This window comes from Mesoplodon mirus (genome assembly GCF_964341445.2).
Source record: "Mesoplodon mirus genome assembly, chromosome: 4".
NCBI lineage: Eukaryota > Metazoa > Chordata > Mammalia > Artiodactyla > Ziphiidae > Mesoplodon > Mesoplodon mirus.
In genome coordinates, this window is record NC_138979.1 from 4862911 (window position 1) to 4916324 (window position 53414).

The window sequence follows — 53414 nt, forward strand, 5'->3', positions numbered from 1 at the left end:
CTATGAGAACTCATAAGAGGGACACTCCAATGTCTGATGAATGAATACTTATATACTTCAACTTTAATCTGTATATTCAGTAGATTACTCACTTCTGGACATAATACTACTTGATGAAAAATTATGGTCTGAGGTAATCTGAAGATTTTATATTTTACTTTTCACAAATGCATGATTTAAATTATTACTCCCAGAGGGGAAGTAGAACACAGAAAAGAATAAAACAGGAAAATTTAAACAATGCTTTAAGCTACCTGTTTCTCTATAGGGTACAATTAAAATACTTAGTATTCATTGGGTTATTATAGTTCACCAGACAATGTAATGAGAACATTCCCTATCTTGGTTAATCCTCTCAATCCTATAAAGTACTATTTAACCCTATTAAAGTATTAGTAATATGCTCATCTTTTAGATGTGGAAACTGGGGTTTACAGTAGTCAAAGATTTCGCCCCAAGTCATAAAGCCAGAAGCTAAGCTTCCAACAACTGTGAATAGATCTCCTCTTATGGTGTAAGGAAAAACCATAAAGCATAAGGGGAGAGTGAGATTGGGGGATTTGGTGGAGTGGCAGGCAAGTTCAGTTACCCATTCTTTAGGCTATTTGTTATCACAGATCACTGCAGAGAATGCCTATGTTAAACATTACTCTGCACACATAAGCCTCTCAGAAATCTTTCTAGCATCTGAAAATGTATGCAGAATGGAGAGCCCCTGCTATGAGTATCTGAGAGCATCCCAACATGAAAGCAAATCACATAATTCTGTATCTAATTATTTAACATCAGGATAACCATTATTTATTATCACATAAGACACTAATGCATTTGCTGTCATATCTGTAAGTTGAACTTCTAATTTTAAACAGGGCTTGTACCTGACTGTTTTCATGATGGTATCCAATTCCACAAATAAGATATTCTTTTACTTTGAAATCTCCCTCTTCAATTAATGGCTTCCTATTATAAAACTTTATCTAGGTCTTACTGGTGTACCTTGACTTCATTATATTAAACTGAGTCAAATGTCTGAAACTAAATTTACTGCTTTCTATGCTGAAATCAATTGATTACATAAAAGTCGCCTGCCACAGCGGAATAAAGAGCGTAATTCCATATTTGAAGGAGACCCTAAAACTATAATTCAAATGTTTTTAAAGAATCTAAACATTATTCCATAATTACAAGTATATTTCCTAAAATTAATTTTAACTAATTAATTCTTGTGATGCACTTTATATAAACAATAAAAAAATTTCATTCTTGGATTAACTTAGTGGGAAAATATGTTCTAATTTTTAAGAGTCTTTATTGAAGGGTGCTTTTAGAAAAAGTGCAGAATACGTAACTAAAATTAACTATTAACATTTTCTAGAGATCAAGGGGAACCAACTTAGAAGACTATAACTTTGCTTAAATTTAGCACCATTTGTATACATTGTAAAAATTGACATGCTACAGTTTTTAAAAATAGTTTTTTTCTCTAGCATCTATTCTTCACTTCTTCCTATAGTGCAAAAACTTATCCCTGCCCCCCAAAAAGATTACAAATGTGCACATGTGCATAACAAAGAGGTTTGACTATGGGACATTTCCTTGTTAAAAAGATGTCTCAAAGGGAGAGAAAATCCTGAATTTGGTTAAGTAATTGAAGTAAACATAAGAGAGAGTCACGAGTACATTTTTACAAAGGCCCAAGATGGGTGTGACCGTTCCCAGGACAATGATTAAACTAAGTCTAACAAAGATAAAGGGTAGATCCTGGAGCATGATGCCCAGGGAATTCAGAAGCGGGTTCTGGGGAGTCAGTATCATTCGAAGAAGAGAAATGAAACTGAAGATGTAGACGGGGTAGACCCAGCCTGACTTGTACACGTTGGGGTGCCCGGCCACCCGCACCATTTCTATGGTGTCCGACCACAGCAGAAAGCTCCGGAGGAAGATCTCAGCACGCACGTCCTTCTGCGACATCGTTCTCAGGATTCCCTGCTCGAAGGTGGGCTCTTGGGGTCCCTCCAGCTCAGGAGTCAAGCCCCCTGTGGTGGCTCCTGGTAGCCGCGACAGCCGGGTCCTCTGGGCTGGCTGCGGTGTCAGGTTTTCTTCATTTTGCCTCAATTCATCCGTCACAGTTTTTATTTGCTGCAAACTGGTCGTGTGGATGTGCCTGTCTTCGTTACCTGCAATAAGTTGATTTATTTACATTTTAACTTTAAATTTTTATTTAGAATTTAACTTTTCTTCTAATTTTAAGTTTAAATTTTTTATTTAAATTTTAATTTAGAATTTAACTTTTTTCAATTTTATTTAAATTTAATTTTTTAATTTAAATTAAATTTTAATTGTTATTTAAATTAAATTTTAATTGTTATTTAAATTAAATGTTATTTAACTGTGATTTTTAAATTTTTATTTAAAGTGAGATATTTAAATTTTTTATGTAAATTTAAAATTTTATTTAAATTTAAAAATGAAATTTAAGTGTTCTCTTATTTGAGGTCTGTTTCACACATGGAATTTCAAGATAGCAATGAGTAGCACAGTGCAAAAAAAACAGAGGCAGAGAAGGCTCTTTGTGTCTTTGTATTTCCCTGGGTATGGATCCTAAGTCATTTTTACCATTTCAGAATAATAGCCATTACTGGTTACTGAGCTAAGTAAGCACTTTGACACATTATCTCATTTAATCCTCAGATAAAAAGTTGAGAGATAGGGATTACTATCCCATTCGATAAATATAGAAACTGGAGTACAAGAGGTGAAATGATGCCTAAATTCAAATACACAGTTAGGAATGGGCAGAGCTGGAATTCACGCCCAGACTTGTTTGACCCCAATTGACAATCTCTTAACTTTATGGCTGCTAGCACTTTCTAGAGGCAATACATCACATGCTAATTATAAAACAGATACATATCATAAAATCAAATGAATCAGAAGTTCAATGGTCCAATCTTATTTTATAAGACGCCCACAGAGATCACTACAACCCAGATCGCCAAGCTTAGAGTCTGGTGCTAAGAGGGTCTTTTGAGCATGAGCATGAGAGAGCATGAGAGAGTCTTAGTGAAGGATAACATTCTGTATCCAAGATTCTTAAGCTGTTCTTTCCCCCAGAGTTTTTGAACTCGTCAGTGCGATGGGTTAGACTAAAGTATCTCATTTGTGACCATGAAGCTGTGGCTGGTCAACATGTCAGTCATCTGAATGAGTAGGGTGTTTCCTCATCAGCATCATAGAGTGAGTGTGTGTGTGTGTGTGTGTGTGTGTGTGTGAGAGAGAGAGAGAGAGAGAAAGGGAGAGAGAGAGAGAGAGAGAGAGAGGGGATGTGTGTGTCTCTCTGTATACACATGGGTGTTGAGGTTGGGGTTATGAAGGAAGCTCAAATCTCAGAACTTACTGTTGATGGTATGATTTTTCTACATGAAAGGACTAGCACATATTTTCCAAATATTTGAACACTTAAGCACCATTTTCATTGCTAAGAACTTCTCAGGTCTTGACAAAGTTTACTCAGCAAATGTGCTGAGCTGCCACATTACTTGATAAGACAAAATTTAAAGAGAGTCATTAGATGCAATAGCTCTAAAGGTTAAAGACACAAAGTCAATAAAAGTTGTTGAGATGTATTGAGCTGAAGTGAAAACATTTTAAAACAAATGAGCTATTATGATTAATGACTAATAAAAGGCTTGATTACAAGTAGGAGTTGTTTAAAGGACAAACCTCAGTTTTCTTTCTATACAATTAATTATTTTTAAATTTTAAGTGTGAGTTGAGTACATTTATCAACTAAAAAATAATTAAATTCTTGATGAGATATTATTTACTTCTGGTATGAATCATTCATAAATAAATGTTAGGAACCATGACCCTTAGAAACTTCCTTATCAAACTTAGATGTCACAGTGGCATGAGTAGGAATCTTTTTTTTTTAATTGGAATATAGTTGATTTATAATGTTTTGTCAGTTCAAGTGTACAGCAAAGTGATTCAGTTATATATATATATATATATATATATATATATATATATATATTCATTCCTTTTCAGATTCTTTTCCCATATAGGTTATTACAGAATATTGAGTAGAGTTCCCTGTGCTCTAGTAGGTCCCTGTGCTCAGTAGATCCTTGTTAGTTATCTATTTTATATACAGTAGTGTGTATCTGTTAATCCCAATTTCATAATTTAACCCTTCCCCCTATGTTTCCCCTTTGGTAACCATAAGTTTGATTTTGAGATCTGTGAGTCTGTTTCTGTTTTGTAAATAAGTTCATTTGTGTTGTTTTTAAAATTAGATTCCACACATAAGTGATATCATACGACAATGGAATATTACTCAGCCATAAAAAATAATTTATAAAAAAGAAAAAAATAATGCCACTTGCAGCAACATGGATGGACCTGGAGATTATCATACTTAATGAAGTAAGTCAGACAGAGAAAGGAATCATTCTGACAAATTACATTCAAGAGAGAAAAATATATGCTAATTACTATTATTTTAACAATCATAATATCATCTGTTTTTAAACTCAGATGCTCGCTTGCATCAATTGTATCTCTTACTTTACCAAAAAAAAATCAATATAGAAAATACGTTTCTTAGAGTATGTCATGTCTTAGAGCACTCTCCTTCACCTCTCGTAGTAGATCAAGGTATTCAAATGAAAATCCAAATTCCTTTGTCAATATGAGGAACAAACCATATAATTGGGGCTTTTGAGGATGATTGCAAATTCAGCATTGTTTCAAAGCCAGGAAGTGCAATCTAAGAAGTGACACATTAACATTTTTTAAACAGTCATTGGGAGTCGTAATATCTGAGGATAAGAGCTGTTGGTACAAACAACGAATTCTTAGCTAGGGTTCATTTTTAATGAAATACAAAAGCCCTAATCCATGTGTATTTGGTAAAATCAGCCTCATATTTCTCCACGGCTTATTAGGGACTAGTTTAGATTTGGGGACTAGTTTAGGGTCTCTGCTGTCCCCTTTCCAAGTAAAAAGCATTATAACTGTGAGCTGGAAAGCTCTGCTGGCCTCCCAAAGGGCAGGGTAGAGCTGAGGATGTCAAGAATTCATTTGGTCGTTAGAACAGACCAGCAAGTTTATCCTCCAGTCACATAAGCCTTCATGTATTCAATACTATTCCCTTCGGCTCCATGATTAGTTTCCCTCCGAATTATTATTTTTAAAATTTCCACTTATAGCTGGCATTCTTTTTATTGCTGCTGTTAGTTGTCAGGGTTCTATTTGAGGAGAATTATATTTATTTGTGCAAAATCTGTAAAAGATATAAACACAAAGAGAGCAATCTACTCACTTCCTTAAAGGCTCATGTTGCCCTGTAAAAAAGTAGAGGACTTCCCTGGTCCGCCTGCCAATGCAGGGGACATGGGTTCGAACCCTGGTCTGGGAAGATCCCACATGCCGCGGAGCAACTACACCTGTGTGCCACAACTACTGAGCCTGCGCTCTAGAGTCCAAGAGCCACAAGTACTGAGCCAGCGTGCCACAACTACTGAAGCCCCTGTGCCCAGAAGCCCGTGCTCTGCAACAAGAGAAGCCACTGCAATGAGAAGCCCACGCACCACAACGAAGAGTAGCCCCCGCTCGCCACGAGAGAAAGCCTGTGCACAGCAATGAAAACCCAACGCAGCCAAAAAATTAATTAATTAATTTAAAAAGAAAGAAATACAACACATAAGAAATAAAAAGTAAAAATAGCAGGCCTGCTGCGCAGTTCCCCACAGCTGATGCCAGCCACCAAAACAACTTTTTATCCTCACCGTGCATGCCAAATAAATAAGGAAATGCAATTCTGATAACAGATAAATGTTTAAGTAGGTAACTTACACCTCTTTTGCTTGATTATTTCTTCATAGTGATGTATTTCTATCTCTAACTTGTTCACCAAAAAGTTTTAGATCACTTACAGGGAAAGTGTAAGTAAAACATCACAAATCAGTAGTGAGGAATTTTCTAGAGTGAGCATGTATTCCTCTTGCAAAGAGAAAAAGAAAGCAATAAAAGTTATTTAAATAAAAAAGAGCAAAAAGAGAGAGAAGAATCACAAAAAAGGGCACCTAAAAACAAGACAGGAATGACACTGCTACTAAAAATGCACTTTTTAAATGAAATCAACATTTTAATTTTATTCATTCAAAAATTTCACTGTATAAAGGCAACTTGGAAAAGGGAAATCTCAGCTTAGGGGTAAAATGGCCTTTTTGAGGGGGAAGGGACTCAAGTGCCAACAGCAGGCGAGTGCTAGGTAGTGCCGTTAGTAGGGGGACAGGCTTCAAAACTGCCTCTCCAAACAACAGCTTCAAAACCACTCCTGACGGGGGCTTCCTTGGTGGTCCAGTGGTTAAGACTTTACCTTCCACTGCAGGGGGCACAGGTTCGATCCCTGGTTGGGGAGCTAAGATCCCCGCATGGCGCGGCCAAAAGACTGCACCTGATGTTGGTTAAGGGCTAGAACACTTGGACACCCAAGTGGTCTGCTGTTAGCAGACACACTGTAGAGTGCTGTTCCAAGCTTAGGCTGGGCACTGAGAATGATGCAGCGAATAATGTCCGTGCCTTCACCACTCCGCCCCCTGGATCTGGGAAGTGACAGTTAAGCAGAGACTGAAGAATAAATAGGAATGAATTATGTGAGAATGGAGAAAGGAACTTTCCAGGTGTTAGGAAGAGTAGGTGTAAAGCTCCTTCAGCTAAAATGAGCTGAAAGGAGGAGAGTGTGGTGAGGGGCTGGTGGGGGGCAAGAGAGGGAAGAAGAGGAGAGAAGCTAAGACTTACTAAGTGTCTTCTCCATACCAGGTGCCCTTCTAAGTCCTTTCTATGCATCCATTCACTTCATCCTTAGAAAAACTCTATGATGTGGCTAACAAAGGGTAAAGGTGTCGGGGGAGATAAATTAGGAATATGCAAACTACTATATATAAAACAGATAAGCAGTAAGGATTTACCATAGAGCACAGGGAACTATATTCATCTTGTAATAACCTATTATGGAAAAGAATCTGAAATATATACAATATATATAACTGAATCACGTTGCTATATACCTGAAACTAACACATTATTATAAATCAACTATACTTCAATATAATAATAATAATAAACCTCTATGATGTAGATACTATTATGTTTCCATTTTAAAGATGAGTAAACTAAGGCAGAAAGAGATTAAGGATTGTTTCCAGGGTCACACAGCAAGCAAGGAGAGGGATGGAGCGTGAACCACAGACCCTTAAGCACTAGACAACACTGTCCGTGGCAAAGCCAGGTGATGTAGAGCTTATGGGCCATGATAAACGTTTTGGATTCATTGTAAGTTTATTCTAAGTTCACCAAAGATGAGGACAATGCAGGGCACGGGAGCTAGAGAGGACCTGGGGATTCATCAAACAGGCTCTTGAGGCCGTCAAGGCAGCTGATGTGAAATGAGGTTGTTACTCAACTCACAGCAACAGCAACCAGAAGATCGAATTAAAGACTCATTCAGAAAAAGTATGACTAGTCTTGATACACAGTCCCCGAAATCAATTTTTCCCTGAGAGGAAAATGGTCTAGAGAAAGAAAACTGCTAATGATTTAAATATAACATGCTGAGAGAAAAAAAAAAATCTGGAATAGAAGAAAAGTCACAGTCTTATGAAAAAGTTTTAAAAAACATATGAAGCACTTTCAGTCAAAGTACTTTCAGAGATTAAAAAAATAATGAGGACTTTCAAGATGGCGGAGGTGTAAAACGTGGAAATCACCTTCCTCCCCAAAAATACATCTACATGTGGAACAACGCCTACAGAACACCTGCTGAACAGGAGACCTCAGACCTCCCAAAAGGCAAGAAACTCCCCCACGTACCTGGGTAGGGCAAAAGAAAAAAGAATAAACAGAGACAAAAGGATAGGGATGGGGCCTGCCACTCTAGGAGGGAGCCGTGAGGGAGGAAAGGTTTTCACACACTAGGAGCCCCTTCGCGGGCGGAGACTGCGGGTGGCGGAGGGGGAAGCTTCGGAGCCGCGGAGGAGAGCGCAGCCACAGGGGTGCGGAGGGCAAGGCGGAGAGATTCCCGCACAGAGGATAGGTGCCGACCGGCACTCACCAGCCCGAGAGGCTTGTCTGCTCACCGACCGGGGCGGACGGGGCTGGGAGCTGAGGCTCGGCTTCGGTCGGAGCGCAGGGAGGGGACTGGGGTTGGCGGCGTGAACACAGCCTGCAGGGGCTAGTGCGCCACAGCTGGCCGGGAGGGAGTCCGGGAAAAGTCTGGACCTGCCGAAGAGGCAAGAGACTTTTTCTTCCCTCTTTGTTTCCTGGTGCTCGAGGAGAGGGGATTAAGAGCACCGCTTAAAGGAGCTACAAAGACGTCCGCAAGCCGCGGGTATCAGCGCGGACCCCAGACACGGGCGTGGGACGCTGGGGCAGCTGCTGCCGCCGCCAAGAGGCCTGTGTGCGAGCACAGGTCACTGTCCACGCCCCCTTTCCGGGGAGCCTGTGCAGCCCACCACTGTCGGGGTCCCGGGATCCAGGGACAACTTCCCCGGGAGAACGCATGGCGCACCCCAGGCTAGTGCAACGTCACGCCGGCCTTCGCCGCCGCAGGCTCGCCTCGCACTCCGTGCCCCTCCCTCCATCCCCCCCACCCCAGCCTGAGTGAGCCAGAGCCCCGGAAGCAGCTAATCCTTTAACCCCGCCCTGTCTGAGCGAAGAACAGACGCCCTCTGGCAACCTACACGCAGAGGCGGGGCCAAATCCAAAGCTGAACCCCAGGAGCTGTGCGAACAAAGACGACAAAGGGAAATCTCTCCCAGCAGCCTCAGGAGCAGCGGATTAAATCTCCACAATCAACTTATGTACCTGCATCTGTAGAATACCTGAATAGACAATGACTCATCCCAAAATTGAGGCGGTGGACTTTGGGAGCAACTGTAGACTTGGGGTTTGCTGTATGCGACTGACTAGTTTCTGATTTATATGTTTACCTTAGTTTAGATTTTAGCGCTTGTTATCATTGGTGGATTTGTTTATTGGTTTCCTTGCTCTCTTATTTTTTAATTGCTTTTTTATTTTAATAATATTAAAAAATTTTTTATTTTAATTACTTTTCTTTTCTTTTCTTTCTTTCTTTCTTTCTTTTTTTTCCTCCCTTTTCTTCTGAGCCATGTGGCTGACAGGGTCTTGGTGCTTTGGCAGGGTGTCAGGCCTAGGCCTGGGAAGTGGGAGAGCCGAGTTCATGACATTGGTGCACCAGAGACCTCCCAGACCCACGTAATATCAGTCGGCGACAGCTCTCCCAGAGATCTCCATCTCAACATTAAGATCCAGATCCACTCAACAACCAGCAAGCTACACTACTGGACACCCCATGCCAAACAACTAGCAACACAGGAACACAACCCCACCCATTACCAGAGAGGCTGCCTAAAATCATAAGATCACAGATACCCCAAAACACACCACCAAACTCGGACCTGCCCACCAGAAAGACAAGATCCAGCCTCATCCACCAGAACAAAGGCACCAGTCCCCTCCACGAGGGAGCCTACAAAACGCACTGAATCAAGCTTACCCACTGGGGGCAGACACCAAAAACAACAGGAACTATGAACCTGCAGGCAGTGAAAAGGAAACCCCCAAACACAGTAAGTTAAGCAAAATGGGGAGACAGAGAAACACACATCAGATGAAGGAGCAGGGTAAAAACCCACCAGACCTAATAAATGAAGCGGAAATAGGCAGTCTACCTGAAAAAGAATTCAGAGTAATGATAGTAAAGATGATCCAAAATCTTGGAAATAGAATGGAGAAAATACAAGAAACGTTTCACAAGGACCTAGAAGAACTAAAGAGCAAACAAACCATGATGAACACCACAATAAATGAAAGTAAAAATTCTCTAGAAGGAATCAATAGCAGACTAACTGAGGCAGAAGAACAGATAAGTGACCTGGAAGATAAAATGGTGGAAATAACTACCTCAGAGCAGAATAAAGAAAAAAGAATGAAAAGAATTGAGGACACTCTCAGAGACCTCTGGGACAACATTAAATGCACCAGCATTCAAATTATAGGGGTCCTAGAAGAAGAAGAGAAAAAGAAAGGGACTGAGAAAATATTTGAAGAGATTATAGTTGAGAACTTCCCTAGTATGGGAGAGGAAATACTCAGTCAAGTCCAGGAAGTGCAGAGAGTCCCATACAGGATAAATCCAAGGAGACACACGCCAAGACATGTATTAATCAAACTATCAAAAATTAAAAAGCAGCACAGGAAAAGCAACAAATAACATACGAGGGAATCCACATAAGGTGAACAGCTGATCTTTCAGCAGAAGCTTTGCAAGCCAGAAGGGAGTGGCAGGACATACTTAAAGTGATGAAAGGGAAAAAGCTACAATCCAGATAACTCTACCAAGCAAGGATCTCATTCAGATTCGACAGAGAAATTAAAACCTTTCCAGACAAGCAAAAGAAGAGAATTCAGCACCACCAAGCCAGCTTTAAAACAAATGCTAACGGATCTTCTCTAGGCAGGAAACACAGAGAAGGAAAAGACCTACAATAACAAACCCAAAACTATTAAGAAAACGGTAATAGGAACATAACATATGGATAACTACCTTAAATGCAAATGCATTAAATACTCCAACCAAAAGACATAGACTGGCTGAATGGATACAAAAACAAGACCCATATATATGCTGTCTACAAGTGACTCACTTCAGACCTAGGGACACATACAGACTGAAAGTGAGAGGATGGAAAAAGATATTCCATGCAAATGCAAATCAAAAGGAAGCTGGAGTAGCAATTCTCATATCAGACAAAATACACTTTAAAATAAAGACTATTACAAGAGACAAAGAAGGACACTACATAATGATCAAGGGATCAATACAAGAAGATATAATAATTGTAAATATTTATGCGCCCAACATAGGAGCACCTGAATACATGAGGTAAACGCTAGCAGCCATAAAAGGGGAAATCGACAGTAACACAATCATAGTAGGGGACTTTTAACACCCCACTTTCACCAATGGACAGATCTTCCAAAATGAAAATAAATAAGGAAACACAAGATTTAAATGATACATTAAACAAGATGGACTTAATTGATATTTATAGGACATTCCATCCAAAAACAGCAGAATACACTTTCTTCTCAAGTGCTCATGGAACATTCTCCAAGATACATCATAGCTTGGGTCACAAATCAAGCCTTGGTAAATTTAAGAAAAGTGAAATCGTATCAAGTATCTTTTCTGACCACAATGTTATGACACTAGATATCAATTACAGGAAAAAAACCTGTAAAAACTACAAACATATGGAAGCTAAACAATACGCTACTAAATAACCAAGAGATCACTGAAGAAATCAAAGAGAAAAAAAAAAAAAAAAATACCTAGAAACAACTGACAATGAAAACACAATGGCCCAAAACCTGTGGGATGCAGCAAAAGCAGTTCTAAGAGGGAAGTTTATAGCAATACAATCCTACCTCAAGAAACAAGAAACATCTCAAATAAACAACCTAACCTTACACTTAAAGCAATTGGAGACAGGAGACCAAAAAAACACAAAGTTATCAGAAGAAAAGAAATCATAAAGATCAGATCAGAAATAAATGTAAAAGAAATGAAGGAGGGCCTCCCTGGTGGCGCAGTGGTTGAGAGTCCGCCTGCCGATGCAGGGGATACGGGTTCGTGCCCCGGTCTGGGAGGATCCCATATGCCGCGGATCGGCTGGGCCCGTGAGCCATGGCCGCTGGGCCTGCGCGTCCGGAGCCTGTGCTCCGCAACGGGAGAGGCCACAACAGTGAGAGGCCCGCGTACCGCAAAAAGAAAAAAAAAAAAAAAAAAAAAAAAAAAAGAAATGAAGGAAATGATGGCAAAGATCAATAAAACTAAAAGCTGGTTCTTTGAGAAGATAAACAAAATTGATAAACTATTAGCCAGACTCACCAAGATAAAAAGGGAGAAGACTCAAATCAACAGAATCAGAAATGAAAAAGGAGAAGTAACAACTGACACTGCAGAATAGAAAGGATCATGAGAGATTACTACAAGCAACTATATGCCAATAAAATGGACAACCTGGAAGAAATGGACAAATTCTTAGAAATGCACAACCTTCTAAGACTGAACCAGGAAGAAATAGAAAATATTAACAGATCAATCACAAGCACTGAAATTGAAACTGTGATTAAAAATCTTCCAACAAACTAAAGCCCAGGACCAGATGGCTTCACAGGCGAATTCTATCAAACATTTAGAGAAGAGCTAACACCTATCCTTCTCAAACTCTTCCAAAATATGGCAGAGGGAGGAATATTCCCAAACTCATTCTACAAGGCCACCATCACCCTGATACCAAAACCAGATAAAGATGTCAAAAAGAAAGAAAACTACAGGCCAATATCACTGATGAACATAGATGTGAAAATCCTCAATAAAATACAAGCAAACAGAATCCAGCAGCACATTAAAAGGATCATACACCATGATCAAGTGGAGTTTATTCCAGGAATGCAAGGATTCTTCAGTATATGCAAATCAATCAATGTGATACACCATATTAACAAACTGAAGGATAAACACCATATGATCATCTCAATAGATGCAGAAAAAGCTTTCGACAAAATTCAACACCTATTTATGATAAAAACTCTCCAGAAAGTAGGCATAGAGGGAACTTACCTCAACATAATACAGGCATATACGACAAATCCACAGCCAACATCATTCTCAGTGGTGAAAAACTGAAACCATTTCCACTAAGATCAGGAAAAAGACAAGGTTGCACACTCTCACCACTATTATTCAACATAGTTTTGTAAGTTTTAGATACAGCAATCAGACACAAAAAAGAAATAAAATGAATCCAAACTGGAAACGAAGAAGTAAAACTGTCACTGTTTGCAGATGACATGATACTATAGAGAATCCTAAAGATGCCACCAGAAAACCACTAGAGCTAATCAATGAATTTGGTAGAGTAGCAGGATACAAAATTAATGCACCGAAATCTCTTGCATTCCTATACACTAATGATGAAAAATCTGAAAGTGAAATCAAGGAAACACTCCTATTTACCACTGCATCAAAAAGAATAAGATGAATAAACCTACCTAAGGAGACAAAAGACCTCTACTCAGAAAACCGTAAGACTTTGATGAAAGAAATTAAAGATGATACAAACAGATGGAGAGATATACCATGTTCTTGGACTGGAAGAATCAACACTATGAAAATGACTATACTACCCAAAGCAATCTACAGATTCAATGCAATCCCTGTCAAACTACCAATGGCACTTTTCACAGAACTAGAACAAAAATTTCACAATTTGTATGGAAACACAAAAGGCCCCGAATAGCCAAAGCAATCTTGAGAAAGAAAAACGGAGCTGGAGGGATCAGGCTCCCTGACTTCAGACTATACTACAAAGCTACAGTAATCAAAGACAGTATGGTACTGGCACAAAAATAGAAATATAGATCAATGGAACAGGATAGAAAGCCCAGAGATAAATCCATGCACATATGGTCACCCTATCTCAGATAAAGGAGGCAAGAATATACAATGGAAAATGACAGCCTCTTCAATAAGTGGTGCTGTGAAAACTGGAGAACTACATGTAAAAGAATGAAATTAAAACACTCTCTAACACCATACACAAAAATAAACTCAAAATGGATTAAAGACCTAAATGTAAGGCCAGACACCATCAAACTCTTAGAGGAAAACATAGGCAGAACACACTATGACATAAATCACAGGAAGATCCTTGTTGACCCACCTCTTACAGAAATGGAAATAAGAACAAATTAAACAAATGGGACCTAATGAAACTTAAAAGCTTTTGCACAGCAAAAGAAACCATAAACAAGACGTAAAGACAACCCTCAGAATGGGAGAAAATATTTGCAAATGAAGCAACTGACAAAGGATTAATCTCTAAAATATACAAGCAGCTCACTATCAAAAAAACAAACAACCCAATCCAAAAATGGGCAAAAGACCTAAATAGACATTTCTCCAAAGAAGATATACAGATTGCCAACAAACACATGAAAGAATGCTCAACATCACTAATCATTAGAGAAATGCAAATCAAAACTACAATGAGGTATCACCTCACACCAGTCAGAATGAACATCATCAGAAATTCTACAAACAATAAATGCTGGAGAGGGTGTGGAGAAAAGGGAACACTCTTGCACTGTTGGTGGGAATGTAAATTAATACAGCCACTATGGAGAACAGTATGGAGGTTCCTTAAAAAACTAAAAATAGAACTACCATATGACCCAGCAATTCCACTCCTGGGCATATACCCGGAGAAAACCATAATTCAAAAAAAGTCATGTACCACAATGCTCAATGCAGCTCTATTTACAATAGCCAGGACATGGAAGCAACCTAAGTGTCCATCGACAGATAAATGGATAAAGAAGATGTGGCACATATATACAATGGAATATTACTCAGCCATAAAAAGAAACAAAATTGAGTTATTTGTAGTGAGGTGGATGGACCTAGAGTCTGTCCTACAGAGTGAAGTAAGTCGGAAGGAGAAAAACAAATACTGTATGCTAACACATATGTATGGAATCTAAAAATAAATAAATAATGGCTCTGAAGAATCTAGGGGCAGGATAGGAATAGAGACGCAGATGTAGAGAATGGACTTGAGGACACAGGGAGGGGGAAGGGTAAGCTGGGACGAAGTGAGAGAGTGGCATGGACATATATACACTACCGAATGTAAAATAGATAGCTAGTGGGAAGCAGCCACATAGCACAGGGAGATCAGCTCAGTGCTTTGTGACCACCTAGAGGGGTGGGATAGGGAGGGTGGAAGGGAGATGCAAGAGGGAGGAGATATGGGGATATATGGGTACATATAGCTGATTCACTTTGTTATACAGCAGAAACTAACACAATGTAAAGCAGTTATACTCCAGTAAAGATGTTTAAAAAAATAAAATAAAACAAATATACAAATAAAAAAATACACTCTGTCTAAAATAAACACTTTGATACTCTTAAGTGTTTAAAATACAAATTACAAACATTGTTATTTTCACCATCTCCACTGACTAAACTCGCTGACCTGTGTCTGTACACAGTTTCCTTTGAGGAGCACGTCTGACGTTGGGAAGACAAGTAATGTCACTGCCAAGTAATAAATGATGAAACCCAGCGCCGACCTCCCAGCATGGTTATGATGAAGGATTGAGTCAACATTTGTAAAGCATTTAAAATAGTGTGTGACACAGAGAAACAGCTCTATGTGCATTAAATAATTGTTTTAAATGAATTAGAAGAGAATAGAAAATAGAATGCAGTAAACAGTGATTACAGTTAAACTTTGGTTATAGTTACACGGCTACCCAGTACCCCATATATCAGGGGAGGTCAAAAATTTGGAGACATAGTGTCAAACTAACAGAGACTAATTCTTTAATTCTTAGATTTGCCTATTTACAAAGAAATATGCTACTGCACAGATATACCCTATGCAGGCAGAGACAGCTTGCACCAGCTGATGAGAGCCAGTCATGTGTACCTCTTCTCAATTCCGTGATCAGTGCTCAGCGATACTACCTTGGTATCTGTAAATTGGTCACTGTGAGAGTATTCACGCCAGAAAAAAATTGGCAAATGTTACAAATCAGGGCTTCCCCACCACCCCCACCAGGAGAGACAGTTGTTTAAACACTGACCAGTGTACTACTCTCTGTGCTCAAAACTGTATGCAAGGTTTCATCAAATAATAATAATTAATAATACTAATGAATTCAACTTATCATCAGTTCTGCAAGACCTCTTGGGCATACATTATCAGTTGTGAGACAACTGTGACAACTTTCTTTAAAAAAGGCATTGTATTGTGATCCGGTAAATTCAAAAGCCCTCAGATTCAGTTCCATGCTAGGCATTGCATAAATCTGACAAGAAATAAATTCATTTCTGAATTTTAGGCAATGTGAAATTCTAAGGGAATTCTTTTGTCTGAGGACACGGCAGGAAGGCTTGGTAGTTTAAAGATCATCTTTCCCTCTATAGATTCATCTAATACTGGACAAGAATTGCTAAAAACTGACAATATTATCAATTCTTAAAAATCCCATTTGTTAAGGTTGAGAAAATTTTCTTCATTTTCTAATCTTCAGCTTTTCATTTGGGATATTCTGGTCCTTCTCCTCTTTGATATGTGTTTATATCAGAGAATGTAATTAATTTGTTTTTTTAATTTATTTTTTTACCCTTTTTTTTAACATCTTTATTGGAGTATAATTGCTTTACATTGTCGTGTTAGTTTCTACTGTATAACAAAGTGAATCAGTTATACATATACATATATCCCCATATCTCCTCCCTCTTGCGTCTCCCTCCCACCCTCCCTATCCCACCCCTCTAGGTGGTCACAAAGCACCGAGCTGATCTCCCTGTGCTATGCGGCTGCTTCCCACTAGCTATCTATTTTACATGTGGTAGTGTATATATGTCCATTGCCACTCTCTCAGTTCGTCCCAGTTTACCCTTCCCCCTCCCCATGTCCTCAAGTCCATTCTCTACCTCTGCGTCTTTATTCCTGTCCTGGCCCTAGGTTCTTCAGAACCATTTTTTTTTTTTTTTGTAGATTCCATATATATGTGTTAGCATACGGTATTTGCTTTTGAGAGAATGCAATTTAATTTTCAGTACAGAAGTAGAAAACTTATTTTTCTACATTTACATTAATATAGTATGTATACTATAATAATGATCATATGAATTATGCTAACAATGTAATAAATATATAATATATAATATGCATTAATGTATACAATAAATAATTCTAGATTTCGAAGTGGTTTGAAATTCCTTTACTAGTTAAGTGCCTGGATAGAGACCAGAGCTAGAAACCCCAGTGTGAGCCCAATCAGGGTGACACAAATGGACACATGCGGGAATGAGCCTGACTTGTTGCCTTCAGAGCCCTTACCTCAGCTTTAATTATAGGTATTTGTTAGTGTCCTTCAGAAATGTGGTACCACACCCACTAGACGGTGAGCTCCATGCAATGGGGGCTCTGCTTGTTTTCACCCATCACTTCACTCCCAGAGCCTAGTGGAGTGTCTGGTATGGAACAGATCCTCCACAAAGATTTGCTGCATAAAAGATGGGAGGAATTCCTGTTCCGGAGACTATGAGCGTGATGGAGCCATGCGCATTCTAGAGAAAAAAAAAAAATCTGCACTAAGGCAGGTAAGCCAAAGCGTCAAAACCAGGCTGAATAATACCCACCCTCCCCCCAACCCCGGCCCTCATGCTCTCAATCCCCTCCCATCACAGGAAGACTTGGGAATCCTGCACAGACTATCCTCTGGCCTGGGTCCTAGATGGAGCCCTTTAAGCGAGACCATGGACTGATTTGGTAAAGAAGCCCTGAAAGGCATTTGGAGCTCCCAGCAGCGCAGCCTGGGGACCGTGCAGCTCAACGGTAAGGGAAGACCGCTGGCTGTGGGCCCAGTAGAGTGCGTGCATGCGCGGTGCGGCGCCTGCACAGCCCCTGGACTCGGGCCGGCAACCCCAGGGGCGGTACCCCTGGGGCGCCAGGGGTGGCTCAGGGATTCAAAAGCCTCCCGGGCACTGGCGGAAGTAGGAGGCACCAGGCAGGGGATGAAAGCGCCGATGCGTGGTTCCCAGAAGAAAGCGTTTGTGAGTTCACAGGAAGCATACTTGGAGCAGGGGTCCCCAACAGCTGGGCCACAGACGGGTACAGGTCCTCAGCCTGTTAGGAACCGGGCCGCACAACAGGAGGGGAGCGGCGGGCGAGCGAGGGAAGAAGCTTCCTCTGCCGCCCCCCGTGGGGCCGTGGAAACATTGTCTTCCACGAAACCGGTCCCTGGTGCCAAAAAGGTTGGGGACCGCTGCTTTAGAACATCCATCCCACCTGAAATGGGGGGACTTGGGGGCCTCAAATCACCTGTGAAAGCAGAGTCTGAACAAACTGGTGTCCCTATGCACTGGACCCTACCACTAATGTATACCCGATGTAAACAAAAGGCTGTCTGGCCACCAGCTCAACAACCTGTGTCACTCTCTTCAATCCTGCGCAAGGAAATCAAGATACTGAAAATCAGTAACCTATGCCTTTAATTTCTTGCTGGGGCCATAAAATTTTGTTGCTATTATACAGTAATGCATGCTGAATTCTTTAGGTTCCCTTACTCTTAAGAGTCCTTGAAAATATTTATTTTGAAAATATCTTGCAATTCTCAAAAATCTCACTTTATGTATTAAAATTGTTCATACATTTTATTTCCTCCCTAGGAAAAAATTAACAATTAAATGCCAAATTGTTACAATCGTGGAAAGCTGTCCTAATTAAAGGGGGTCCTAACTCAGTTCTGGCAGCACCTGATGCCCCATGCCTTTTGACACAGGGACCCACTGCAGTCTAGTTTCTGGCCCGGTCTACACTGTCCTAATCCTGACAGCTGGTCCCTCTGTAGAAAGTATAAATCAGAAATTCTACCCTTCTCTCACTCCCAGTCCGGTAAATGGTTACTTGTTTCTTGAGAAGGGGAACAAATCCTAGAGCTGACATACTTTCCTGAAACTTCCTTCTTCTAAACAGCAAAGGGAGGGTTTAAAAGGAAATCCTCCCCCGTCTTGGCATGGCCGCGAACAGCGTTCCTCACACGTACTCTCTAACCACATTGCAAAACACGTTATGGAAACCCAGCTCACATACTGGGTTCAGATTGTATGATAAGCTTTTTCTGAAAAAGAAGCAAAGGGGGACTCAAAACGCCATTCATTTTATTCAGAGAAAAGTAGTGTCTCCCCTTTTTTTTTCTTTTACCTTCTGTGGCGTCTCTTACATCCTATTTGGTTACAGAGTGCTGAGTTCCATTCCAAGGAAATCTGGAAAGAAGGTTCCTTTAGGAATTTGGATTTCGTCTCTCGGCTTTTAACTTGTTTTTGTGTCAGTTCCTAATGTATAATTAAAGGCTCTCAATCAAGGTGGGCATCAGAATTGCTTGGAGAACTTTAAAAAAATTACAGATGCCAGCCTTAAAACCTTGCATATCCTTTGAGCCCGAAGTCGCACACGGAGGCATTTCACCTAAAGAAATAATCATCTGTGCTGCCCAAGTCCCTGCAGCACTTGGTTCAAGTCTCTGAGGCTACACAGAAGGAACTGGAGTGGGGCCAATGAGAGCAGATTGAGTTGAAAACCTTACGCCGCACCTGTTACTGATGTGACGCTGGAAACCGCCTCCTCTGCAGAGCTATGATGGTTTCCACTCAAACAGCCTGTCGATCTCACTTCTAGCCAGTCACGTCTGACTATGCAGATAGCCCTACTGTAGCTAAACCATCTTGCCACCCCCTTGGTACAACCCCCTGAGACCCCCTCTGTGTTTGTCCTCATGAGCAGCCAGTCCATAATTGTCCCTTTCTTCTGGCAAGCGTTGTTGCCAAGGAGTCTGGGCATGTGCGGATGCTCAGGGTCTTCTGAGGACACTGTCTATGGTCATCATCCTGACATCATTCGGCTGCCGTCCAGCAGCAGTCAACTCTGGCCCCAGCCTCTGCTTGGCTAGTTACCTCGCACAGTGGCTGATGACTCCCATACACAGCACAGGGTCCCTGAAAACATAGACCCCCTGCACCATCCACACTTGTGTCCTCTAACCTGGCTTGTCTCCCCTGCCCAACTCAAACAAACACCACCTTACTCATTTTAACCACATCCTTGTCCTTTTCTTCTCAACCCTTCTCACTTCCAAACAAGTCATTAACAGTCGTGTTTACAATAGCTCAAAACTAGGGGGAAAATCTAGTTGTCCAACAATAAGTTAGTAAGTCATGGCTCATTAATACACGGAAATATTTTTCAGCCAACAAAAATGATGCAGTAGAAGATGTAACAACAAGAATAATATCCACCTTTTTTTTTTCTTTGCGGTACACGGGCCTCTCACTGTTGTGGCCTCTCCCGCTGCGGAGCACAGGTTCCGGACGCACAGGCTCAGCGGCCATGGCTCACGGGCCCAACCGCTCCGCGGCATGTGGGATCTTCCTGGACCGGGGCACGAACCCACGTCCCCTGCACTGGCAGGCTGACTCTCAACCACTGCGCCACCAAGGAAGCCCAATATCCACCATTTTTTAACAAGAATGATACCCACCACATACTGTTGAGAAAAAAAAAAGTTATAAAGTAGGTTTTCTTAAGTAAAGAACACCCATCAAGATGCTATCCGTTATAGATCTCTAGTGTGTAGAACTCTGGTTGATTTCCATTTTCTTCTTTTTTGTTTATGTCTATTTGATAATCCTTAAATAAATATGTATTATTTTGGAGAAACAGAAAACACTGGAAATTTTAAAAATTCAAAAGTGGAATGTTAAAAATGTTACCTGGTTTTTGTATGTGTTGGGTCTCAAACCTGTGTGTACTCCACCGGGATGATCCAGCTCTGTCTGCGAAGCTGAACTGCACTGTATTAGATGGGATTGGATTGCGTTGCATCGTCTCATACCCCAGAGCAGCAACAGTCAGTCACAAGACCTTGGAGGGGGTCACAGTTTTCTCTAGACTGTGCAGTGTCATCACGGGACTAATGGCTGGAGATGCTGAGAATTGGCTGGATATAGGTACAGATATAGGTACAGCCAACAACTCTAAATGAGGTCCTACGCTGATTTGCAGACATTTAGAAGAAGCACTTTTTCCAATGAAATCTTACATAAAACACTAACTCCTAAGCAAACAAAAGCTGTGTTTCTCTGGTTGAAGTAGGAATTGGGGCATCCACAGACTCCAGTTCAGCCTCCTCCTCCTGCTCTCCCCACCTCTGGAAGATCTTTACAGTAGCTCTTGGAGCAGCTTTGGAGGTTTCCAGATTGACTATTTGAAAAGCAAACAGTAGCTGGTCTTAAGAAGGTAACTTCCGGGGGATTCCCTGGTGGCGCAGTGGTTGAGAGTCTGCCTGCCAATGTGGGAGACACAGGTTCGTGCCCCGGTCCGGGAAGATCCCACATGCCGCGGAGCGGCTGGGCCCGTGAGCCATGGCCGCTGAGCCTGCGTGTCTGGAGCGCTCCGCAACGGGAGAGGCCACAACAGTGAGAGGTTTGTGTACCGCAAAAAAAAAAAAAAAAAAAAAAAGAAGGCAACTTCTGTTCCAGCGCTAGGTTTGCCTACTCAGGATGAGAAATGCAGCCGAAGTTATTTTTGCTTCCCAAACATGCCCGTTTATTACGTGGACACCTGAGTTTCTACAGACCCAACCTTCCTTCTGTGGAGAAAGCTTTCTTCACCATGTCTGCCTACAAACTTCTACAAATTCCAGGTATTCCCCTTAGTCTTTTCTGACCTCCAGCACCTTAGATAAAATGAAGTTCGCCGTCACCTGGGGCCCTATGTATAGTACTTTAATCACGATACGCTATTGTACCGCTTTGTAATATGGTGCCCAAGCTGGGTTCATGCCACTCTAATGAGTCCTGCAGGGAGGACTGAAAACTCACTTCCTAACCACAGACTCCCTTATGTCTGTCTGCAGTCACTGGTTTATATGGGAGTTAAGGAATCTTGGCAAGGGCAGGGAGGAGAATCTAACGGTGACCATGGTTTGGGGTTCAGACAACGAAGGTGAGGCTGACATAAGGAGAAACTGTGCGGCTCCTCAGAAACCACGCCACTCCCAAAGAAGAAGGAGTCTAGCTCTACCAGAATCAGCCATACGATCTAGTGGTAGGAGAGGAAACAGTGGTTTCCAGTGGATTGGATGGCCACTACTTGAAATCATTAAAGCCCAGACAGTCTGTGATTCCTTATACGATCTGGGGATGAAAGGGCTGTGTGTCTAAGTGAAAATAGCTATTCCACGACTCTGTGTGGGACTTCTCTAGGAATGTAGAACTCAGGGGAGGGAAGTCACTCCTCCAATGGCAGGGGAAAGGTCATCAGTTCAGAACGCAAGCAATGTCCCAGAGGCAAGAAACAGCAGTACTAGGGTGTGTGGGGCAGAGTCCAGCAGGGGTGGTGGGACAGCAGCACATCACGTTGTCGGAACGTGAGAAAGACAGCTGAGGGGAGAGCAGGGGCAAGAGGATACTCAACAGCCTAGACCAACAAAAGAGGCCACGGGAGACCCACCTAGGGTCCCATTTAAAAATGGGAGAGAGGGGCTCCCCTGGTGGCACAGTGGTTAACAACCCGCCTGCCAATGCAGGGGACACGGGTTCGAGCCCTGGTCCGGGAAGATCCCACATGCCACAGAGCAACGAAGCCTGTGCACCACAATTACTGAGCCTGCGCTCTAGAGCCTGCAAGCCACAACTATGGAGCCCACGGGCCACAACTACTGGAGCCCGTGTTCTGCAATGAGAGGCCACCACAAGGAGAAGCCCGCACACCACAACTAAGAGGAGCCCCCGCTCGCTGCAACTAGAGAGAGCGCACGTGCAGCAACGAAGACCCAAAACGCAGACAAAAAAATTAAAACATGGGAGAGAGAACAATATGGGAGAGGAAGAGAAATGGAGGTCCAGTCACTAACAGGTTGGGACTGAGATAGCAAAATTCAGATGGAAATGTAAAAGTGTATTCATTTGTACCCACGTACTAGTAAGAGCGGGCGACATGCAGGCTATATATTGTATTCTTATTATTTGTTCTCATGGCCAGGATATGACACTCTTAGGTGCTATGTGCATCTGTGAGATTGCCATGCCTCAGAGATCTATGTTCCAAAAAATATTCCCAAGTGAGCCCCAGTCTACGGGAAATGATCCACTTAAACGTTACGGCTTGGCAATCACTTGATACTTAGGTATTTCAACTGGTAGTATGAAGTTAGCAGAAAGGATTCTTTGGGCCAGGAAAGACTGCTTTAAGCATATGTCAAATATAGAACTTTTATTTTTTAATTTAGAAAAAGAAAAACTACACAAAGATCAAACTGTGGTAGCTTGCATTTAAGATAGTATAGTTAGGAGAGGGTGTGGGGGAGGATGGACTGGGAGTTTGGGATGAGCAGATGCAAACTAGTATATAGAGAATGGACAAACAACAAGGTCCTACTGTACAGCACAGGGAACTACAGTCAATATCCTGTGATAAACCACAATGGAAAAGAATATATAAAAAACGAATGTTTATATATGTACAACCGAACCCCTTTACTGTACGGCAGACATTAACGCAGCATTGTAAATCAACTGTACTTCAATTAAAAGAATTTTTTTAAATATATTGATGCGACAACAACAACACAAGGTAGGGTACTGCGAGCGTGTCCGTAAATCCAAGCAGTGTAGAGTACCTTAGCTTCATCTAGTATAAAGTGAAAACTGCTATAAGTTGACCAGTATGGATGCGTGTCAAACTATCTGGATAGCAAAGAAGAGAATGTATGTCTTTCTCAACATTTTCTAAAGGGACACACATTATTCTAAACTTTGCTGTCACACACCCCTATCCTACTGCTTTGATTCTGAGGTAGCACGTGCGGTGAAACCATATTTATAGCATACTTGCTTATATTCAGATTTATGTATTATAATTTATGTTTATGTATCAATTTACATTCCAGAGGATAAATGAGGATACCCCATCGGTTAAAAATTCACGCAATTGATTTTATTAGTATGCCTGTTAAAATGAGTATAGGAGACTGACTGAGTTCAAAGGTTGCACAAAAACTAAATACACATATAATTAATATTTACAAAGGCAGTTTGAATGAATGCTAGTATTTTAAAGTGTGATTTTATTAAACGGTGGCGCTATTTAACCAGACACTAACCTTCCTAAGTTTGAGCAGAGAAGAAAGAGCTCAAGAAGGAGGCACTTCAACTAAGAAGCAGCAATTGAACAAGATGTTCTAGAGTCTTCTCCCCAAGACTGACTTCTTCCTTGGGGTTCTCTTATTTTGATTCTCTTTTCATCACTACTTCTGAATACAAAGAAAACGCCCCTTTAAAAATCCAACTCATCACTTAAAATATAAAACGCCAATAACTGATTCCCAAAAATATACATGTGCATTTTTTAAAAGAGAACTTTCACTAAAAACTTAGCAACTTCACATTAACATGGAAAATACAGACTCATTAAAAACAGTCCAATTTCAAAATGGGCTTGTGTCATTAAGAAGTCTACAAAAGTAGTAAAGCATTTGGCGATTCCCAAATATCCTCAGTTTAAGACAAATACACTTGTCTGTGGAGGGCAGATGTACCTTGGGAGTACCTTTTCTTCAACAGACTCATTGGCTGCCATCTTATCTACCTGTCACCTGTGTTATGTTAAACTTAACACTCTATCGTCTGCCACCCAAGGGCAAAGTGCAAAATATGAAGCTCAGAGTCTCAGGTTTCCTGGAGGCCTCCAACTCAGTTTTGCTTTTCAATCTGAGGAGCAAGAGTGACTGGAGGGGTGATGGCTCATAAGAAATGAGTCTAGTGTTTTCCTTACTGGTTGTAGTAGTTGCCCTATTACCCCAAAGCATTCTGCTATGACTCACTGAATTTGTCCCATCCACTCCATCAGGGAATGATTAACAAAACCTACCCATTTCAATTGCAAAATCTTTGCCATACAATAACCATACCATGCAAATACTGTAAATCAAACACAGATACCATCACATAAAATTAAATGAAAGTTGAGGGAATTTTTGACTAACCAAACAAAATATTCAATTAACAAAATAGTTTTTTTAAAGGTCAACCAATATTTAGTTTCAACTGCTCCCTTTGGAAGAATGTGCCATATCTTGGTTTTGAGTGTGATCTTTTAGCTCTTTGACAATCCACGATTAAAAACACAGAAATCTCTAGGACATATCTGCAGCAGTCATATTAATTCCTGTATCAAAGGTATGCAGACTAAACTCTCTATTTATTCATCTCAACTTAAGGTTTTGAGAGAGTTCCTAAAAATACAAATCTATAATAATTTACTTAGGTAATTTTCATGTTAGAGTAAACATTAAAGATTTAGTATTAAATACTTAGTAACTTTATCCATTTGTCAGTACTATCAAAATCAAAAAAGAAATAAGAATAACTGTATAGCTATCAAAGTAGCTACAATTATATTTGGATATCTTCATTTGTAATCTTCTATCTGTAATGTTAGCTCTTAAAAGATATCATTAAACCTGTCAACAGACAAGAGTGGGAGAAAGGTGAACTATATGTGAAACTTTAAAAAATATTTGTATTTAAAATAATACTTACTCTTTTGCCTCCCTCTAAGAGGATATGTCCTGAGTTTTTCAATAATATCAACCACGATCAAGCAGGTCAGAACCAAAGAGACTGGCAGGTCAGGTAACGTATCCCGTAAGATACCAGTGGAACCATTAATATTCTTTTGAACCTGTTTTCAGAAGACCATTTAGAAGCATTAAATTTTTGTACTTTCTTTGTTCACAATTCTTTGAGGAGTTTGAAAGCAGTGCTAAATTAATCATACATACATTTACTAAAAGACTAGAAGCTTGGTTTTCAGCTTTTTAGGTGTTCAACCCCACAAGGTTTTGAACCATTTCTAAATATGTAATAAGGATTCATATCAATGGAAGAACTTTCAGTTAAAGACAAGCTTGGTAAATGTGCATAAAAAGCTAACAGTAGGCTCCTGGAATAGTGGAATGGGGAATCTCTCCCAACCCAACTGCTAAGCAGAGCCTCTGAGAGTCCTAGCTCAAAGAGCTAAGGGGGCAAACATTAGAGTGTTGGGTCTTCCAAGAAGAGAGATCTGGGTAAACCCAGCTCGGCTTTGGAGCACTTCCTTCATCTCTTTAAGGTATCTACAAAAAAGGCTATGGCAAACATCATGTTAATGGTGATATGTTAAGAGTTTTCCCTCTGAGATCAAGAATAAGACAAAGGTTACACCATGACCATTTCTATTCAACACTGTACTAGAGGTCCTAGCCAGCGTAATAATGCAAGAGAAAGAAATAAACAGTGTAAGTATTGGAAAGAAAAACAAACTGTCATTATTCATAGACTATATGATTATAAGTGGGGAAAATCTCCCCAAAATGGATAAATTATTCCTACATACCAAAAACAAGGAGTTAGAAAATAAGATTTTTAAAAATGATACAATTTGATACAACCTCAATCAAAATTCCAACTTTTCTGTAGAAAATGACAAGCTGATTCTAAAATGAATATGAGAATACCAAGTGCAAGCCATTCTAGAAGAAAAAGAAGATAGGAGTGTTTACTTTTCTGGATATAAAGAGCTATTATAAAGCTACAAGAATTAAGACAGTGTGGTGTTGGCACAGCAATAGAGAAGTAGGCAGTACAGAACAGAAAGCTCAGAATAGACCAGGTATACACACATCTGATTTATAACAAAGTCAGCACTGCAAATAAATGTGGCAAGGGCAGATATTTTAATAAATGGTACTCGGTTCATTAGATATTATTTGGGAAAAAACACTCAATTCCCTACTGTACAACATATACAAAAATAAGTTCCAGGTGGATTGTGAATCTAAAAGAGAATGGCAAAATAATATAGCCTCCAAAATATAATATAGGAGAGTATCTTCAGGACCTCAAAGGTTCAGATTCACAATATGACAAAATCGCCTCAAACAAGTAACCAAAAGAACTATCCATAAAGAAAAGAAATTGATGCATTGGACTCTTTTAAAATTAAGAGCTTCTCTCGATCAAAAGATACCATTAAGAGTACGAAGTCACAGAGTGAGAAGGTATTTGCAATACATATAATCAAAAAAGGGCTTGAGGGCCTCCCTGGTGGCGCAGTGGTTGAGAGTCCGCCTGCCGATGCAGGGGATACGGGTTCGTGCCCCGGTCTGGGAGGATCCCATATGCCGCGGAGCGGCTGGGCCCGTGAGCCATGGCCGCTGGGCCTGCGCGTCCGGAGCCTGTGCTCCGCAACGGGAGAGGCCACAACAGTGAGAGGCCCGCATACCGCAAAAAGAAAAAAAAAAAAAAAAAAAAAGGGCTTGAAATCTGAATATACAAATAATTCTTCCAAATCAAGTTTTAAAGATAAGCAAGACATTAGGAAAAAATGGGCAAGATGAAAAATATGCTCAATCTCATTAATTACTGGGGAAATGCAATTGAAAACTACAATGAAATTCAAGAATATACTCACCAGAATGGTTAAAATAAAAAGACTTAAAGTACAAGTGCTGCTGAGGATGAGGAACACCAAGACTGCTCATTCTCTGCTAGTGGAAGTCTAAATTAGTATACTCTCTTTGAAGAACTGACATTGTCAGTTACAACTGAGTACTTGAACATCTTGTGACCCATCAGTTCTACTCCTACACATTTAACCAACTGAAATGCTTGCACATGGGTACCAAGAGACATGTTCAAGGATATTCACAGCAGCAAAAACTGGAAACTGAAATGGCCATTAAGAGCAGAAATGATGATGTATACATATAGCTGATTCACTTTGCTGGACAGTAGAAACTAACACAACATTGTAAAGAAACTATACTCCAATAAAAATTAATTTAAAAAAAACAAAAACAAAAACAAAATTTTAACCGCTCTTGTGGGTATGTAGTAGTATCACATTGTGATTTGGCTTACATTTTTCTGATGACCAATAATGTTCAGCATATTTTTAGGTGCTTGTTTGCTATTTGTAGATCTTCTTTGTGAAATGTCTATTAAAATATTTTGCCCATTTAAAAAAAAGAGTAGAACTGATGAATAAAGTGTGATATATTCATAAAATGATAAATATCATAAAGAATTCATAAAATACTTTATGATAAATTCATAAAATGAAATGAAATATAGGAATGAAAATGAATGAACTACAGCTAACCAGAAAAAATGAATGAATCATACTTTTGAATAAAAGGAGCCAGATACAAATTAGATAGATAGGTAGATAGATAATAGATAATTTGATTTCCCTTTATAAAACTTTCAAAAACAGATAAACTAACCTGTGGTACCTGTGGTATTAGGAGTTAAGATAGAAGTTACCTTTGGGATGGAGGAAAGGTAGTCATTGGAAGTGGCTTTTAGGGCATTGACAAAGTTTTATTTTTTGACCTGAGTAGTGTTTCCATGGGAGTTTGCTTTGTGGTATTCCATTAACACTGTGTATTTATGTTGTGTAAACTTTTCTGTTTGTGTGTTAGACTTCAGTGAAAAATAAGAAAAAAGGAAAGAAAAATATCCCACAGTGGGTGAGACATAATGGGAAAGAACCCCAAAAAGGGCAATTAAACTGTAGATAGAGCATCATCTGTGATAGTGGTGTTCCTTGAAAGTGTTTTTTTTTTTTTTGCGGTACGTGGGCCTCTCACTGCCGTGGCCTTCCCCGCCGCGGAGCACAGGCTCCGGACGCGCAGGCCCAGCGGCCATGGCCCACGGGCCCAGCCACTCCGCGGCATGTGGGATCCTCCCGGACCGGGGCACAAACCCGTGTCCCCCGCATCGGCAGGCGGACTTCTCAACCACTGCGCCACCAGGGAAGCCCGCTTGAAAGTGTTGTGCACTGAATTTTCAAAGCTCTTGGGAACCTCCCAAGTGCTTTACAAGGTCTTTGGGGAGGAAGGAGAAAATGATAAATCTAGATTAAAATACTTGTGTGTTGCAACTTGATGCAAAGTTCATCTGTATGGCCTTCTGAGGTTATTCTGTGTGTTCGTGTATTGTCCTAATGCTACATGTAGGACATCTCCCAACAGTCATGTAATTTCTAATGATGTCATCCACTACCTGGTACTCACCTCTCTCACAGAACTGATCATACCTATTCTAACTGCCTGTTTATTTTTCTCTCTACTGTCAATAAAAAATTACTGAAGGCCAGAGACTGTCAAATTTTCTACGTGCTCTATCCTCAGTTTCTAACACAGTACCTGGCATGTAGTAAGCACTTAATGACTACCTGCTCAGCATGTAAGTGAAAATCTTAAGTAAATAAATAAATAAATAAAATTACATCTTTCACAGCACCTTGAAAATTAATAAGATTAGCAGGGCATTCTGCTTTGAACTCTCTGGGTAATAGAGCCCTCACAGGCTGAAAGTTCTCCCTATAGTATTCCTGCCCTGCAGATGTCCATTCATCAGAGTCCCTTTGTAGCTGCATTTATTGAAACATAAAGTCAAATTTATTTTCAAATAAACATCGTGTACAAATTATTTGTCAATGGAATCTTATCAAAGCTTTAGCATGTGAGTGGTTGTTCCCTTGGATATTGATTGGATATTCCATTTAGAACCGAGGACACTCATGAAAAACATCAGGTTAGAAGAAACACATGTGGATCTACTCTCAAATTCCTTGCTTTTTTTTTTTTTATTATTTTCAAATAACTTTCCTTTCTCACACATACAAACACAGAAGCAATTTTTCTAATTGGCTGCTATACTTTCCTCCACAATCACAGAGGTAACAATGATCTTAGGACCTTAAATATATATATTGCAACTTAGAATAAGACCGGAGATAATAAACTTCAAGAAATTTGTTTGGGCACACCACTCTATGAAATTTTAATAACAGGGGACATTTTAAAAACTCAAAATCTTGCAGGACAAGAAATCAAAATTCCATACCTCGGTCACTGCTATAGAAAAGCTGAAGCTGGGAAGCGTGGTGAGGACTACACACATCAACATAACAGGTCTCCTAGCAAAGGAGAAAAAATAAGCAAAAGCAATAATGTACAAGGTCAACAGTTCCTGTTACATTTTGCCAATTTTGCAGTTCCTGTTCCATTCATCTATAGTTTTTCTAAGAAGCTACTACTTCCCTATTTCCATTTCCCAAATGTTTGAGTATGGCAAAGGGGAACACACACAAAAGCCAGAATGCTTTTCTAGAACAAAGGGGTGAGAGGTTTCCAAATAATTAGCAAACCATCGACTGCTAAAAGCATCACAGTACAAGACAAATGACATTCAATATTTTCAAAATTCATTCATCAGAATCCTGTCCAAGAGTTCAGGGTCTGGCGACCGACTGAAAAAAAGAACAGCATGACCTTCTCAAGTGATACTATACCCCATGTTGTAAAATTGATTTTTCAAAAAATATATTTAGAAACAATATACTATTAGATAGTTAAAGACGACCTGGATTTTTTTACTTGAACCACCCCCCCAAAAAAATCATATAGACATAAAAATCACATAGTTTTTAAATTTGTTTTTGGACCACTTTTTAAGCCTTGCATGATCAAGCAATCAAATAGCTATTGAGATATAATATATAATAGTCTATCACGACAGAGAGAATTAAAATGTATATTTAACATAACTAAAATATACTCAGAGGTTTTCTACAGTGAAATATTTACCCCCTCTTTCCTTAGTTAAATACGTATTATACGAATTACATATATAGGATAGTATGTGTTTAAGTTCAAAAAGTATTGTTGGAGTCTTACAAATGACTAAGAATTCTTCTGGGTCCCACCATTTCACCCTACCCCAGTCCCATCCTAGATGTTCTAGGTATAGACATAAGATAGGGCATTGGATAGCCCATGTCTCATAGCCAGACTCAGTACAACCTGCTAAAACCAGAGTTAAGATAGAATTTTAAATTGGTAGCTTTGCCTCCTTCTCTGAGCCCAGATCCAGATTCCTGCAGCACTCAGCTCTCTGAGGCTAGCTGGGGCATTCACAGAGTCCTCTTCTCAGCGTGACCTCTAAAAAATAAAGAGTGCCCCAGGGATTATTCCTGCACCCCTTATTTATCTATATTATCTCCCTTGATGATCTCAGCCAATCCCATCGCTTTAAACACCACCCACTTGCCCATGACTCACAAATAGATTATAGTATATATACACTGGCCTTTATCCTGAGCTCTGGACTTGGACACCCAACTATCTATTCGTCACCTCCACTCAGATGTCTAATAGGCAACTCAGACTTAACATGCCTGAACAATAACCCATACCCATTCCAATCATCATCAAATGCCGCCTGATGATTTAATGCCAAAATGTAATTTGAATCAACCTCTGCTAACACCGTGGTTCTCTCACTATCATGTCTCATCTGCAGTGTTTCGTAACCAGTTTCCTGTTAGTGTCCCTCTTCTTGCCTAGCAATATTTTCTCCATAGAGCAAACGCCTGATTTTTCAAATGTAAAACACCTTTTGTTACTGCCCTGCTCAAAAATCACCAAAGCTGGGAGGAGTGGGGAATGGGGAGTTACTGTTTAATGGCTACAGAGGTTGTTTTGCCAGATGAAGAGGGTTCTGTGGATGGATGGTGGCGATGGTAGCACACCAATGTGCGTGTACTTAATGCCAATGAGCTGTGCACTTAAAAATGGTTAAGATGGTAAATTTTATGCTAGGTATATTTTACCACAAAATACACTCATTTGTATATTTTAGGGATTTTAAAAATATTTTCAATGTATGACTAATGTAATTAGAATAAAATTGAAACCTATCACTGTTGCCTAAGTGTTCTACGTGATGTGGTTTCTCTTCCTTCTCCTACTCTCTTCACTTAGAATGACCTGCCTCTTCCCCACCATCCACTTAATCCTGCCGTACTAGCACTCTGGTTATTCTGTGATCACACCAAGCTTGCCCCACCTTCGAGGCTTACACTGGCTCTTCCTTTTTGCCAGGGTGTCTCTAGATCGTAGACCTAAATCTAGATCATAGATCTTCCATGTCTGGCTCCTGTGTGCCTATCCCCAAGGTAAGTTCCATGGGACTATGTACCTTATCTGAACTGTTCATTACTTTAGCTCCAGCATTTAGAACAATGTTTCTAAATCTTTTTTTTGTACAATAAACTTCCTGGGAATCTGCTAAATCCTATGGATCCTTCTCAGAATAGAATTTTTTTTTTTTTTTTTTGTGCGGTACGCGGGCCTCTCACTGTCATGGCCTCTCCCGTTGTGGAGCACAGGCTCCAGACGCACAGGCCCAGCGGCCATGGCTCATGGGCCCAGCCGCTCCGCGGCATGTGGGATCCTCCCGGACCAGGGCACGAACCCATGTCCCCTGCATCGGCAGGCGGACTCCCAACCACTGCGCCACCAGGGAAGCCCAGAATAGAATTTTTAAATGCATAAAATACATAGACTACAAAACAAAGCAATTATATTGAAATACAGTTATCCACATTCTTTTAAAATTTTGATTTAGTAATATATACACTTATCTAAGAATACAGTGTCTTCTTATTTTCTTTGGAGCATTCAAGATCTAGTGGAAACTGTAGTCTCTCATAATTTCAAGGTAGTGAAGATCATAAACCGTAATGTGAAGTATCCGCAACAATTGTAATGTGATATGAAAAAAAAATCTATGTAATAAAATTATAGGTCCTGCTAATACTACTGTGGTTTGTTACCAACATTCATAATGGAAAGAAAGGCCATCTTTCAATCAGAGGTTATCGAAAATAGAGATGTAACTTGTTTCTCATCCAAGTTCAAGAACCCCATAACCCTGGAGAATGTCTGGCACAGAGTAGGAATTCAATAAATGCTAAATGAATGAACAGAATAGTTAATAAGTGAATACTAATCCAAATCTGTGTTTTATTTAAGCAGAAATAATGATAACCTGTATTTGAAAATCTTGACTTACTGCTAACATATGCTTCTAATTTATTAATGAGTGGTATGGGTTGAATTGTGTCCTCCCTAAAAGACATGCTGAAGTTCCAACCCCCAGGACCTTATTTGGAAATAGGGTCTTTACAGAGGTAATAAGTTAGAATGAGGTCATTAGGGCAGGCCCCCATCCAATAAGACCAGTGGCCTTATATAAAAGGAAATTTGGAGACAGATATGTACAGAAGGAAGATTACATGAAGAAACACAGGAAGACACCATGTGAAGATGAAGACAGAAATCAGGGTGATGCATCTACAAGCCAAGGAATGCCGAAGATTGCCAGCAGACCATCAGAAGCTAGAAGAGAGACTTCCCTGGTGGCACAGTGGATAAGAATCCGCCTGCCAATGCAGGAGACACGTATTCAATCCCTGGTCCAGGAATATCCCACATGCTGTGGAGCAACTAAGCCTGTGCGCCACAACTACTGAGCCTGCATGCTGCAACTACTGAAGCCCACGTGCCTAGAGCCCATGCTCCGCAGCAAGAGAAGCCACCACAGTGAGAAACCTGTGCACTGCAATGAAGAGTAGCCCCCTCTTGCCACAACTAGGGAAAGCCCGCACACAGCAGCAAAGACCCAACACAGCCCAAAATAAAATTTTTTTTAAATGTTAAAAAAAAAAAAAAATGAGAAGCTAGAAGAGAGGCTTGGACTGGATTCTCCCTCATAGCCCTCAGAAGGAACCAAGCCTTCCAACACTTTAATCTCGAACTTCTAGCTTCCAGAACTGTGACACAATAAATTTCTGTTGTTTAAACCACCCAGTTAGAAGTACTTCGTTATGGCAGTCTTAGGAAACTAACACAGATTTTGATATAGGGAAGTGAGATACTGCTGTAACAAATACCCAAAATGTGGAAGTGGCTTTGGAATTGGGTAATGGATAATCTGGAAGAGTCTGAAGATGCACGATAGAAAAAGGCTAGATTACCCAGAAGAGACTGTTACTGGAAATATGGAAGTTAAAGGAGATTCTGAGGAGAGCTCAGAAAGAGGAGAGCTGTGCAGAAAGCCTCTACCATTCTAGAGAATACTTATATTATTATGAACAGAATGTTACTAAAAATATGAATATTAAAAGTCCTTTTGGGGCTTCCCTGGTGGCGCAGTGGTTGAGAGTCTGCCTGCCAATGCAGGGGACACGGGTTCGTGCCCCGGTCCGGGAAGATCCCACATGCCACAGAGCGGCTGGGCCCATGAGCCATGGCCGCTGAGCCTGCGCGTCCAGAGCCTGTGCTCTGCAACGGGAGAGGCCACAACAGTGAGAGGCCCGTGTACTGCAAAAAAAAAAAAAAAAAAAAAGTCCTTTTGATGAGGTCTCTGACAGAAATGAAGACTGTGATACTGGAAACTGGAGGAGCGGTGATCCTTTTTAGACAGTGACAGAGAACTTGGCTGAAATGTGTTCTGTTGAGTAGAAAGGAGAACTTGTAAGCAATGAGCTCCGACACTTAGCTCGGGATTTCTAAGCAAAGTGTTGAAGGCATTGCCTGGTTTCTCCTTGTTGACTAGAGTAAAACGCAAGAGGAGAGAGATAAATTGAAGAAGGAATTGTTAAACAAAAAAAAGCCCAATCTTGAAGATTCAGAAAATTCTCACCCTATCCATATTGCAAAAGATACAAAAAATGAGAAAGCATGTTCTGGAGAGAACAGTAAGGGTGTGGCTTGTGAATCCAATCAACCGTCTCAGCAGAAACCCTGACAGCTTGAACTGAAGGGGGAAAGAGATGGGACAAAATGAAGAAAGGCTGTGAGACTTCTGGGTACGATCGGCAGGAAACAGGCTAAAACAGAGCTATATGGCTGCAAATATGTACTATCCTTCAAGAAAAGGGAAGAATGACTCTGACGATGCTTCAGAGGCCAGGGAAGCTGCTGCTGCCACCACAGGCCCAGGGGTTCCCTCCTCAGATCCAGAGAGCAGGGCTGCTGCCCAAGGCCAAGAAGGTGGAGCCACCACCCTGATGAGCCCAGGGGACAGAGTGTCCAGACACAGAGGTTTATTGTCAAGCCTTAAAACTTAGAACTGTTGGCTAAAACCAATATACAGGCAGACCTTGTTTTGCCACGTTTCGCGTTATTGTGCTTTGTAATAAATTGAAGGTGTGTGGTATCAATGAGACCACACTCAGACATTAACAAGCCAACCAGCATCCCAAGGAGGCATCCCAAAGAGTAAAAGGTTCAGAAATCATAAGACAAGAAATACTGATGGAGCCTGGACACTGGAGAGGAGAAGATGTCAGTGAGCTCAGAGAAGAGGTCACCCCTAGAAACACAACGTGGGGAGTCATCATTGTACAAGTGACAGTTTATGAGAGCCGATGAGAGTGCTCGAAAAGCAATAAAAAGGGGGTATATGTATACGTATAGCTGATTCACTTTGCTGTGCGCCTGAAACTAACACAACACCGTGCATCAACTAGACTCCCAGAAAATTTTTTTAGAAGAGAAAGAAATGTGCTCATGCTACTGAGAGTGACCATTATATGGGGCTAGTTAATTGCCTGTAGCCATGCTAGTAATTTCATAACAAGGACAGTACTCTGAAATTGGTGACTGTTGAATCACTGAAAATTGATTGACTGATTGATGAAGCCAAATTTTTCTATGCAAGTTGAAGTATGCAACTTCCGAATTAAAATGCTTGACACATCTTGGCGGGGTGAGGGGCAGGGGGTTGGGGGGGTGATGAACTGGGAGAATTCGATTGACATATATACACGAATATGTATAAAATAGATAACTAATAAGAACCTGCTGTATAGCACAGGGAACTCCACTTTGCTGTACAGTAGAAACTAACACAACATTGTAAAACAACTATACCCCAATTAAAAAAAAAATCAAAAAAATATTCAAAAAAATAAATAAAATACTTGATGCGTCTTATAAAAAGAAAAAAGCAATAAAAAGGGGAAATCAGGGGCAATGGGTAGAGCTCCCGGCCATGGCCAAATTCACTGGCATATAAAGGGGGTCAGAGGATGTGACATGTACAAGGAAGACTGGAAGGAAGCGACAAGGTGGCAGAGTTTATTTCAATACAAGGAAATAAGGAAGGCTCTTCTCCTAATTAGAGACACAAAAAGTCGTAAATTCCCTTTAAACTCAGAGGCAGACGGTCTTGTGAGAAATAGTGCCCTAGATGAACGCTAAGGTGCCTTCCAGCTTCAGAATGATGCCAACACTGAATTCTACAAGCAAGGGGAAGCGTAGAGTTTTAAAGGTGGAACTGACATGCAGACACCATTTTTCAAGAAGATTATGACTCTGTCAACAGGACTGGGAGGGAATGAGGGGGACAGAGAGGCCAAAGGCAAGGACAGCAGCTGGTGAAGGCTGCCAGAGCCACAGAAGGTTAATAAAATGGTCTTCATGCCTCCTTTGAACACAAGCGACCAGAACAAGGGATCTGACGCTGGACCTGAATAGGTGAAAAGTTGGGGAACTATGCCAGAACCTCAAGGGCACACCTCCAGGTGGCCCTGAAAATCAGCGCCTGACTGGGGAGAGGAAAACAGCCACGGAGAGCAAAGGTCCTGAATGAAAGAGAAAGAGATGAAAGAGAAAGAACTCATGGAATCTGGCGACATTGCATATGCAGCAGAGAAAAGCAAAAGTGAATCCACTCACGCCGCTTTACTGGAGATTGTGGGACAAGCAGAGAAAGCCTGTAATCAAGGAGGAGAAAATGATCAGTCCTGAGTGTTTCAGAAGATGACAGACAGACTGAAAGAAAGGGGATGCTCTGGGAAGAGGTAACTGTTAAGCACCAGGGTTTAGTTCGTGGTCACTCACCGATGACCTTCTCAGAGGTGCTGAAAAGAGCGAGCGCTCCCTCCTCGGGTTAGCCTGTCACCCATGCGTGTCGCTGTGGACCATTTCGGGGCTCAGACCCCAGACACCCTGGGGTTGGTCTTGGCTCCCTACTCACTGGCTGGGTGGTCTTTTAACCTGTGTGCCCCAATTTCCTCACTTGTTAAATGGGCATGGACGCTTTCTTCAAACAGCTTAGAGAATTAACTAAAGTAATACAGGCACTGTGCTTACAACGCTCCTCGGTGCACAGTAATTGTTCAGTCGCCCTCTGCTCTTCTTTTACTAAGATGACAGCTATAACTATCGCTGTTGCCACCACCACTGCCGCCTGAAACAAATCAACAGCAAACCTGGGGCATATGTTAAGGATGTAAACAAGGGAAAATGTTCCAAAATGTTGGAGTCTTTCTAACTTAGCACTGTCCAGGATAGCCCTGACTTCCACAGCAGTCTGGGAATTCCCCAAAGTCCTCCAGGATTATTTTGCCCCAAGGTACCCTGTCTGAGGAGATCTGCTTCAGTTTCCGGCTAGTTTGTCAATGTTTTCACCTATTCACTGGTATCCCAGGCAAAGATTCCTCTTATTTACTGGGATATAAAATTTGGTGTGGATATAAATAGCTTTTCTTCGTTCCTCAAACCAGCTCCCTAGTCTTTTTATAAATTATGACAGGCAATCCTAAAAAGGAACAATCATTCCAAAAGAATGAGGAAGTGTTTAACAGGAATAAAGGAAAGAACACGGGATAAAAGTTCAGACTACTTTTGGTTTAGTGTGTGTCTTAAGCTCTCTGACATTGTTCCCTGCCTTATAAAATGGCAATTATATCCATTCCCTCAACTTTACAACACAGGCGTGCAGGTCAAGCGAGAAAATGAAAAATAAAACACACACTGTAGAGGACAGACTTGTGGTTGCCGAGGGGGAGACAGGGGAGGGTAAGGGATGGACTGGGAGTTTGGGATGAGCAGATGCAAACTATCACATACAGAATGGACAAACAATGAGGTCCTACTGTATAGCACAGGGAACTATATTCAGTATCCTGAGATAAACCATAATGGAAAAGAATATTTTAAAATGTATAGATATGTATAACTCAATCACTTTGCCATGTGGCAGAAAATAAGACACATGATAAATCAACTATACTTCAATTTAAAAAAAATTAAAAAATAAAAGCATGTTATATATATATGCAAAATAGTTTGTAAGATATTCATGATACCACTTTATTGACCCTCATTACACTCAAAGGATAAAAGAGACCTACAAGATTCTCCAGATACGCAGAGTATCACTTATAACATAGAATTTTCTTCAGTTTTATCACTTTTATCATCACTTCTACTGCTTCTCAGAGTCATTCTGAGGATTACCCCAGATCATGTTTTCAATGGAAACATGATTCAGTCTGAGGTCACAACACTAATATTCACTGGGTCCTTACTACGTGCCAGGCACTGTGCTCGGAACTTTACATGCATAATCTTATTCAGTTTCTTAAAACAACTTAATAAAGAAACTAGGTCGTCCCTGTTCTGCTCATGAGAAAACTAAAATTTAAAGAATTTAAAGAACTCACACACCGCCTCCCAATCAGGGTCAATGCTGGGATTTGAACTCAGGTCTGCAACTCTCAGCCATATTGTCAGGGCTTCACTAGCTGGCTGACTCACTCTCTCCTGAATACCAGCCTCACAGGGCCCATGACACCAACGTGGACATACAGAGAGGTTCTCAAATAGGCCCATCAACAGTGTATCTGTGAATGCTAAGAATCTATGAAATCTCACATACACAACTATTTATCTAAGTATTCTTCAAAAATAATTCATACTTTCAATCCCTACTTTCTATAGTAGCCATAATGTTTGCATCATCTTCATCTAGGAATCAGGCTGTATGACACATGCACGGTATGTTACCACATATATTAAAATATCCTATACACGTTTTTGGGACTCATATATAACAACCAAATATACATCTTTAGGGGAAATGTATCCTAATGACACTAGAAGAATTGCATTTTTCTTGAATCACACTTTGCATTCAAAGTCAGAAAAAATATAGGAGAAGTTGCATAAGTTAGAAGAAACAGCACACAATAAGATCAGTCTGGGCTCACCAATCCCAGCTCCACCAGTTATAAGCTTTATCACCAGACAAAGTTAATCACATGTTCAAGTTTCCACCTCTTCATCTATAAAACAAGAATACTAGTGCATACCTACTAGGTTGTCATAAAGTTTAAGTTTAACAGTACGGAATGTGTAAGGCTCCTAGACTAGTACTCAGTAACAATTTCTTCTTTTCTAGGCCAGTAAGAGATAATAAGGGCTCATAAAAGAGGTCATGAGGGAACAGTTTCACAGTTTCACTGAAATCATAGATAAACTGTCCTCTATCTAAAACTATTTAGAACACTTATGGCCGGCCACACCCACAAATAGAAACAAAAGACTGGAAAAGTATTTCCCAAAAGAAATCACTGGAAGATGTAATTGTGACAGCCGAAGACAACTTATAGCACAAGAGGAGTAGCTGGACCAGATGTACAGACATAAACAGCAAACAAACACAAACACAAACACTAGCGGGTAGAAATGAAAGACTACTCTCTTCCTTACTTTCAATTGCCCCCAGAGACTGGGACCTCATCCTTCAAAGAAGCAGTTTCAGGTAGTGGTTAGAAGTACCAATTACAGAACCAGATGGACCTAGGTCCAAAGTATAGTCCTTTCACTCACTTGTCAAGTGACCGGGTAAGTTTCTCAACCTCTCTAATCATCAGTTTCATCTTGGGAAAAATAATGATAAGCTCATAAAAAATATATACTTCCCAAGGTGGTACGGGATGAAATGAAATTCATACATCAACTTTAGAGTACATAATAAGTGATCAGTAAAGAAGCAATTATAGCTTAATTACAGTAACAATAATAGTATATTAATAACAGTAAGCAACATGGGAAGGCTTGCTGCCTCAATGATATTCAGACCTAAGGTCCTAGGGATTGAGCCAATGTGAAAAAAACTCAAAAAGCACCTTCCTGGGCATGACCAGCTTGCCACTGGTTTACTCCTGTACTCACTTACACATTCCCCAGCCTGGCCAGGAGTCTTCAACAGTCGAAGCCACTCCTAGCGGGTGTGAGGGGTGGAGGACCCAGCTCAGCTTCAGACCCACCCCTTAGTTGATGCCGAGGATTTGGGTCAAGTGTTGGAAAACACCTAAACCCCACTGATGCCAACTACATGATTTATTTTCGGAAGCCTCACAGGAGCTCTGCCCTCGGGGGGAGAAAGTCCCCTGGTGAGATTGGGGGTGACACCCAGTGTCAGCACCTAAAGAGCCCTTCCTGCGCCCCACGCTTCATGCCTCCCCTGACACACCCTCGCAACAGGATTTCTCGCTATACTGCTGTGTCTATTACTTTTACATTTTTGCCTTTGCTTGGGTTAAAATTCCCGACTCCTTGCTTTTCAAATGTGTTCTATGTTGTCCAATTTTTTTTTTCTTGGCCACACCATGTGCCTTGCGGAATTTTAGTTCCCTGACCAGGGATCAAACCCAGGCCCCCTGCAGTGGAAGCACAGAGTCCTAACCATGGAATCACCAGGGAAGTCCCTTTAAAAGATCAGTATGGGGACTTCCCTGGTGGCGCAGTGGTTAAGAATCCTCCTGCCAATGCAGGGGACATGGGTTTGAGCCCTGGTCCGGGAAGATCCCACATGCCGCGGAGCAACTAAGCCTGTGTGCCACAACTACTGAGCCTGAGCTCTAGAGCCCGCGAGCCACAACTACTGAGCCCACGTGCCACAACTACTGAAGCCCATGCACCTAGAGCCCGTGCTCCGCAACAAGAGAAGCCACCGCAATGAGAAGCCCGCGCACCGCAACGAAGAGTAGCCCCCCGCTCACTGCAACTAGAGAAAGCCCGCACGCAGCAACGAAGACCCAATGCAGTAAAAAAAAAAAAAAAAAAAATCAGTATGAAAGAAAAATTTAACTTATCAAAGAAAACAAAGAAATCCCAGATGACAAGAACCAGATCTGAAGATTTAAAAGGAAAAATATATGAGGATCAGAAATTATATGTTCTCGTTACCTTTACATGGATCAATACAGTCATTAGTTAAGCTGAGTTCAAGCCATATTAAACCTTGATTTATTTATAATATTTCTGTGTTATTATTTGAATTACTTACCCCTCCCCTCACCAAGGTAATAGAATTTACCAACATAGCAAAGTATTATTGTTTTTAAATCTAAGTAAAGGAACCAATTTGCTTAAAAATCTCAGTTGGTTAATGCTCAAAGGATGCCTTATAGCTACAAAATAATGCAATGTAAACATTTTAACATAGACATTACTTTCAGTTTTACACAAAAGAAAAAATTCTATATTAGAACCTTACAATTATGATTTCTGTAAATTAACTGTGAAAACTGTGCAGTTCAGTGTACAGAGGAATTAGTACAACAATTACTACTCAGAGTATCAGAGATTCATGCTAACTCTTAGGAACACGTCAGTAAAAAATGACCCGATAAAAAATATGGAAGATACCATAATAGGAACACATTTATATAAACAGTGATTATTACCTCTCCTTAATCTCACATTATGTACCTGTGTGCTACACTAACATCCTTACCCAGAGTACCTGAGAAAATCTCTTTGAAAGCATCCCAGGGGTTCCCTGCTAAAGAATTCTTTTACTTACCATCCTTTGATTTTTTGGTAAAGATGACGTTTCCTGTACAAGAGAACTTTCACGGGAACCCAAATCAAAAGAGTCACTGAAGATACGTAGGCGATCGAACAGGAAACAATCAGCCAATAATGCGTTTTGTCAGGTGTACTCCTTGTGCTTTGATAGGCATCAGCAAACTGTTCCATTATCACCAGCGTGGGGACAGTGAAAGCAGCAAGCTCAAGCAGCTCAAAAAACAGCAGCTTCATCAGTCTTCCCGAAGCCATCCTGGAAGGGCAAGCACCTGGGGACCAGATGCTCCCACTCTGACCCAGAGCGGCATATGGACACACAGACACTGAACTGGGATCAAGTTCCTTGTACTCGAATCACTAACCAGTGACTTTTTATTCTTTTATTGACCCTCATTTGGTTCAATGATCTTCCAACTTAACAACCGAGGTCTCTTAAAGAAACAGAGGAGTTGTGGAAATGATCACTTAATGTGTTTGCACATCGGTTACTAGAAGTCAAATGGATTTCAGAATATGCTTTGGAGCATCGGTAAAAGCGGGGTCTTTTAATGTAGTCTTTACTGTGAATTTGAGCACAAAAAAAACATTTATGTAATATTTAACACTTGTTAAGTAGAACCATTGCAATAATACAATTTTAGAGTTAAAGGGGAAGAAGAGACATAATCCAATCCCCTATTTTTATATCTAAGCAAATTCAGGCAAAGAGAAATACCCAAAATCTGAGTCTTCATCTAGGAGAATGACCCCTCATTTTTCTTCCAAGTGCTTGAAAAGGGAGTTTGGATTCACTTTGCCAGTCTCCTAACCAGACTTCTTCCTGGTACTTGAAATATTTATTTGTTCTTGCACATTAATTGCTATGCAACACAGACCAGCCTTATTTTTATTTTGCAGGTCAGGAAGCTAACACGGCAATACGAGGAACTGGTTATCAGGATCAACACATGCAGAGTTATCTACCTCTAGTCCAAAAGCATATCAAATATTTAAAAGACAACAGTGGTCCCCATGAATATGCAAACCGCTTTGGAACAGCTGTGATGAGCACTCTGCTGGGTGTGCGGTGTGACAGTGAATGAGGGACAAAGGTTCCTGCCCTGAAAACGCTCACAATCCATGGAAGAAACAAACCTACGGCAACAAAAAACTAACTGAGGTCAGAAGTATAGCCTAAATGCCATGGTACCCCAGAGAACTTCCTCTTTGGGCTGTGGGAAGGGGAGAGAAAGATGATGATGAGGCCCGAAGGTGGGTGTTGGGGTGTCAGTGACATTTCAGGCAGGAGGGAGGAATGGTGGTGAGAGTCTGGTGTGTATGGCAGGACCCAGGGGACAGTGATGCTAGAAAAATCGGCAGGGGTCAGAACGTCCACGTCCCATGAAGGATTTGGGGCGTGTGTGTGTGTGTGTGCGCGTGTGTGCGCGCGTGTGTGTCTGTGTCAAAAAGCATTTTCTGAACAGGAGTCACTTGAACACCTGGGAAAGAGGGACGGTGCTGATGTGAAGGCAGGGCAGGAGTGGTATTAACCTAGAGACAGGGAAGCCACCTGGGCGCCACAGAGGAGCCTATACATCAGGTGCAGGAGTGACGAGGAGAGTCCAGCACCCACACACACTGACCCAACCCCTCCTACCTGCTGGCTTTGTCAGATGCCACCCCACCTCACCACCCGACCCCCACGTGCATCTCTGTCAGCTTCTCTCTCCCAAGGCCCTTCGCAGAAGGGACCCCGGGGCTGCCTGGCTCTTGGGATGCACCTAGGATTCTGGGGGTGGCCCCGAGGATTCACACCTCCTGCCCTCCCACTGTAGGATAATCAGACAGGCGGCTCCTCTAGCGGTCAAGTTACTCTCTTTGATCTCGAATCCACTGACATGGAGCAGAAGCCCTCACAAATGAAAGAAGAGACTTGGAAGAAGGACAGCAAGAATACGAAAGGATGGGGGCAGAAAACCATCTGAGCAGCGGTTCTGTTGAGGCAACTATTTCTAATAGCATACCACTGACATCAATTCTCTGTATCATCCCTGACAAATTTCTGTTTAAATGATACTAGATACAAACTAGATTTTAACCTCCTAACCCTCGGTCTTGAGTCATCTAGTGCTACAATGTATTATAATTTCTTCCACAAATTTTGTGTATTAATAGGAATTGTGATCTGAGCACTTCAAGACAGGTGCCAAGTAAAAACAGCCTGGCTCTTACCTGGACTGTAATTCCATTTATTTCCATGTATGGGAATTTGAAACTGAGAGTCACCTTATATTTCTTGCCTCTAATCTTCCTCCGGTTCCTAGTCTCTCTTCACCTTTACCTTCAAAGATAAGGCCAAGAGTGTTACCTTCACGTGATGGGACCAGCTGGTTCTCCACCACAGGGAACGCCCTGATACTAGCTGTGCTTTCCCTGAGCGGAAGGGAGCTTACGACTGTCATCCTCTGCCCACAACGAGTCCAACTCCATGTAAAGGATAGACTGATTGTGCTACCCTTGTAACATCATGGTAGATCATGGTAGAGGCTTAGTGAGTTGACTTACGCTTTGGTAGGGAGATGACACAGACACACAGGTAGGACCTAAGAAGGTGTACGGAGTGAGCTGGACAGCCCTAGCCTGCCCAGGCCTCCACCCCCCTCCTCTAGCCACATCTGGATGAACAGGCACGGGGCTACAGAAGGTCCAGCCGTCTAAACATGGCCTGGCATAACCTAGGCCAATCACTTTCTCACCCATAGGGATTTGAACTAAAGAACGTGGACAATTTGACAAGTGGAGTTAAAGGAGGCCATGATTTTGAGTCAGGATCAGAGCGGCTCAAACTGTATGTGCTAGAACCACCCCTGACATGTGGTCAAACTCAGTAACTAGCTGAATGAGTGAATGAACGAATGAACAAATGAAAGCCAAATGGTGAGGGAATAGGAGGTCAATCCAGAGAGTGAGCTGACGGGGACAGATCGATGGGGCGATGCAAGCACACAAGGAAGACCAGTCCCCCAGCTGCTCGACTCTCCAGGTCACCTGTATTCTTACAAACCAGGGCTTTCATTCTCTGCAACCAAAGGGCTTGAGTAGAAGACAAAAAAAAGAAAAATGTGTTTATGAGCAGGGGCCAAATATCATACAGAAACAATATGTAAAACTACTGGATGATTCAGAGGAGAGGATTGAAACAAAATCAAAGTCCAGTTGATTAGAGAAGGTGAATTTTGGCCTGTATTGATTTTTCTTTTCTTTTCTTTCCTCTTCTTTTTTTTTTTTTCTGGTTTCACAGGGGAATTCTAAGAAACCTTTATTTTTAAAAAAATTTTTATTGGAGGATAGTTGATTTACAATGCTGTGTTAGTTTCTGCTGTACAGCAAAGTGAATCAGCTACACATATACATACATCCACTCTTCTTTAGATTCTTTTCCATGATATCGCTTATATATGGAATCTAAAAAAAAAATGGTACAAATGAACTTACGTATCGATTTTTCTATTGACTCAAAGCAAGATCTATATATTGTTACAGCAATCTTCTCTATATAGTATAATTATATTTTCTTTGAAAAATAATTTTAAGAATTTTCATGGGGCTTCCCTGGTGGCGCAGTGGTTGAGAGTCCGCCTGCCGATGCAGGGGACACGGGTTCGTGCCCCGGTCTGGGAAGATCCCACATGCCGCGGAGTGGCTGGGCCCGTGAGCCGTGGCCCCTGAGCCTGCGCGTCTGGAGCCTGTGCTCCACGGCGGGAGAGGCCACAACAGTGAGAGGCCCGCATACCGCAAAAAAAAAAAAAAAAAAAAAAAAAAAAAAAAGAATTTTCATGATGCAGTGAGATGGGGAGGGGTGGGAGAGAGAAGAAATGGATGCTTGTTCTGAAATACTATAGTTGTAGATTTAAATGTAAATTTAAGATCCAGAAAGATAATCCACCAAACTGTTAAGAGTGCTATCCCTGGGAAATGGGTGAGTTGGGGCAGAGGGGGTTTTTGCGGTTTTTTTAAAATTAATATTTGCATAGTTGGAATATTTCACAAGCATAAAAATTAGAAAATAATTTTAGACTAATAAAAGTCAATTGAACAGAGAAATTCCAGCTTAATAAAAGTGTTGTGCTCTATCTTTTAGAATCTTCCCTCCACAAATTTGTTTTCCCTCACTTCCAAGCAGAAGCAAAATGAACAAATTTTACCCCCACTTATCCCTGCAGTGGCTGTACTAAATAGTGAAATAGACAAGAGGCAAGCAGGAGATGGGGCAATGCCCTGAAGAACTGTTTCCTCGCTGGGCAGTTAGGGTTGAATTTGAATGTCTTCTCCTGACCTCACAGGAGAGTGTGAATAAGTGTAGTCTTCACCCTTCAGCCCCAGATTAAGGGTTTTAGCCTCTGTGAAACCTTTCCTTACTCTCCTACTCCAAGTAGAAGGGAGTATTTCCTCCTGTATGTAAAATAGCTTTCAAATACTCCCACTGGAGCACTTGTCTCCCTACAATGTTTGCACACTGGTTTCCCTACAAAACCGCAAGCTCCTTGAAGGCAGAGAACACCTGCTTTCATCTTTGTACCATCATTTCTCAGCACAATGCCTGGCACATAATAGGCCCTTAGTACATACTTGGGAAAGGAAGGAATGAACAGATGAAGGGTAAGAAAAGTGGTGGGCAGCGGGGAGAATGTGCTAGGCTGTGAAAATGGCTCACTCGTCTTTCATTCCAAGAGAATGCAGTTCCTACACTGACCCTTCAGAAGAAGTCATGTACTACCTGTCCCAATACAATCTGTACACTCAGCTCAAGAGTTTCAATGTCCTTGAGTGGTCCCAATGACAGCCGCCATCTTCCTAGATCTTCCTATCTTCCTAGATAGCCGTGGCTCCAAGGATAAAACCCCTGGGGATTGCAGAGCTTGTTAATCTCACGATGCATGTTCGGAAAAGACTATGCCCCTTACAAGCATTCACAAAGACTTTATAGGTCCCAATGTTACAATGTCTTTCCCAACATTTTCCAACCCACATGCCCTCAACAATGCATATCCATGACGAATTTGCATCGTTAATGAAGGAGGTTGGAGAGGACTGTCTGGTAATTGTCTGGTTCGAGGCATAGCCTTTAATCATTTCAGGGTCCTCAGCCCTTCCAATGTATCATTTGTCTAAATTTTCCAGAACAGATTGGGAGGCAGGGAAGTTTCCTTCATGAGGGATAGAGTAACTAGCGAGCTTGCCAAAGGAAAAGAAAGCCATGATGCCAGCATTAAGCTACTGGGGAGAAAATAATGCCACACCCCCGACTCGGAGACAAAGACAAAGGGATACAGGAGAGGGTTTACGATCACGTACCCCTTCAGCTGGGACCAGTTTATGCCAATCCTGATTCCTTCCCTTCTAAGTCCCCTGATGAGTCCGCCATGCAACTGCACTACCAGTAATTAGAAGGACACGGAGGGGGACATTTTCAAACCACCCAAATTCTTTACTTGGATTTGTCCAAGACTGATTTGAAGAACTCTGTCCCTGAGTCTGTTCTTTAATGCTGGCTTTAACAACTTCCTGGTAGGAAACAGATTTGGTTTTCTGAAGCTGGGTCTGTGGTGGAAAGACTGAGTCTTGTGGTTAGAACTCACTTCCACACAGGAGTGTTGATGCAGTGGTTTTTATTTTAGTAAGCAGAAGATATCATGCTGTCCAGGGCAGCACCTGTTCTCCACACTTCCAACTGTCATTTCCTTCCTGCAGGCAGGAAGTCAAAAATTGAAAGTCTCTTAACTTGTTAGTAAGATCATTTGTAATCTCAAGTTTTGCTCATTGTTTTCGGCATTTCGTTCTGTGAAACAAAATGTACAAACTGCCAGGAATGTTCTGGCATATCCGCGGCTTGTTTCCTGTGATCATGTGGTGTTGATATGCAAAAAGGCAGGATCTGGTGGCAGTGAAACTGCTCTCGGGACCAAGCTGGATCTACGAAGAGCCCAGGGAAGAGGCAAAAGTGTGTCCCTACGCCTAATTTACTGATTATTTATCATTTCCAAAGAGTATTTCCAAAATACATGACTGATCCTCAGAAGACGATGTCATCAAATAAATCACCTGAAGTAAACTCAGTAAGACTGTGTTACCACGTGATGTAAGCCCCTGTACTAAGGTTATGCTGTCATAGTCCAGACTACACAAATTCATATTATAGGGAAAGGATTAATTTCATCTCTGTGGCTGTTTATAAATAAACAACTTTGTAAAAGCAAAGACGACAGCGTATTCATTCTTGTAACCCTTTTAATACCTGGTATCTAGTGACTTTATTCTTCAAATTAACAAACTGTATAGAATGTCCTTACTTTTTTTTTTTTTAATAAATGTATTTATTTATTTTTGGCTTTGTTGGGTCTTTGTTGCTGCACGCGGGCTTTCTCTAGTTGCGGTGAGTGGGGGCTCCTCTTCGTTGCGGTGTGTGGGCTTCTCATTGTGGCAGAGCACAGGCTCTAGGCATGTGGGCTTCAGTAGTTATGGCGTGTGGGCTCAGTAGTTGTGGCGCACGGGCTTAGTTGCTCCACGGCATGTGGGATCTTCCCGGACCAGGGCTTGAACCTATGTCCCCTGCATTGGCAGGCGGATTCTTAACCACTGCGCCACCAGGGAAGCCCTAGAATGTCTTTACTTTTTAAAAGTAATGGTGCTCTCTTGTAAAATTTTTTCTATCATAATTGTCCAGATCTCAAAAAAGCAAGAAAGCAGGAAAGAAAGGAAGAACTAAAACTTCCCACTCCTGCTATATAAACACAAATTGTGTGTAGTGGTATATAAATGGGACCTAAGAATTAGAATATTAAAGAGGGGCAGGAAGTCACTTCATTCTTTACAATAATTCTCAGCTTTTATTTTTTAAGGGACTACAATAATCTAGTTGACCTTTTGAGTATTCCAAAGTGACAAATTTAAGCAAAGAAATAAAATCCATTTGAGTGTAGATGCAGCCCTAATTAACTACCGCATATTCATCCCAAAGTTCACAAGAATGATTTAACCTAAATTTCCCAAATCTTCATGGTTAAGGATATGATGGTAGGTTTGCAGCACTCCAATTGTTCCTTACTTAAGATAAAATAACTTGAGAACAATGTTAGTAGATATACCCGTATCTTCAGAAAGTATGCAGAAGTGACGATTATCCAGTTATTTTGGTTAATCTAGCTAGATCAAAATCTCTAAGTGGTTGGCCTAAATGCAATGTTCCCTAACTCCATTGCACGGTGCAGGTTTGTTTTGGTTGGTTTTCAGAGGATAGTTTTAAAGATATCGTGGGTTTGGAATCTTCTGACCTGAATTACCATTTAGACTATAAAGGTACATAATTAATATGTCTTCTTGGACTATTTAGTTTGAGAAACATTAAATGAAGTAAGTCAGCTGATCTCTTCTCTGTCAAAAGCTCCCCATTGGCTTCTCACCTCATTTAGAGTAAAAGCCCAAGGCTTTACCAGAATTTTCAAGGCCCTACCGCTCAGCACATTTCTCTCTGACTTCATCTCCTATTACTCTCTCTCAATATTCTTCAAACACGCCAGGCATCAACGCTTCCCCCAGCCCTCCTCCTTGCTGTCTCCTGCAGATATCCAAAGAGCCAACTACCTCACTTTAGGTCTTTACTTAAAGGACACTTTCTCAGTGAGACTGCTTATCCAAAATTCCACTATTCTCCCTCTTCAATTTCTTATCCTTCTCCCCACTTTTTCTTTTTACTTATTAATAGCAGAATGTTTATTTGACTTATTTATTGTGTTAATTGTCTGTTCCCCCAACTAGAAGGTAAGTTTCTTTAGGGCAGGAATTTTTACCAATTTTGCTCTCTGTTATATACTCATACTAGGCTAGTGTTTAGCATATAGTAAGATCTCAATAATTATTCGTTGAATGAGTGACAGAATGAATTCACAAATGAACTGAGTGGACTCTCTATGCTAGCTACTATGCTAATGCAAGGGTACAAAGATGACCAAGACATGATGCTCTCTGCCCTTACAGGCTTACGATCTGGTTGAAGAGACAGATAGAGCCATGAATCATTTCAGTACGAGTGCAATGAGAGATGCGTGTCCGAGTCATCTCTAGCGCAGAGAGGAAGGGGACATGGTCAACCCAGAGGTTCAGGTAAAGTTTCCTGAATAAAGGCAGGCTCATTCTCGAGCTCAAGAAACTAGTCTAGCTAGAGAAATAGAATATTCCTTCAAAGGTCTTAATAGAACAGACTTTTAAGTTTGTTCCAAGGTGTGACATCTGCAAGATGGTGGAATGGGAAGTCCCCAGCCCTAGTCTCCCAACAGAAACACCAGTTTAGCAACTATCCATGGACAAGAATGCCTTTGTGAGAATTCCAGAACCCAGGGAAGAGGCTACAGCACCCCAATAGAGCATGAAAACTAAGAAAAACCACATGTAAAAGGATAAGAAGAACAGTTTCACTTTGTCTGCATTGCCCCCCAACGCCCCCCAAGCCGGCACATCAACACCAAGAAGGACCCCCTTTGGCCCATGATTTCTCTAGTGGAGAAAAGAGAGACCAAGGTGCATGTCCAACTTTCCCAGCATTTCAGGGCACTCCTCAAGAGGCCCACTTCTGTCTCACCTCATGCAGAAAACTGAAGAAACTGGCACTGCTAGACCACCTGGGGACAGTTAAGAAGTTAAAAAGAGGTAGGGGTTTTCAGTGGCTAGTACACACAGATCTCAGAGACGGCACCGCAGCCACACAAACAACCCTACCTGACCACAGAGCTCCACCAGCTGGCCCCATTCAACTAGAGACCCCACTAGCCAGTCCTGCCCGATCACAAACCCCACAAGCACTACTGAACTACAGACCCCAAGGACCCTGGAAGTGAACCCCCCCTGCCTGTGGATGCCACCAAAATACAGAATCCCAGGATCCCAGGCCAGGCTGAGTCATACTGATGAAGTCCTTTCCCTTTTGGAGCCAGCCTGTTGAGATGGTCTTGAAATTCACAGACACCAACAAAGGATACAAACATCACAAAGAATCAGGGAAACAAAACACCACCAAAGGAAACATTTACTTCTAGTTACTGACCCTAAAGAAATGGAGTTCCACAAACTGACAAAGAATTCAAACTAATCATCTTAAAAAGCCCAATGGACTACAAGAGAACACAGATAAACAACTGAGCAAAATCAGGAAAACACAGGAACAAAATGGGAGGGAGTAACATCAGCAGGATGGCAGTATTAGAATTTCCAGTGCCCATCCTTTCCCAGAAACATCTGTTGGAACAACTGTCCACATGTAAAAATACCTTCAGAAGAGCTAAGAGTTCCAGGTGAGGGATTACAGCACCTGGATGGAGCACAGAAATAAGAAAAGAGCCATTGAAGATGGCAGGAAAGATAATCACATTTTGTGAGGTTACCTAAACTTGGGCAGCCCATTGGGGAAACAGACATCCTTCCCGTGGCAGGAGAAGGAAGTGAGCACCCAGTTTCACTGCAGACCCCAGCACTGCCAGCTTCCACAGCCCCAGGTGGCTCCTGTGGTGTCAGGCTTCCAGTGGGCTCCTGGAAACCCAGGATCCCAGCCCATCCCAGCACTGGCACCAGACTGGCCCCCATGTACCCAGGCTCCCAGCCAGGCCCAGTGCCAGGTCTGCTATCACAGACCCAGGCTCCCAACCCACCCCAGCACCATGTTAGCTCCATGAAGCCAGGTGCCCAGCCTAGCAGCAAGCCACCACTTGCAGACCCAGACACTGGGCTCACCCCAGGTTCACAGCACTTAGCTGGCTCTGTGGAGCCAGGATCCAGGCTTGACCACAAGGACTCAGGCACCAAGCCTGCCCATCTGCTGATCCAGGCACCAGAGCTACCAGCCCAGGGCCTCCATCAGCAAGGCCAACCACAGACAACACCAGATGGTTCACCTGGAACGTCTCACTAGTAAAGGGCTTTCCCTGCTGAAGCCAATCTGTAAAGACCGGAAGAGGTGCCTACTTCCTCAAATGTACAGAAACAAACACAAAGCCACAGGATCACTAATAATCAAGGTAACATGATTAGCTCCAGTGACTGACCCTAAAGAAAGGGAGATCTATGAACTGTCTCACAAAGAATTCAAAACAACCCTCTTAAAGCAGGGACAACTAAAGGACACTAGGAAAACAATGCGTGAACAATATAAGAAGTTCAACAAAGAAACAGAAACTATTAAAAAAAATCCTAGAGTTGAAGAATAAAATGAACTGAATAACTCAATAGAGAGCTTTGTTAGCAGACTTGACCACACAATAGAAAAAATCAGTAAACTAGAATATAGGTCATTTGAAATCCTTCAGTCAGAGCAGCATAAGAAAAAAGAATGAAAAACAGTGAACAAATCCTCCAAGAACTGTGGGACACCATTGAGAGAAACGATCTACACACTATTGGAGTCCCAGAAGAAAAGAGGGAGAAATGGCAGAAAGCTCATTAAAAGAAATAATGGCTGAGAACTTCTCAATCTGGAGGGAGATTTGGACACCCAAGTTCATGAAGCTAACAGGTCATCCTGAAATTTCAATTCAAAAAGATTTTCTCCAAGATACATTATAATAAAACAGCCTAAAATCAAAGACAAAGAGACAATTTAAAAAATAGATAAATAAATTCCTCACATATAAGGGCCCACATAAGTCCATCAGCAAATTTCTCAGCAGAAACCTTGCCAGCCAAGAGAGGGTCAGACAATATATTCAGTGTGTTGGGGAAACAAACAAACAAACAAAAAAACCCTGCCAAACAAGAACACTTTACCCAACAAAGTTGTCTTTCAGAAATGAAGGAAAGATCAAGACTTTCTCAAAAAACGAAATCTGAAAGATTTCATCACCATTAGATCTGCCTTGTAAGAAATACTAAAAGTAGTTCTTCCAAGTTTCTTTTTCATCAAGGAAAGGATGCTAATCAGTAACTTGAAAACATGAAAATATAAAACACTGGTAAAGTATATAATCAAATTTGAAATACTCTAATACTGTAATATGGTAGTGTGTTAATCATTTATGTTAGTATAAAGCTTAAAGTACAAGAGTATTAAAAAGACAGAGAATTCCCTGGCAGTCCAGTGGTTATTAGGATGCTGCGCTTTCACTGCCATGGCCTGGGTTTGATCCCTGGTCAGGAACTAAGATCCCGCAAGCTGCATGGCATGGCCAAAAAAAACAAAATAAAACTGTAGACACAGTAATTTGTTAATGTATACACAATATTAAAAGAGATAAACAGTGACACCAAAAACATAAAGTGGGGGGAAGTAAAAGGGTAGAATTTCTATAAGTGATCAAACTTATCAGCTTAAAATAGACTTTTATATTTTTAAGACGTTTTACCTCATGGTAACCGCAAAGCAAACTCTAACAGTAGACACAAAAAAGATAAAGAAGAGGGAAATCAAAGCATACCACTATGGAAAATCACCAGTTCACAAAGAAATACATCAAGACATATCATGACAGCAAAACAATAACAGTAGGAGACTATGATACTGCATTTTCAACAATGGATGTATCTTTCAGATGGCAGATGAATAATTAAACAGCAGACTTGCACAACACGATAAACCAATTTGACTTAACAGCATATACAGAATATTCCAAACCAAGAGCAGTGGAATATATATACTCTTTTCAAGCAAAGATGGAACATTTTCTGGGATAGATTACATGCTAAGTCACAAAACAAGTCACTGCAAATTTAAGAAGACTGAAATCTTTTTTTACTTTATTTTACTGCATTCTTCCATGAAATAAAACTAGAAATCAATAACAGAAGGAAATCAGGAAAACACACAAATACATGGAAATTAAACAACACACTCTTGAACAACCACTGGGTCAAAGAAGAAGTCAAAAGGGAAATTTAAAAATATCTTGACACAAATGAAAAAAAAGAACAAAATATACCAAAGCTTAGGGGATAGAGCAAAAGCAGTACTGAGAAGGAAGCTTTCAGTGATAAACACCTACATTAAGAAAGAAGAAAGATTTCATGCAACCTAACTTTACACCTCAAGTAAATAGAAGAACAAACTAAGCTCAATATTAGCATAAAGAAGGAGATAATAAGAACTAGAGCAGAAACTGATGAAATGAAATAAAGAATAGAAAACAATACAAAAACAGATAAAACTAGTTCATTTTTTGAAA

General features: G+C 41.1%; 1 protein-coding gene across 1 annotated transcript; it reads right to left on the bottom strand.

Moving 5' to 3' along the window:
* Positions 1-1308: 1308 nt before the first annotated feature.
* TMEM236 (transmembrane protein 236) lies at positions 1309-41487 on the bottom strand (the record flags this gene model as incomplete). Its single annotated transcript, XM_082618280.1, has 4 exons — positions 1309-2177; positions 25274-25415; positions 29627-29699; positions 41231-41487. 4 exons carry the CDS (start codon positions 41485-41487, stop codon positions 1600-1602), a joined length of 1050 nt encoding a protein of 349 aa, XP_082474406.1. The 3' UTR covers positions 1309-1599.
* Positions 41488-53414: the final 11927 nt, after the last annotated feature.